The sequence below is a fragment of the Hydra vulgaris genome, chromosome 14 (assembly GCF_038396675.1).
Source record: "Hydra vulgaris chromosome 14, alternate assembly HydraT2T_AEP".
Taxonomy (NCBI): Eukaryota; Metazoa; Cnidaria; class Hydrozoa; order Anthoathecata; family Hydridae; genus Hydra; species Hydra vulgaris.
The window spans coordinates 18382723-18454811 of NC_088933.1; the positions used below are offsets into that span (position 1 = coordinate 18382723).

General features: G+C 27.5%; 2 protein-coding genes across 2 annotated transcripts; both read right to left on the reverse strand.

Annotated features, from left to right (window-relative positions):
* Window positions 1-3714: 3714 nt before the first annotated feature.
* LOC100200076 (mediator of RNA polymerase II transcription subunit 20-like) lies at window positions 3715-14680 on the reverse strand. The gene is made up of 5 exons (XM_065817777.1): window positions 14533-14680; window positions 11142-11287; window positions 5059-5222; window positions 4186-4275; window positions 3715-3912 (listed from the first exon to the last, which is right to left on the reverse strand). The coding sequence occupies exons 1-5, from the start codon at window positions 14544-14546 to the stop codon at window positions 3718-3720; spliced, it is 609 nt and encodes a 202-aa protein (XP_065673849.1). The 5' UTR covers window positions 14547-14680; the 3' UTR covers window positions 3715-3717.
* A 34-nt stretch (window positions 14681-14714) lies between these two features.
* LOC100206733 (mannose-1-phosphate guanyltransferase beta) lies at window positions 14715-58211 on the reverse strand. Its single transcript, XM_065817776.1, has 10 exons — window positions 58044-58211; window positions 57669-57749; window positions 46129-46177; window positions 45880-46022; window positions 31309-31467; window positions 26955-27033; window positions 26285-26412; window positions 25786-25864; window positions 23416-23519; window positions 14715-14928 (listed from the first exon to the last, which is right to left on the reverse strand). Exons 1-10 carry the CDS (start codon window positions 58170-58172, stop codon window positions 14797-14799), a joined length of 1083 nt encoding a protein of 360 aa, XP_065673848.1. The 5' UTR covers window positions 58173-58211; the 3' UTR covers window positions 14715-14796.
* Between the last annotated feature and the right edge of the window lie 13878 nt (window positions 58212-72089).

The following is a 72089-nucleotide window of genomic DNA, read 5'->3' on the forward strand; positions in this document are numbered from 1 at the left end:
AAAGCTATTTATTTATATATCTTAAATCAAATTAGTTATCGTTACTTACGGGAATAATTCCACGCTTTTATCAAAATGTAGTTTAGCTGCCATTTATATAGAAAGTTACGCATAACTTTAATTTGAATTTAAAAATAAAAAAATAACACGAATAACATTATTAATCAAAACTAAAAACTTTTAAACATATGGCAAGCCAATGATTATATGGCTTTTGTTTGAATTTATTTTTTTATTTTGTCGAAATAACTCATTTAAGCGTGGATTTGCCCTAGTGTATTGTACAAATAGAGTGCTCGTTGTTCTTAAAGAACAGAATAGTAATTAATTAGTAAAAACATCTAATTTTGATTGTCGAAGAAAATTAGATAAGTGCTTTTACTAATATATATATATATATATATATATATATATATATATATATATATATATATATATATATATATATATATATATATATATATATACATATATATATATATATAACTAGTTAGTTTAGATAGCTAACTAGTTAGCTAAATTAACTCTATAACCTCAAAAATTATTATTAGCAAAAAAGAAAGGTTCACTGAAGTTCGCACAATTTTAATTTTCACAAAATTATAAAGGGTGTTGCAAAATTAACGCAAGATTTGAATTAAATAGGAAACACAGTTTTTAGTTTTTTGATTGTTATTTTTTTTATTGAATCATTAAGTACATAGGATAGGGTTATTTATGGAACAACACATTGGGCATATGGCCTCCACTTGCATGCACATACGGACTCTTTTGTCGAAGATTTCCATGACCATTTTGTATAAATGTGGCTGAATTTCATTGATGCAGCGTTGAATCTCCTCCTTTAATGCAAGGATGGTTGTGGGCTTGTTGACATAGACCTGTGATTTCAAATAACCCATAAAAAGAAGTGTAATGGTGTTAAGTCACACGATCTAGGGGGCCAATTTTGATCACCAAAACGAGAAAGTACACAACCTGGAAATGTCTCATGCAATAATTGAATTGTTTCACTGACTGTATGGCATTGTTGAAACCACATATTGGCCACATCAATACCATCTAATTTCGGCAGAAAGAACTGTGTTATCGTGTCGCCATATCAAGCACCAGTAACAGTCACTGCTCGACCAGTCTCCACATTTTCAACAAAGTATAATTCAATTATGCCTCCAGCCTAAACAGTAACACATTGTGGATGCATTTGTTTTTCGACAATCACATGTGGGTTCTCGGAACCCCAAAAGCGGCAATTTTGGCGATTAACAAAGCCATAAAAGTGAAAATGTGCTTCATCGCTTAGGATGATTTTACTCGAAAAATCAGCACCCATTTGTTGATGTTCAATAATCCGAGCAAAAATAAAAAATTTTCAGCGAAGAGAGTTCTTTGCTGAAACTTAACTTCTCTTAACGAACTCTCTTCGCTGTGCATGGTCATTAGGCTTCAGTTGTTGTGTTAATTGAATTTTATAACCATTGAGAAACAGATATTGAGTGAGTATACGCTGTAGAGAGCTTCTTGAAATTTGCAATTCTTTTCCACGACACTGAATTGAGGTTCCTGGATTGTCACCGACACTCGCATGCACTGCTTCGATATTGACATTTGAACAGCTTGTTTTTGGACGACCAGTGTGTTTAGCGTCTCCAACGGATCCAGTCTACCTGAATTTAATAACAGTTGACGAAGTTAAAACTCTATTCCGACCATATTTTGTATGAAATTTTCGAACTGCGGCTGCCAAGCTTTCATTATTTATGAAATATTGTTCAATAATGAAGACACGTTGTTTTATCGTGTAACGCTCCATTTATATATATATATATATATATATATATATATATATATATATATATATATATATATATATATATATGCACAGCGGTGGCCAAAAGTAAGGAAACTTTTTTTAAATTACATTTTTTTAAATTTGTATTAAATAAAACCAAAATTATTTAACCCGAGTGTACTTGCAATAGTCTACTTTATATATACTACAAGTTTGAACTTGTCTTTTCTAAGACATTTTATTACATACAAATATTTCTTAATTTCGATTGGACAAAAGTATGGAAACTTGTTCAAACTTGTCACTAAACATAAACAAATCTTATCATTTAGAATTAAAACGTGTTAGAATTGAAATCTTTGTTAGTTCATCATAGTTTACTTTTATATTAATCACTATGGCACCGCGAAAATATTATTCTAGTGATATTAAAAATAAAATAGTTGAGTGTTTTAAAAACGGTAATAAACCAATTGATATTAAAGAAAGGGGAACTGTGGAAGTGAAAATGAAACCTGGAAGACCAAGAAAAACAACAAAAAGATCGGATAAAGTTATAAAAAATACTTCTACAAAAGATCCTAGAAAGTCATCAAAGGATATAAAAGAAGAAATCTTGGAACAGCATGGAGTTTTATTATCTGACAGGACAGTTCGTAGAAGGTTAAATGATGCGGGCTTATTTGGAAGAGTGGCTGTCAAAAAACCGTTAATTTCTAAGAAAAATAAGATGGGTAGATTATTGTTTGCAAGGGAACATTTAAAATGGTCATAAGTTTCCATACATATGACCAGGCCTAATTTAAAAATTTAATTTTTTTTTGTATATGTTAATAAAAAAAAAAAAGTTTTATTTTATTAAAAAGTTGTATTACGACTTCAATAAACATATGCATAATATGTAGTAAGTGTTGCATTTTTTATAAATAAATAAAAAGTATTTTTGAAAAATTTCCATACTTTTGGCCACCACTGTATATATCTAGCAATGCATGCTAAAGGTTTGTCTTCATTTTATACCATATTCATTAAGCGACTAGTGTATAAAGAGCATCATGTTTTAGTTTTTACAATTTCATATCTTAAATGGTTTTTATGAATTATAACGTAGGCATCATTAACGGAAGTGCTCAGTAATAAATGCTTAGTAATATTGACAGCCTCAAATCACTACAAAATTTCTTCAATACAATGAATTCTGTTTCGAAAAACAAAACAAAAATTTCCTATGTTCACCCAGCTAATTACCTCTAATAGCATTTGGTGCAACTTAAATCAAATTTATTGTCCTTAACGTTATTAAAAAACAAAAACAATTGTTTTGGTAATGCAAAGGCAGTTTTATATATTTTTTCTGGATTCTTCTCAAATGTTTGTGAACTACATAAACATTGCTAGGAATCAAATCTTAACCAAAACATAAACGACACAACTGTCTTAGGTAAAATGCAGAATACGATTCTAATGTGATTTTAAATTTTAAGGTTGTTAAAATGTGAAACCATTTGTCGTATATCAACTCTTCTGTTTATTAAACAAGTAAAAAAAATTACTATATGTACTTATTAGCACAAATATGAAACTACTTTAAAGCATAAATTTTTTTTGATGTTGTTTTTACGTATTTACGTTGTATCTAAAAATTTATAAACTGTTGTACCAGAAAAAAAGTAATTGACTAAATGTACAAATTTGTAACTTTTAATTGTTGAAATGATCAGTCATCGGAGGCTCCGTAAAATGTGAGGCCTTAATCAAGTCCGCGGTGCCAAAAAAATACCAGTGGGCTTAGATTGTCAAAAAAGCGCAGTCCAACAATTCTAATATAAAAAACCACAATAGCTTGTGGTTTTTTATATTACTTTTATGATTTGGTTTTTTTTTCGGTTTGGTTCGGATAAAACAACAAAGCAGAAAATTACTTTTTAAACTCGTTTTGTGTTTTTAATTATTTCTAGATATTGAACGATTGTATCAGCTGCCGAAAATAAGTTTGATTTTTTGTCTACTAGTGTTTTAGGAGAACTTGGTAGTGTTACATTTACCGCTAAAATGTCACGAACAAATTCATCAAGGATACACCAGCATTGCAACGGGTCGCTACAAGGTGCATAATGTATCTAAAAGAAAACAAATTCTTTAAAAAATGTTTATTAAAAATATTTCTCAATATTTTTAACAGATATATTTATTTATCAATTATAATTCATATATAATTAAATTATAACATCTTAATAAAAATAAATAAATTGAAAACATTCAAAAATAAAACATTTAGAAATATGTTTCTCTGCTAGAATATAATTATAACTTATTTTTAAAATATTCGCTCATATTTTGGAAGCAATAATTAGATAAAGCTATTAATTATTAACAACACAAATATATTTAACCTCAGCAACAACTCCTTTAAAACTTGAAGCTTGGGTAATAGTTCCAATTTTAATAATAAAATCACCAAGTGTGAAACGAGATCCTTTAGCCTAAACATTTATTTTTAGAAATAATTATAAAACTATTGAAGCCCACTAGGTTTTATTTAAAAACCAAACAATTTGAAAAAATCATTATGCATTATCTTGACAAGCTGTAGGCACTGCCAAGGGAAAGTTACTAGGTGGTAAAGGTAAAGAGCACTAGGTCATTGCACTATTTTTAAAAACACATAAATTTAATGCATTTAAAAAGTTGTGATATCAAAACTGTAACTTTAGTTTGTATTAACTTTAGTTAAAATAAGTTAAAACTGTAACTTTAATTTATAAATTTATTTAAAAAGTTGTGATAGGGTAAAAGAATCAGAATTCGCTGAATGACGAGTCAAGCGAGAATGAGTTTTGGTTGATGGAACTAGAGATGATAGCTCCTTTGAGCAGCAACCATGATATTTATAGTATTTATGGAAAAGAGAAAGAGATTCAACTTTACGACGATAGAAGAGAGACTCAAGTTTGGCAGAAAATCAGGCCTAACTACGTTTACAATGCGATTTTTGGACCTTATCTAGAAGAGAAGGCATCATTGAAAGAACGAAAATTTCTATTTCATCTAGTTTTTTTCCTCGAACAACAGTTCTTTGGAATTCGCACCCTTCATCTTGTTTTCCTGATTTATATAATTTGCAATCTTTTAAGTCGTCTGTTAATCTTACTTCATAAACTTCGTCTTTTCTCTTCCAGTAAATTCCAACTCTAATAGTGGTAGCTTGCAGCCTTATTGAAAGTGAAGGTGCTTAAAAAAATAAAAAAATAAAAAATCATTTTTACCTCAGTTTTGCTACCTTTTCTTGGTAAATAAAAGTCAGACAGCTTAGAAATAATTGAATTGATTGAGTTTTCTGCCACCACACATGTATCATTTTCAAGAAGAGAAAAAGAAAGAGAAGGACACTCTGATGAATGCATTAGGTAAAACATTTTTGCAACATTTTCTGGAACAAAAATTTAATTTTAAATTAGAATTCAACTACAATTATATATTTATGATAAATAATATGAATATTTATATAAATGATACATAAATAATTTTTAATGTATCATATGCAGTGGTGGAAAAAATAAGAAATACAATCTAAACATTTCGAAAAATGCATTTTATTTTTTTATTTTTAAACATCTTTGCTTCCAACGCAAGCAACCATTAATTAGAGTTGGAAGTAACTGTAAGAGAAAAGATGAAGATTGTAGAGCAAGATAACAATTGACAGACAACTTAAAGGATTGGAAATTATTTGAATCAGGAAAGCAAGATGAAGGAAGCGAATTCCAAAGAACTAATGTTCAAGGAAAAAAACTAGACGAATAAGAGTTTTTGGAGCACTTAGGAACAGTCACAGAAAAAGGATGAGACTTATTTGAATGACGAGTAACATGAGAATGAATTTTAGTAGATGGCACAAGAGATGCTAGCTTTTTAGAGCAGTGCCCATTATAGTATCTGTAGAAAAGAGAAAGAGAAGCAACATTACGACGATGTGATAATGGTTGGCTGCAATTTTACAACATTTACAATAATTGCTGTTAACTGATATTAATTTTTATGTTTTTATAAACTTTATTGTTAAAAATTATATTTTTAAAAAAATTATGAAGTTTTTTTTCAATTTTTCTTATGTTACTAAAAATATTGCTTACAGTAGCCGGAAATTTACTGGAAAAAATAATAAATGGAGAAATGAATAATTTTTTGTTCACTCACTCCCCTCACCTTTCCCCTTCAAATCTCCAACCCTGGCTGTTTTAGTCACTCCACCTTAAACTGATGACCTTCCAACACTACTGAATAATATTGTACTTTATATTTTGAAACATAGTATGTTCAATAAATTTTCTATGTATGTTCAGTTAATTATTTATAGTTTACTAGCATATTATATTAACATCATTTCAGTTAATTAATTACGATTAGAGTAAAAAAACATTGCTGAAGTTGAAGGTATTGCCTCTTACTCTTAATCTGTAAGCATTTTCAACATTTAAAAATACGATATGGTGATACAGGGTGGGGAAGAGAAACTTGCTTACTTGAAACATATATTATAACAAAATTATTGAAATATACAAATGAATTTTGTAATAGCATAATGAAGAACAAGTAAATTTTACAATTTGCCAGTTTTAAAGATGATATCACGCAAATGACGTCCGTTATTGTTAATACATTGTGTCAGTCGTGTCCGGAAATTGGTGTCGACTCTTTCTCAGTCCTATCTATTTAATAACAAACACTATGACAGCTAATATTTGTATTAATATAATTAAAGAAATAATGCTTTCTTATGCTGAGAATAACATGCGGCTGCTCTGGATATTTCAACAAGATAACGATCCAAAACATTCAGCTTCTATCACAAAGAGATGGTTCCAAAATAATGGTATAAGACAATTGTACTTGCCAGCACAATCGCCAGATTTAAATCCAATAAAAAATTTATGGAAAATTGTAAAGGATAAGGTAGCAAAACAAAAGCTTTGGAACAAAAGGGATCTGTGGGAGGCTGTGAAAATATCATGTTATGCTATTCCACTATCAACATGCCATAAATTGGTCTACAGCATGCCCAAAAGACTAATCAAAGTTAAAAAAATAAAGGACATGCAACAAAATATTAGGCAATTTTTTTTTAAATATTGTATGAAGTGATTGATAAACCTTTTGAAAAAAAAATTAAAGTTTGTTTTTCTTCTTAACTGTTTTTAATTACTTTTGTTAAATATAATATTTTGTTAAATATAAACATTGAATTTTCTTGATTTTTTCAAATATACATTCACAATAACCATTTCTGTATTTATTATTTTTTCCAGTAAATTTCCGGCTACTTTAAACAAAATTGTTTGTAACATGAGAAAAATAGAAAAAAAATTCATAATTTAAAAAAAATATATAATTTTTAACAATAAAGTTCTTATATATATTATAAAAACATAAAAATTAATATCAGTTAACATCAATTGAAGGGCTTAGTGAAACAATGACAAGCCACACTTTTTTTAAAAATGAGTTATTACCATTTTTATAATCATAAATAGTATACATAATTTTTATTTATTTTTTGTCCAATATATAATATCCATTACTATTTTTATGATGTATAAATTTGAGAGAAAAATAGGTAAGCACTGATTTTATAGATTTAAATAAAACTTAAAAGTCATTTTTCTTAAATATTTGTTTTTGTGGCTTGTCATTGTTTCACAATAAGCCTTTCAATTTGGTTCAAAACGCATTTTTCTAAATGTTTAGTGTATTTTTTATTTTTTCCACCACTGTATATAATAATCTTTTTTAACACAAATTTTTCTAACTTATTTACAATTTTTAAACTTTTTTAGGATTTTAATATTTTATAAGTTTTCCAGAAACTTTATTCTGTAATAGAAATTATGCTTAACGGTTGTTATCATGAACTTTAGCGATAATACAATATATATAATATATGCATAATAATTGTAATAATTATTTCTTGGTAAATAATGATTAATACAAAATAGAGAAAATTTATATATATATATATGTGTGTAGGGTGTGGCAAGATGACCCGTGGGGCAAGAAGTCTTTGTGCTTTGTAAGCCTATCAGAGAATAGCAATGTTTTATGCCTCTATTATACTATTGATAAAGTTAAAATAGTATCATGGAACAAAAAATGTTTTTAATACTGCTATAAGTTTAGGTTTCATCCGATGTATAACTTTTTATAGGATTTTCCTAGTAAATTGCTTATAATTCCAAATCTTTATTAGACAGTCAATAATTATGTGATTAAGGTAAAAAATTAGTTGTTTTACACAGAATTTATCCAACAATAATATAAAGTAAAAAAATTTTAATACCCGAGCAAAAAAGTTTGCAACGTCATTGTGACAGAAAAGTAAAGGTAGTTGGTAGTCTGTCTCTGGATGGAATCTGTTTATAGTAAAGAATTTGAATTAATTGTTACACAAGTTCAGATTATGGAGAGAGCATTACAACAATAGATGCGCGTCGCTTAGCATATGATTTTGCAATGGAAATGGGCATTGATAATCCTTTCAATAACAAGTCAAAAATGGCCAGAGTGAATTGGCTGGGAGGATTCATGTCTCGCAATGCACAACTTTCTATTCAAACACAACAAGCCACCAGTGTAAGCAGAGCTGTTAGCTTCAATAAGCCGAAGCCAATTCAATTTTGTGGCTGTGACTCATGCATAAAACTAATAAGCAATTAATTGTACTTGATGGTCATTATAGTCATAAAACACTTAAGGCCATTAACTTTTGTAGAGACAATAGTGTCCATCTCATAACATTTCCACCTCATTGCACACACAAGATGCAACCTTTAGATCATAAATTTTTTAAATCATTAAAAGTTAGCTACAATACAGCAGCAAGCAGTTGGATGTTATCCAATCAGGGGTGTAGTATTTCACTTTTTGACATGGTGGGTATTTTTGCAACTGCCTATAACTTTGTAAAAGCAATCAATTTGATTAGTGATCAATGGGTTTAGATGCTCTTGTTTATACCCAATAAATGAGCTTATTTTTAATAATGAAGCCTTTGATGCAGATTTGCTTACTAATGAAGCTGAGCCTTAGGAAATCTGTCAGCAACCACTTGCTTTGACTGATTTACCCCTTGTTGCACCAATACAGTCACCAGTTGTTTTGAGCACAACAAATGCTGTTTCAAAACTGAAGGGTATTGTTACAAAAGAAACACCACAATTAAATGATATAGTTCTACCGCTTGAGAAAACATCATCATTGCAAGTTATTGATGAGCATCTTGGCTTTAATTCTGCCCCTGAAATTTTGGAAAAGATTTCCCGGCATCCCAAAATTGCTGTATTAAGACAGCGAAAAAGAAAGGTAGAGTCCCCTGAGAATCTTACTTCTTCACCTTTCAAGAAGCAACTAGAAGAGCAATGTGAAAGAAAAGCAACAAGCAGTCATAATGCGAAAAAAAAAAAAAGCTGCACTCAATAAAGTGATCAAGCTAAAAATGAAACCAACAAATTTGAGGACAAAAAAGGTGAAACCTGAAAAACAGAAAGAATAAAAACTTAGCGAAAGTAAGAAATCAAAGACAAGAAAGAAAAAATATGGTTTCTGCCTCTGAATGTATTACTGATACAACTTAATGCAATATATGTTTTTGTGCATACAATGTGCCACCATTGGATGATTGGACACAATGAATTAAATATACGTCTTGGTACCACTTTTTGTGTGGCTGGACCACACGAAAAGTGGTATTCATTGTGTCCAATAATTCAAACTTATGCTTCTACTGTGAATCATAGGTTTGTATATATTATTTGAACATTTATGTTTTTTAGTCATTTTTTTAAAGTAACAAATAATAATAACTTTTATTTTTAAGAACTTAGTTTTTATAACTGTTTTAAAAGTGTCTGGGGTAAGAGGCACTCCTTAGAGCATCTAGCCCACAACTAATTGTTTTTTGATTTTAAAGTTTATCACCAGTAATAGTTTTTTATCTTACTAATGTTTATGTATAATAACATGTATATATATATATATTTCACCTCCTCAAGGCCAAGAAGGCCACTACAGACAAGGAGGTAACTTATTTGTGGTATAACCCTCTCTCAACTCAATAACTCCAAAACAAGAATCTTGACGAACGAGGCTGCTGCCCAGAGAAACGAGTTGAGAGTGGTACTATCAGAGTCGTGGATGGGATCGAACTTGGAACCTCTCGCTTATGAAGCAAGCTCTCTACCGCTACCGCATATATATATATATATATATATATATATATATATATATACACACACACATATTAGTAACTTCAAAGGCACCTGTAGGCCCCATTTTTAGCAACCATTTAAAAATGCAAATTTTATTTATTTTAAGAAGTGAAGTGAAGCCGGGGAAGCGAAAGAAATATATATTGTCCCTGTAACTTATTAACTTATTAATAATAATAATAAATAATAATATATTAGCTGTACTTAATAATTGTTTATATTAAGTAACAAACAATTCAAAGTAACTATTTAAAATCTGAAAAAAATTGCTTGAAATAAAGAAATTCTAAGTTAAAAACTTTTATTAAAAAATTTCTTTATAAACTATTTTTCGGGTAAACATCTAGGATTCATCAGTTGACCTATAATGCAACATTATTTACGTGACAGTAGCACCTTTTTATAACTATTTATAACTATACCAGCAACATCTTTACAGAGTTAAAATCAGGGAGTCAGTAACAAGGGTGCTTATGTTATATATATATATATATATATATATATATATATATATATATATATATATATATATATATATATATAAATATATATATATATATATAAATATATATATATACACATATACATACATACAAAATCAAGAAAACACGCTAAAAATTACATTTACATGTAATGATTGATGATTGCCGTTTTTTCTTTGTTAATATATATATATATATATATATATATATATATATATATATATATATATATATATATATATATGTATGTATGTATGTATGTATGTATGTATGTATGTATGTATGTATGTATGTATGTATGTATGTATATATATATATATATATATACATGTATATACATTTTTGGAATTAAACTTGGTACTTTAAAACATAAATTGTGTATGGTATCTTTTGCTCTATAACCATTCTTCTTTTTCCTCAGTTTTCTAATTTAAATAGGTCATTACACAGTCTCGCTAGAAGTGAATTTGTATTAAACAAATAAAAAAATGGCTTTTAACTAATGAGAAATCAAAATATATTTTTCATAATATACACAATATGATTGGGAATTTATAACTATAAAAAGTGACTACAAAAACTTAATTATAAGATTTTAAAAAACACCTTGATTTTGTTTTACTGAATGGAATGCCTCACACTCTACAAACCAGCTGCCAGCTTTATCTGCTCCCAACAATCCTAACCTTGCCTTTAGTGAATCAATAACCTGATTGGAAGTACAACCTTCTACTACTGGAACTGGAAAAACACTAGAAATAAATGACTTTTTAATTAAACCACTTTTTATCACATTTTATTTTAGTATATTACTAAATAAAACTCCTTTAAAAAAATTTCTTAAAAAGATGCATTGTCTCATTTATTTGTAAATATTTTTTATGTATTTTATATGCTATCAACTCCTGTTGATTAAAATTGATTGGACTATATAGTCCAATCAATTTCAATTAACAGGAGTTGTAGAACTTAGTTTAAAAATTTGAATAATCTTTGCTCAAGGCCATGGCAGATAAAAAGTAGTCAAGAGACTTCTATGGAAGATAAAAAGAGATTTTTGAAAAATAAGATTTAGTTGATAAATTTATTCATTTCAACTAACTTGATTATTTATTTCAACTAAATTGATTGGAGTATCCAATCAAGTTGAAATTATACTTCAACTTGATTGGATATTTAATAGACTTTTGAAAAATGAGAGTTGATAATACTTCAAAAAATCTTAAGCTTTATAATAACTTGTTACAACTACTATGAGTAACTTTCAGTAATTTAACTTTTATATATATGTGTATATATATATTTTTTTGTTATTCACCTCCTCAAGGCCAAGAAGGCCACTACAGATGAGGAGGCTACTTAATAGTGGTTTTAACCCTTTCTCAACTCTATAACTCCCAAACACAAACCTTAGGGAACAAGGCCGCTGCGCGGAGAAACAAGTTGAGCGCTGTACTACCAGGGACGTGGTGGGGATCAAACTCGGAACCTCTCCCCTATGAAGCGAGCGCTTTACCACTACACCACTACCGCATATATATATATATATATATATATATATATATATATATATATATATATATATATATATATTTATATATATATATATATATATAGTGGTTTTCATAAATTTAGACGCACTCATATTTGAGAATAGAAACTTTTAGTTTTTTAATGATAAAACAATAACGAAAAAAGATTTATGTTTAGTTTTTTTTTTAATTTATTAGATAAATAGATACAGAATACAAAATTTAAAAAAAATTTACAAAAAAAATACAAATACTAAGTAATAATTAGGTGCAACTACATGGTATTTAAAAAAAAAGACAAAAAAAAATTATTTATAAATTTAGACGCACGATATATTAGGAGGCACAATTTATGAAGCAATCAATATTTTGTGTATCCGCCTTTTGCTTTAATACAACTAAGAACTCTTCTAGGCATAGACTCAACAAGATTTTTGTACATTGTTTCTGGGACCCTATACCAGGTCTCCTTAAGGACGTCCTTCAGCTAACCAAGTGTGGAAATTTGAATCTTTGCCAATTCACGGTCAATCCAAGCCCAAATGTTTTCAATCGGGTTCAAATCAGGTGATTATGGAGGCCACGGTATTGTCTTGACATCATTATCGTTGAACCACTCCTTTGTATAGTATGCAGTATGTGCAGTAGCGCCATCTTATTGAAGTTTCAATGGTTTATCATTTCGCATTAGCAGGTCAATTGATGGAATTAGATTGTTTTCCAGTACTTCTACGTATATTCTGGAGTTGATTCTGTGTATGTTTGGTACATACCAACACCTTTGTAATTGAAGCATGACCAGATTCCAATCGAGCCTCTTCCACTTTGTACAGTCAGTCTAATGTATCTGGCGTAATACTTTTCGTGAGCCATTCTTTTGACTGTTATGTTAGATTTGTGATTGATAAGCTCAAATTTACTCTCATCACTCCACATTTTTTTCCATTGTTCTATTGTCTTTCACAACACCATTTTAGTCTCCTTTGTTTATCATATGGACGCAGGAGATGTTTCTTCAAAGTAGAGTAGACTCCAATCTTGTATTTGATAAGTATTCGGCAGACTGTGCTTTGAGAAATAGATGTATTTTGCTTTGTATTCTTTGCTTTGAATTCTGTGGTCAATTTTTTGTAACTAATTCTTGGATTAGCACTGACAGCTCTAAAAAGGGCACTATCGTCTTTTCTGGTGGTTGACAAGGGTCTACCTGGCCTCATTTTCTAGCTGGCACCACCAGTGTGAAAAAAGTTTTGCTTCGTTGTCCGAACGCATTTCTCAGAAACTCCAATTAACCTGGCGATTTCTCTATTACTTTTGGTTTCTTCTTCGATGTGAGCAATAATTTGCCATCTTCACATTGAGTGATACATCTTTTGCCCATTTTTCGCGTCTTTTTAGTACAAAACTTAACTTTTGTTTATTTATTAAATAATGATTAACTAATTCCAGGTAAGACATATTTATATAAGGTTTTTTGACAAAATCAATTAATTTAGGCCTATTAATGAGAAATATGGGAAAAACTACTAATTAACTATCAATTAACAAGATATAAGACTTTTTTGATTGTGCTAATCTAAATTTATGAATAAAATAAAATCAAGCTTATCAATAAACGTTTTTGTGTTAATTAGAATAAGTAATAAACATCCTGTAAAAAAATTAAGGTACTCTATAATAGAGTTTCACTTCCTCTATTTAATTATATATCAAACATAGCGGCAGCACTTTTATTTTATTTTTATTTTAAGTATTTTCTTACATATATGTAAAAAAAAATGAGTGTGTCTAAATTTATGAAAACCACTGTGTGTGTATATATATATATATATATATATATATATATATATATATATATATATATATATATATATATATATATATAATAATATACTGATAATTAATATACTTACTTATCTTACATAACTTGGTATCAGTAAAAGTAACAATCTATTCTTCTGACTCAAATAAATTTTCCACATATAAAATTGAGTTTGCTTTTATTGGTAGCTATACAAAAATAGTTTGATTGGTTTTTTTACATTTCACATATATATTATAACCATTTACAAAGTTATATCATTACGCTTGCATTTATAAACTTTTATCATTGTTTAATATATTGAATCAAAAATACCTTTTTTAAATTTTTCTCATAAATTATACAAAGAAAAAATGCAATTTTATTTTAAAATTGCACTTTTTCTTTGTATAATTTATGCAAACTTTTGTTTTGTTAAATTCCATTCTACTTTGAATTGATTTTAAATTTATTGTTTCTATTGCGCATAAAATTTTAAATTCTCAAGATTAAACAATTGGTTTATTCAACATTTTTTTTGTCTAATGTTGCAACTACAAATATTACAAAAGGCCTTCAAAGATATAAACACAAAATTTAGTAAATAAAGCAATTTAAAGAAAATTATTTTCTAAAGAAAATGATTAACAAAAAAAATACTCACCAAGTCACTCCCATTTTCTTTGTATTTTAGAAAAGCATGAATAAAAATTAATTGAATGAAAATATAGAATGAGCTAAAAGAACAACATCTATAATACAAAATATAATCAAACAACAAAATATAATCAAACAACAAAGAAAAAAGCTTGCAGTATTTTAAAAGTTTAATAAATAACAACAACATTTTCATAACAAAACTTCATTATCAAAATCTGTACAAAAATTATGAACAACGCCTAAATAAATATCTTAAAAATTATTCTTTCTACATAACAATATTTGGCTCAGGAATACTAGCGGCTAATGATTTATGAGGGAGAACTTTCGCCCCATTTAAATAAATCTCATCTTGAATATGAACATCTTCACCTAATACACATACACCTTCCATACGAACCTAAAAATTAAAAAATATCACATTAATAAAATGTTTATCAAAATTACTTTATGTACTTAAGAAAGTTATAATTATTTAAATTTAAAAATTTTATAATTTTTACAATTTAAAAAAAAAACATTTAATCTTCTCATAGAACTTGTGTTTAAAAGTCCCTGAGAAATAAGAATCATATGAATATAATAATAAAAAAATTCATGCCCAGGAGGTAATCTACTAGTTTATTTAGAGCGGTAACCCTCTTAACAAAATTAGAAAAATCAAAGAATGAATGGTGATTTTATACTGCAAAAAAACTGGCCAGTTTTTGATCAAGGTAAAAGTTCAAATGCAGCAATATAGTCACATAATTGATGTGGCAAAATCTCACAATTCATCTCATCAATCTTTGAACAATTGAAAAGTTTAGAACAAAATGAGACACAAAATTTGTTTGAAATTAGAAAATTGAAACCTGAGTTAAATGTTCAAATAATAAAAAATAGTAGTAAAAAACTTGAATAAGCCCGTTAAACAGTTAACTGTTGCTAATGTAACAATCAACATTAAACAAAAGAAGTTAAATAAAAGAGAAAAACAAAAGAAAAATATCATTGTCTATGGAGTATCTGAACCAAATGTTCGAGAAAAAAAACTAGATAAAATAAGAATTTTTAGAGCACTTAGGAACAGTCATAGTAAAAGGATAAGACTTAATTGAATGATGAGTAAAACAAGTATGAATTTTAGTAGATGGCACAAGAGACACTAGCTGTTTAGAGCATTGCCCATTATAGCATTTACAGAAAAGAAAAAGAAATGCAACAATACGAAGATGTGACAATGCTTGAAGGTTGGTTGCAAGAGCAGGTCCAACTATGTTTACAATGTGTTTTTGCACCTTGTCTAAGAAAGAAAGGGCTCTATTCCAAAATCTGCTCCAAATATGGCAACAGTATTCCATACAAAGACGAATTCGAGTAAGAAAGTGGCAAGCACGATAAAAAGATAAAACGATAAAAAACAAAGGGTAGATGACTCATCGAGTACGTTACCATTCATAAATATAAGAAGATCTAGATTGTTACGATAACAGTAAGCTGAAAAAAATTGAGTTTTATCTGAGTTAAAGTTCACCAGCCACCGAGAACCTCATGCTGTAGCAGAAATGAGATCTTTTTCAAGCTTGAATGCTCCCTCCAATAGTAAATGATCAGGGCCCCAGCCCCAGCCCTGGCTAAAAATGAGACTTTTTTCAAACCCGGCCCTGTCCCAGCAAAACTATAAGATTTAGCAGGGGTTGATAGCTGGGGCTAAAAAAAATTTATAATACTTTATGTATTATAATTTTATGTTTATATTTACTATTTATTAAATACTGGCATATATTTATATATTTTCAAACTCTAATTTACTTCCAACAAGATTGCAAGCAACCACTATTTAGTTATGAGTTACTTTAAAATAGAAAATAAGTAAAAATACTAGAAAATGGTTAATGGAAGACTTAAAAAGTTGTATGTTGTATACAAAAGAAAAACATGAAGATGGCTAAGAGTTATTAGGTTTTTTTTGATGTGCAAGGAAAAAAACTGGAATAATAAAAGTTTTTTTAGCATGAAGAGACTTAGTAAGGGGATACAGTAAAAGGATGCAACTTGTTAAATAAGAAACAAGCAAGAATGAATTTTGGTTTATTGTATATCAGAGATAATAGCTCGTTTGATCATTGACCATGATGGTATTTGTAGAAAATAGAAAGAAATGCAACCTTACAACAATGGGAGAGTGATTCAAGCTTGGCAGATAAAGCAGGTCTAATTACATTTACAATGCGCTTTTAGACTTTGTCTGAGCGTTAGAGGGTTGTTATTCATTAATATAGGAATGCCAACATTATTGCAATACTTTTTTGCAGTTAATGAGTTTTGTTGTCTAACAAAAATTGTGGATTTGAAGTCCAGAATTTAAATCCATAAACCACTGCAATCCTTAGGCTGTTACAGAAGAGATATCAGATTAAAAATCAGCTGCTTGTTATAAGCAATCAAAATGTGAAGATTTTTTGTCAAGACAAGAATATAAAGTTGATTTGTCAGCAAATAGCCACCTTAAGTGTAAAATTTTCATGAAGATCTATATTGTAGATAAGAAACAATACATTCTTTTACAGGAAGACGTGCGATCGCACATCTTTATATGACCAGGCAAATTATACTTTACTTTGACTATTTGACTGTGGCTATTTCAAAAAAACATTTTAAAAACGTGCTGAGTGAAAAGTATTCTGAATTATTCCTTAAGTGAAATAAATTATGTCAAAACTTTTAACAAATGTTTTTCATAATTTTAAATCTTTTTTAAATGTTTTTTATACTTTTAAATTGAAGCGCTTTTAAATGAAGTAACAATTTACAGATAAAGGTTTTTTTTAAAGTATAATTGACAGTTGTATATATTTTTATTTATAATATATAAATTAAGTGTGCATTTTTTATAATAAACGCTATTAAAAAATTGTTCTGTTTTTATAAACGATGACATTCTACGATACCGAAAGTCTCTTTAACACATTTTAATATAAGAATAATTAAAGTTAATACATTTGAAAAGATAATTAAAATTTCGTTGAAAAAAAAAAAAGACATGTTTTAGAAAGCCATTACAATTAAATAAGTTTGATCTTAAATGCTTTTATATTATCAAAACGCTTTTTAATGAAGCAACAAAACATTTCTAATGAATTTTTATAATAAGTATTAATAAACTGCTGTTTTTTTTACTTATATAATTATGTATTTTTTATGACAAATGTTTATCTTTTGAAACATTCAAAAAACAAAAAAAAAGTACAAATGTTAAAACAAAGAATGAAATAATTTTTTAATTCGTAAATTAAATAGACTAAGCATTTTAGTTTGATGAGTTTTATATATATATATATATATATATATATATATATATATATATATATATATATATATATATATATATATATATATATATATATATATATATATATATATATATATATAGATAGATATATATATATATATATATTTATATAGATAGATATAAATATATATAGTATATATTTAGTATATATATATATATATATATATATATATATATATATATATATATATATATATAGAACTCTTAAATGTTGACAGAAAGTTTTTTCCATATTTTGTTGACAAAAAATAAAAATTAAAATGCAAGATCGGAATTTTTTTTTTAATAATTGATAGACTGCCTGCCCCAACAAAACCCTCAGTCGATGTAGTAGCACTCCCTTGAGGGTCAGGCTAAAAGATAGTTGATGTTGCAGCACTCCGTTGCGAGTCAGGCTATTTGTCAGTCGATATAGCAGCACTCCTTTGGGAGTCAGGCTGTAAGATAGTTGATGTAGCAACACTCCGCTCATGATTTACAGTAAAAAAAATAAAAATAAAAACATTTTATTAAAAAAATTAAAAATAAAAACATTTTATCAAAAAAAATAAAAACATTGTTTATATTGTTAAAAACATTCAGAATGTTTTATTTTAATTAATTTATTCAAAATAAATAAACCATTAATTTAATTACAAATTAATTGTTTTTTAAAAAAACCACAAAAACGAAAATTTAATTCACCAGAATGTTTTAAAAACATTCAGAATGTTTTTAAAAACATTCTGGTCAATTAAATTTGCGTTTTTGTGGTTTTTTTAAAAAACGATTAATTTGTAATTAAATTAATGATTTTGACTTTCGTCCAACACGCAAATGTTGGACGAAAGTCAAAAGTAATTAAAAGTGACGTATGTGTTGGCGTAAAAATCATTTTTTTACTTCCGTGCTTCCCAAATGCAACATACTATAGAACTATATATATATATATATATATATATATATATATATATATATATATATATATATATTATATATATATATATATATATAACACATCGCTCAATAAGTCCGTAGGATAGCTAATAAAACAACAACATTTTGACATAATTTGATTTTATTCATCAACATAGTCTCCTTTTAAGGCGATACAGTCATTCCAGCGCTTCTCTAACTTTTTGATACCATGTTTGTAGAACGATTTATCTTTTCCTTCAAAATATGCTTCAGTTTCGGCGATGACCTCCTAATTCGATCCAAATCTCTTTCCCTGGAGCATCCTTTTGAGATCTGAGAACAGCCAATAATCGCTGGGGGCCAAATCAGGCGAGTATGGTGGATGGGGCAACAATTCGAAGTGTAATTCATTCATTTTTACCATTGTTTTCATTGACTTGTGACACGGTGCATTGTCTTGATGAAAGAGAATTTCTTTCTTCTTCATGTGCGGTTGCTTTTCGTCAATTACAGCCTTCAATCGTTCCAATAATGACATGTAATATTCGCTGTTGATCGTTTTACCTTTCTCAAGATAATCAATGAACAATATACCATGGCTATCCCAAAATATGGAGGCCATAACCTTGCCAGCAGAAGTTTGAGCCTTTGGGCGCTTTGGGCGGCTTTCACCCGCTGGTGTCCACTCAGCCAACTGTCGATTTGACTCAGGAGTGAAATGGTGGATCCATGTTTCATCCATTGTGACGTAGCGACGCAAAAAATCCTTTTTATCTCGGTGAAATAGTGCCAGACATGCTTCAGAATCATCGATTCGTTGTTGTTTTTGGTCCGGTGTTAGCAAACGCGGCACCCATTTCGAACAAAGCTTTCTCATACCCAAATGTTCGTGTAATATTGTAAACACACTGCCTTCTGATATCTTTATGGCCTCGGCAATCTCCTTCAATTTCAATTTGCGGTCGGATAAGACGATTTTATGGATTTTTTTGATGTTTTCCTCAGTAACTGCCGAATTTGGGCGACCGGAGCGTTCAGCATCATCGGTGAACCACTTTTCAACCATTTGCCTCGATGGAGAGGAGTCCGAATAACACTTATCAAGCCATTGTTTGGTCTGCACCATGTTTTTTCCCATCAAAAAGCAATGCTTAATGAGCACACGAAATTCTGATTTTTCCATTTTTTTCAATTCACAAAAGTTGATTCAATCGTTCACACACTAACTTGGTAAATAATGGTCCGATTGTCATGAAACTTTGACAGATATCGTTTGAAGGTTGGTACTTTCTAAAAACAATACGGATTCAGTATTTGTGTTGCCATCTATATGTCATCCTACGGACTTATTGAGCGATGTGTTATATATATATATATATATATATATATATATATATATATATATATATATATATATATATATATATATATATATATATATAGTGTTTTGGTTTTAGTTGAGTATTTTTTTTATTTTCTCTTTTGTTAAGATTTTTTTCTTCTTTAAAATTTTTTTTTAAGTAAGTTTTTGTATCGCATTTTAAAATTTTGAAAATATGTCAAGAGCCATGGCCAAATCATCAAGGAAAAATATAATTTGCCTGGTCATATAATGACGTGCGATCGCACGCCTTTCTGTGCAAAGACTGTTACAGGAGCAAAGATAAAACCCTTAAAGTTACTTGAAATAACGAAGAGTGTAGGCTTTCAAGAATAACCTTAATACTGCAGTTAGAAAGAAATAATTTAATAATCTCAAAACCTTAATGAAACTAATAACAGAGTGATGACTAATCATAGGATAGTCAAAGTGTTTTCTAGAGTTTTGAAAAATTGGAACCACTTAAATTTTAAAAATTTTTTAAAAATTTAGCAAAATTTGAAGAGTTCTGGAGAACACTTTTTTTAAACTATAATGGAAATCTTGTCAGAAGCACAAACTGTAGAAGTGTTTAATTGAGAATTAACTTTAGCATTGGAAGCCAGAGTGATTTGGATGTTTAACAATGGGTTAATCTGTATGACTGGCAGGAAGTGTATGGCCATTAGATTCAAGAGTCAAATTAGAGTAAAACTGTTTTGGCAATAGATATGAAAGTAATGGTTACAATTGGAAATTGCAGCAGCACAATGAGAGGAAAACCATAGAGAAGAGTGAGGCTCTATTTAAATTCGTCAAGAGGGAATGAAAGATTCCATGCCCTTAATCCAAGAAGTTACATAAGAAGCACATTTGTCAGCAGGAAGATTAAAAGTTTCTACCCAAAAGCCATTACAAAGAAAATCAGAGAAAAAACCCCAGCGAGCTTTAAGGTAGTTATAAGAGGTACAATAATAGGGGGATTCTGATGATAAAGAAGAATCAGATAACAGTTTTAGAGAGATCAAACTGTGATCAGAAGCACCTAAGGATAAATGGGTAAAAAAGGGTAAAGTGTGAGCACTGACTATAAACAGACACAAGATATAAATCAAGTAGAGAAAGGTAAATAATTTGGGGTAACTGATTCAGATTATCTGGAAAGGAAGTTGGAAAATTGATATTTGTGTTAAAGGTTGAGAAAGGCAAAAGTTGTGGGCCTTAACACCTGCAGAGTCACTGACAATAGAACTAAGCCATTCAATGTGATGAGCATTAAAATCACCAACACCAACCATATTGGCTGAAGGATAATCAGAAAAGACTTTTGATCAATTTGATCAGAAATAATATTAAAGAGTGCAGTCTTGAGATGAAGGAAAGCAATATAAAACAAAAAGGAAGGCAATAGAGAAAAGTGGTGCTAAACGAAAGTACATTTAAAAATAGTCTGTGGATTCAAACTGAGATCTCAAGATGAGACAGCTGAATTCAAATTAGTCTCACAAAGAGCAAGGTAGGTCAGATGAACTTTGGAAGTGATAAGACTCAACAGAAGAAAAGTTACTTCAAAGACCACAGATATTAGTGAATGATAGATTTAGAGAACTTAGTGATGATGATGGTTTTTTGTGTTTTACAGTGTTTGATACTTTAGTCATTTTTAAATTTGTTAAAGAATTTGACTCAAAGCACAGATAGTACACAGTACACTATTTAATAGTCCAAGCAATTACCTCATTAGTATTAATAAATCCTAAGCCATAACAAAAGGCTACAAATGTGGCCTCGACAATGCACATCAAAAGTATGAATAGGGACACCATCCATGTGCAACATGGCATTGTTAGTACTCTGATACTTTACAGCTGTTGATGGAATTAGCCTTTCTAATTACATAGCTACAACAGAATATGAGAAACCTGACTACCAGCCGGCCTCAGAACCATAAAACTAAGTATCAGAGCTAATGTACCCTCATTAGAAGATATTAGAATGAGTTGCCTAGTCATAAAAACAGAGACTCAAACAAAACCCATGCAACAAGTCAAGAAGATCCAGTATTCAACATCTTAAATGGAAACAACGTATTATAAATACATCTTTAAAGAAAGGGTGCGAAGCTAGTCAGCAGATAGAACCTATTTACCCCTGAAGTCTTTGACTAGGAGATCTTCTACAAGACAGTAACAGGATGCATTTAATGCCTGCCCAAGATGAGCACTTTTATCAAGACACCATCTCTAGCCTTTACTCAACTAAGATCCCCAAAGCAGGGGGAATTTTAAATCGGAGTTGGCCTCTCCTTGCCTTTGTCTAAAAAAGTGTAAAAAAGTGACTTGGTTCAAAAGTGACACTTTTGAACCAAATGTTCAGAGGTATAACATTTATAAAGAAAATGGATGTGACTGTCGAAGAGATGGTGATGTATGCCTTTATGTAAAATTACGAAGTTTACAACTTCATAATTCTGAGTTTCAACAAGATCTTGGAATTATATTTTCAACAACCCTTAAATGGAAAGATGCAACTAAACTCATTTCATCAGAGCAACTAAACTTACTTCATCAATTAGCAGTCTCATACATAAAGATTGACTCAGGCTTTGCAACTCTAACTGAAAGAAGAAAAAAAAGGAGATTTGATTGATTTATACAAACTTATACATAGCATTGACAAAATAAACATTGGAAAATCTTTCCCACTTGTTAAAAACTGTGCATCTACTCTTTAGTTTTAAAAACTTTCTTAAACCAACTGAACCTTTTAGTTCTTAAACCAACTGAATCTTTTAGTTCTTAAACCAACTGAATCTTTTCAACTTGAATTTGCACATCAGCATCTAACATAAAAGAAGCAAAACATCGAATGAAATCTGAATTGGTCAAAAATTGTATAAGAAGGAAGTATTTTTTAAGTAGTAGGGTTGTTGATGGATAGAATATTACAGTTAACAGCATCAAATCAAACTTGCAATCGGTCGACTTAGAAGCAATAACAAACATGAGGAAAATAAAAAATGCTTATTATTAATGCTTTTTTATTTAGAAACAAAATTATTTGTTAATTAATATATAGCGGCTGTCATTGGCATTGCCTGGCACTTTATCTCAACAGCATAAACTATTATTATTATTAAAACTTAATTTTGTTTTGAAAAAGCTTCCATGCAAAAGTTTAAAAATTTTATTTTTTCTGGTCATTTTCAGTGTCTTTAAGAGTTTCTTGATGCTTTGATACACAAGTAACTGCTGCCAAAATTGTCTCAATAAAAATTCAAAAAATCAAAACCTTACCCATTTTCCTACAGAGGATTTCCAACCAACAATTGAGTTGTTTATCCATGAGTGAGATTTAATCAAAGTCCCTTTCATTATAACACATTTTGACAGACATGCTCCTAAAGATGCAAACAATAGATTTAATAAAGATAACAACAGTCAAGCTCAAAGTCAAAGATATATATATATATATATATATATATATATATATATATATATATATATATATATATGTATGTGTATATATATATATATATATATATATATATATATATATATATATATATATATATATATATATACACTTATAATAAAATTTTGCTCAAAACTAATGAAAATGGGTTTTATTCTGATTAATTTTCAAAGGTCACCCACAACACGAAATTTTTAAAATGGTATAAAAGTAGTATTTACAGGCAGTAGCATTATTCAATAAAATTCTGAAGAATTTTATTGAATCTTATGAAACTTTCTAGAATTTTCTGGACTGTTCTAGATGTTTTTAGAAATCTCTGAAACTTTCTAGAAATTTCTGTCTTCAAGAAGTTTATAGATAGAAGTTTATAGATAGATAGAGCTAGCAAGATTTACACTATATAAGCTGCCTGATTGAGCAATGCTAATAATTATATGTGAATCTGTATTTGCCATTATTTACCAGTCAAATAGCACTATATACAATACACTAATATACTAAGTACAAAAGCACTTATATTTATTATTATTGTCTTTCAGAAATATATTATTTTCAATCATGATGTCCTATAAGAAAAATGCTTCTACTACTGAAAGAAACAATCCGAACAATTTTATTAGTCGAAAAGAAGAGCTAAGAAAAGAAGAAAAGAAGAACTGTTCCACTAGAAGAAATCACTGGAAAATAACAGCAGAATAGCATTCAAAATCCGAATTGTTGCGCTATTTGTTCCTGGGAAAATCCATCAAAGGGAGATTTTTAACAGTATCTGCTTTTCCGTCTTGTAGGTCTAGTGCTTGTAACTTAACTTCTCTTTGTTTATTCTTCAACACTAACACTTTATATTCCTGGTGACTAATACGTTTACCATAAAGGAGCTATGACCAGTCTTCATTTAGAAGGTTGGTCACTAGATCAACAAGCCGGAAAAGTAGATACTGTTGTTAAAGGTATAACAGCTATTCTCAATGAATACAGTTTATGAAAGTGTATGAAGAAAATTGCAGTGGACACTACAATTGTAAAAACTGGAAAAGGAAATGGTATTGTCAATTAGTTTTACTAAAGAGAAACTGGAAGAACTATAATTCATTGGTTGTCAACATCATGTTCTTGACGGAGTCCTTTGCATGGTAATTTATGAAGTACTTGGAGGAAACAATATCTAATATCCTTGTAGAGAACTACAAACAGCTCAGAAAGAATTTAAAGAATGGTAAAGAAGTGATTACTGAAACAACAGGATGGTGTGATGATATGAAATTTCTATTTCATTTAACTTGAGTATATGTACAATGCTGATGATTATTAGAAGCTATGTACCAGCTTGCATGGTCACAAAAAAGCGTTAAAACCAATAAAAAAAGTTTTGGAATTAGGAACCATAGAGACTGGAAATTCTCAGAATAAATCAGTGTGCAGAACTAGGAATCAAGTATCTTTATGATCTTTTTGATAAATGTAAAAAAAAAGAGACCTACAGATTTATTTTGTCTAACAAAGCAATAAGAATTGTATATTATGCTTTAATTAAGCTGAATACTAAACAATAATTTTTTGATATGTAGAGTTGCTTTTCGTATTTGTAGAATTGTTATTTAAGTTTGTAATTTTATATTTATTTGTAATTTAGAGTTCTATTATGTAACAATAAACTGTTAAATGCTTAAAAACTACATAACAACTCTTTGATTAAAAATTAGAATTAAAAAACAACGATCATAAAATTGTCTGAAACTTTGTCTACTCGCATTTATAGTAAATTCGAATATTTGGTTTGTGGGTGACCTTTTTCAACAAGAAAATCAAATTGATGTTTTTTTTCATTACTTTTGTACAAATATTCATGGATTTATGACTCAGGAACATGGGGTCACAAATAAGTCATAACTCTAATATGTATGTATGTATATATGTATGTATGTATATATGTATGTATGTATGTATGTATGTATGTATGTATATATGTATGTGTGTATGTATGTATGTATGTATGTATGTATGTATGTATGTATGTATGTATGTATGTATGTATGTATGTATGTATGTATGTATGTATGTATGTATGTATGTATATGTATCTATGTATATATATGTATGTATGTATTGTTTAACAAATGTTTAATTTATAAAATGTGTGTAATTCATACTATGTACAGTGTCATAAAATTTGAAAGTAAACCTTTTACCTTTTTCAACAATAACATCAGGACCAATAACAACATTTGGACCTATCTGAACATCGTCATCAATTTTTGCAGTAGAATGCTTGAAAAAAAAACATAGTTTTGCTGAAAAATATTTTTTAGTATTATAAAAATTTAAAAATTAAAAGCACAAATAAATATATAATTATCTGAATTCAAAAATATGAATACTTTCAGAAATTTATTATCTCAAAGTAAAATTAAAAAATTATTCTATATAGACTAAGCAAATTTTAAAATAATAAAAAATATTGTCTAATTAAAATATATTAATTTAAATTTCAGTTTGAAATGTTCATAAATTTCTGAAAAATAACTTCACCCAGTTAAAATTATCCAACTCAATAAATCTGGCATTTATATCGATAAAAGGTTTTGTTTTTTAAATGTCTAATTGATATTTTCATTTTATTTACACATTAAATGAAAAACAGTAAGCAATGACATTAAAAAAATTATTTCAACTATAAAAATAACTCACTACTAAAACATTTCCAACATTTCCTGGACCTTTGTATAACTCATCCGAGCTATTCTTTTTTAATGCATTTAAATATAAACATGTCCCTGTTATAAAATCTTTAGGTTGCCCTATATCCATCCAGTAACCTATATAGGAAAATAAATAGATTTGTTTTGAAAAACATGTTGAAAACTTAAAAACTTATTTCTTTTGAAACTAATTTGTTTTAACAATCTGCAAAAAGCTTTATGAATAAAAATGCAACTAGTAATTTTGTTTTTCAAAGTAAAAATTTCAAAAACTATAGCAAAAAAAGGTAAAATAAGACTAAAAAGTAAAATAAAGCTAAATTAACTTTTAAAAAATGTTTGTACAGGTGTCATGAAGGGCCTGGAAGATTTGATTATGGGATTTTTGATAAATATTTTAAGAACACATAAATTTTAATCTAAAATTTTTATTAAGATATAAAAATGTTTTTTTGTAATGCTTAAAACTAAAAATTGAAAAATTAAATTAAAATTAAAACTTTAGTAATCATTAGAATAAAGTTTTTAAAGATTTTTATAATAACACTTAATAAAAAAAGTTTTTTTTCAAAACGATCATTACGTATAAAACACTTTCTAAAATGCACAAAATATTTTTATTAAATGAAACATTTAATAAACAAAATATAGAAAATAACCTTTTAACTCAAAGCAATATAATTCACCATCTTTAGCCATAAAAGGGAAAACTTCTTTTTCAATTGACATCGGCTTTGGCTAAAATAGGAAATTAAGTTAAAAGATTTCTGCAACTATAATGACTGTGTTGCAACTATAATGACTGTATTTATATCATATAAAGTGATTATGATTATGTTTATATTTAAAAAACAACCATGTTTATATGATAGAATATGTGTTATAAAATAATTAATATGAACAAATTTGCAACTAGACAAGACCCCAACCCAAGCTTTGGTAGCACTTAGTAGAGTTTAGTATACTTTTTTTTAATTTATAAATTAACTTGTTTCACTGCATATTGTAGTAAATGTATCAGATCTTAAAAACAATGATTAATGCTAATAAAAATCCTTTGAGAATTTTATGACTCCTCAACTCTGGTTATCATACAAATAAAGATTCTGCGAGAAGTTTTTTATTTTTGACCATTTTGACTTTCTATTTATCTGTTTTTCTATGGGAATAGAAAAAAGAAAGAGAAAGATAATAAAATAATAGTAAATAGCAATACAAATAATAAAAACAATCTTTTCATGTAACAATATAAGTATTTTTTATAAAAATTTCAGTTTATAAATGCAAGATAATATTTTTTACAAAACACATATAAAACTATAAAATTCTAGCATGGCTTGCGGTCAAATGCACATTTTCTAACAGCCGTTTTATCATAATTTCAATAGGATTTAATATGCTGATATAAGTTTTATACTTTGGTGAGAAATAAGCCAAAATCTTATTTTAACAAACCCTGTTTGTTAAAATAAGATTTTAACAAACAGGGTTTCAGTATAAAGAGGCAACTCCATTTTTTTTAATTGTTGATATATCCTACTATCAACCCTATAACCAAACACGAAACTTTAAAAAGTCACTGCAAGCAAAGAAGTTGAGTGCTTCCAGGAATGTGGGAGTTTAAACTAAATACTTTTGACTTTCCTACTTACTATTGTTTGAAATTTAAAAAAATTCAATTTATATTTTTTCATACAGTAACCAGAAAGTATCAGAAAATATTGTCATCAATAAAAAATATATTAACTTTTCTCTTTGTTACATTTAATTTAATCATTTACAAAAATCAATTTTCTTATAAAAAATTAAATGACAATAATTATTCTTAGTACAGACTCATACCATACATATGACTCATACCATACATATGACTCATACCATACATATGACTCATACCATACATATGACTCAAACTCATATGAATCATAGTACAAAAGATTTCTGTGACAGGATAAACCTTACTTTTTGATATAAACAAAAAAAAAATTCTGAAAATAAGCATTTATATGTAACTTTTGGTATTTGTAAAAAAATTAAAAAATTGAAAAGCATTATATTTGACATTGAAAGGTACTAAATTTACCAATTTTTGTATTAGTTTTATAAGATTTGTTAAACAGGTCTTAGTTTATGTTTTTTAATTAGTTTATGAGGTAATATAAAATTGTTTGCAACAGTTGAAGCTTTTTTCAAAAAAATTTTTTATTGAAGCAAAAAGTTTTTTTTTCAAATAAATGTAACAAATAAATTACAATTTAAGAAATTTGGAGATGTTTATGTAGCCAACAAATTTCTCTGAAAATTTGCGCATTTATGTAATTTTGTATCTGGATATCTGCAATTAAAATAATAAAATTATTTGAACATTTTTTATCTATTTTTATTACTTTATTTTTAGTTTATTTATCATTAATTTTTTATTTCTATTATTCATTTATTATTTAGTTTTATCAACTTTTTTTTTCTTTGAATTTTAAAAATTTATGATTTCTTGATAAATGTTTTAGCATTATTTGCTGATGCTAGGTAAGATAGGCAATCGTAACATTAGATATTTGTTTATTTATAAAAATCATAAATTTCCATAATTTTAATCTGCTTATTATAGATAATTTTGTATAAATAAAGTTTGTTATTTTTTTAACATTGTTGTTTTTTTACTTGTACTATCTTAAACATGTTTGCAAACATTTTTTTGCTGATTATTAAGTAGGAAGAATTTTTCTATTTATCTATTTTATTTACAGCTTAAACATGTCCAAAATTATCAAGTCATGCTTTTTAACTGCAATTGTAATGAATCAAGAGTGACTGGTAGAGTAGATTAACTAAATAAAATCGCAGAAAGTAGTAGAGTTTGGTAACACCATCCATACAAAATTTAAAAATGGTTTAAAAGATAGGAGTTTGAAGAGTTTACAATTTTACAAGATTTGTGTAAGCAGTTATTCATCCAAGGAACATAGTTATTCTATGAGCACTTTCAGCTTCTTGTGCACTCTTTTGTGGGCAGGAATGTTTGCCACTTAAATATGATCCTAAATATCCAGAACAATGAAATACGCTGTAAAGCTGTATGCTACACACATAAGCTATGATCTTTTGGTTCTTAGTTTATCAGAAATAGGTAGTATCATTTATTTCTGTAAAGAAGCAGTACGCAATCCTAATTTTTAAAATTTTAAGGAGGGTGATATGTTTAGAATAGCTTCAACAAAGGTTGAAATCAAAGCAGTTTCTGATAATACAACAAAGGATTACAATACATGCATTTGCACAGAAGATACAATGAAAGTGACAAGTCAAACATTGTAATTGTGTCAAAAAGTTATACCCTTTTAAAAGTGTCTCTTGTTATAACACTCCATCACACTTATTCATTAAGGCAACTTATTGACTTGCTGTATACCAATGGAGATCATTTTTTGTAAAACTAAATAAGTTTGAATGTATTACATTGCAAAGACATAATCTTTAATATATTTGTAATGTTTCTTTTTTTCAGTTTTTATTTTTTATTCTGATTCACTCTTAATGAGGCTGCAAGCAAACACTATTAAGTTGGGAGTTACTAGAAGAAAAAAAGAATAGAGTTATAGAGCAAGAAAACAGATTGAAGTTAAACATTTAGGTTTGTAAAACCTTTAATACAATATTGTATAGCAGACTGCAAAAGCTTCATTACATATTGCCACAGCTAGAAGGAGGAAGCTCACAAAATGTGAGATAATTCATACCAAGAGTGGTAAAAAAAAAAAAAAAAAGATTAAAAATCTCCCTCCAACAACAGAGGCATTTGAATTCCGTACTCCATTTGCAAGCTTGCACTTGAAATGCAGCAGCTTCTTTGTTCCATCCACTTTTGAAATTTTATATAGAATTTTAATTTAAACAACAGTATAAAAATTCTTTTGAATTTTTATACTGCTATTTAAATTTGAAATAACTCTTAAAAATTTTTAACTAACTTAACTAAAATTTTATACATAAACTTATGTTGATATTTTCAATATAAATGCATAGAAAAAAAAGTTTATCTAAAGTAATTAAAGATTGTGACTTTTTTTTATGTTTTTTTTTAGAAATATATATTTTCTCTTATTTATAATAAATCTTCTATTATTTATTTTATATATTCTATGAAAAATTGATACAACTTTAAATTGAGCTGAATTACCAAGTAATTTGTAATAGAGTTGAACACTGTATTTTTTCTAATCAAATTTTCACATCCATCTTTTTGCTTTTTAGACTGAGTAATGCCATTCCCTTTTTAAATAAATCTTGAATATAAAAATTAAAAAATAGTTGTATTTTGATCTAAAATTTACCTTATTTTTTTATATAAACGCTATAAATATATAAAATATATTATATTTTTTTAATTATGGTTAACTGTAAAAGATTTTACTTTTTTTTTTTGCTTTTAAGAACAAATAATAGAATCTTAAAGGGATCCCGAGACACTGCAAAAAATTTTAATTATTTTAGTATATGTCGTCATTTTTTTTTAAGGACGTCTTGTACTAAAACTTTTTAAAGTCTGTAGATTGTGGCGTATATTATGAAGACAATTTGGCCTATTACAAAACAGAGAAGGCAAGTTTTGACTAAAACAAAAAAGTTAGTATTTCTCTGCATGTATATATTCTTTTGTTTTATTCCTGAAAATTTAGACCAAACATTTTTTTTATCATCCTCTTTAATATAAACTCAACATGTCTCCGCAGTTTGGGATCCCTTTTAACAAGTTTTTTATTTCCAGAATTGTTTTCTTTTGATTTTTTTTATTCAAAGTTGAATTTTCATTCCATATTCTATACTTTCCGTAATAATATTTTGACATATAAATGATATATTTATCATATATTTTTTATTTTCTTTCATATTTAATAAATAACCACTGGATGGTTAACAGTATAAATTAAGTGTAAAGTTAAAATAAAAAATAAATAAAAAGGTATTATAGTAAAATTTCTTTATTAAGTACAAATATAAAGAAAATATCTTTACCAAAATTCTTTTAAGTATACTTGGATTAAAAATATACATTCCAGCATTAATTTTGTTTGAAACAAACTCAGCTGGCTTTTCAACAAAGTTTTCAATCTTGCCAGTTGATGCATCAAACACTACAACACCATATTTTGAAGGTTCATCTACTTTTGTCACCTTAAAAATAAAATGATTACAAAATAAAAATGCCACAAATTATTAAATTTCATGTATATATATATATATATATATATATATATATATATATATATATATATATATATATATATATATATATATAGACATATATATATATATATATATATATATATATATATATATATATATATATATATATAGACATATATATATATATATATATATATATATATATATATATATATATATATATATATATATATATATATGTATATATATATATATGTATATACATTTATATGTATATACATATATATATATATATATATATATATATATATATATATATATATATACACACACATATATATATATACACATATATATATATATATATATATATATATATATATATATATATATATATATATGTATATATATATATGTATATACATATATATGTATATACATATATATATATATATATATATATATATATATATATATATATATATATATACACACACACATATATATATATATACACACATATATATATATATATATATATATATATATATATATATATATATATATATATATATATATATATATATTATATATACACTGCCGCTAACGGAAGTTAGGACAAAAAATATTTTTTCAAAAGAACAATATTAAAATGTAATTACGTTAAAAAATTATTTACTTATTTAGTAAAATTTATGTTTATATAAAATAAATCAAGTTAAATAAAATTTGTATCAAAAAAATTCTAAATTAAGTTATTTTAATGTAAATATATTAAAATAACTAACATTTAAAATAACATAAATTGTACTCACAAGTAAAAGTCTTATCATTTTAAATAAATAAACAGAAAACGCAGAAACATATTAAAGGTCACGTATGAACCTGTATTTTACATTATCAACTCAAATCTTTTAAGTTTGTCATTTAACAAGTATTTCTAGTGTTTACTGTGTTTTTGCAGATATTTTGTGTATTTTGTGTTAGTGTTTTAAAAATTTCAAGTGCAGAAGTTCCAAGGTAAAAATAAAAATTATTTTTTTAGTGTAAATTCAAAATATTGAAAAAAATATGCCTAAAGGTAAGCCAATAAGTGTTGAAAACAGGACAACAATACTCACTTTGCTTCAAGAAGGCTATACAGTTAGAAAAATAGCTGAAAAATTAAATCTGAGTAAATCAACAGTTAGCTATACGATTCGTCAATATCGAGAATCTGGAAGTTTGGAAGACAGAAATTGTCCAGGTCCTTCTCGCATAACAACAAAAACTGATGACCGACGTATAAAAATCATCAGTAAGCGTAATCGAACGTTAACTGCTCCACAAATAACAGCTATTTTCAACTGTGATTGAGAAAAAAAAGTTTCTGTCAGTGCAATCAAACGATGATTGCAAAAAGCGAATTTGCATGGTCGTGTTGCTATCCGAAAACCATACCTACGAAAAGTTAATCAACAGAAGAGATTCCGTTGGGCACAGCTCCACAAAAATTGGACGATGGATAAATGGAAATAAGTACTTTGGACCGATGAGTCAAAATTTGAAGTTTTCGGAAATAAGCGAAGAGTTTACGTTAGAAGATCTGTTGAAGAAAAAATGCTAACTCAATGTCTGGTTCCAACAGTAAAACATGGTGAAGGCTCTGTGATAGTTTGGGGTTGTTTCTCTCTGGATGGAGTGGGATATTTGCATAAAACCGATGGTATAATGAGAGCAGAACATTATAGAGATATCCTGGAAACAAGTGCAATCCCTTCAGGACTTCGATTAATCGGTGATACTTTTAATCTGATGCATGATAATGACCCTAAACATACTGCATTATTATGTGGAAATTATTTAGAATCAAAAAAAGCTGAAAATGTATTACGTGTAATGACCTGGCCTCCCCAAAGCCCAGGCCTCAACCCGATTGAGTTACTATGGGATGAACTGGATAGAAAAATTAGAACTGTATGTCCAACATCAAAATCTCATTTATGGAACATTATGGAACAGGAATGGAATAATATTCAAAAAGAAACAATTAGAAAATTAATTGAAAGAATGTTGAGAATAGTTAAAGCAGTTATCAATCAAAGGGTGGTTTTTTTGACGAAAAAAAAATTTAATTATTATAATGGTTTTTGTACATTTTTATTACATAAAACTGACTAATAATATATTTTATATTGAAAATGTATAAAAAATATAATTTTTATTAATATAAATTAAAAATTCTATAACGTAATTATATATTAATTTTGCTTTTTCGAAAAAATCTCCACTGTCCTAACTTCCGTGAGCGGCAGTGTATATATATATATATATATATATATATATATATATATATATATATATATATATATATATATATATATATATTAGAGTGGTTTAAAAAATTGAAAGGTGGAAAGTTAAGTTGGGTCACGTTTGCTTATGTTCTATTCCCCATATGGACCATTTTGCTTCATGCCAAGATTTTCCATAAACTAAAGCAACAAACAGGCTGATTTTGGTCAAAGCTTTTCTTTCATGAGCAGTGAGAGTTGTTTGATTCTTGAAAAGAAGGATTTTGATGGAATGGATGCTCTTTGCCATCCACCTGGCATGGTGCATGGCTCCAGGTGCTCAAAATCGCACTTCTTCTTTTGGGCAACCACCAAGAAAGATGAGGCACAATTGTAGAAGCTCGCCATAGTCTTGGCGAGCTTTTTTTTTTTCTTGGCGTTGGTGATGGCTTTTTATAGCATCATTGTAGTATGCAACCATTTCATTGCGGATATCAGTCATGGATCCACTGAAGAGCATTTCATCAGCAGCATCATACTTGCTTTGGTCAAATGTTGGCCATTCTTTTTGAAATCGTTTGTATAAACCTACATCAGATCCAGTGGTAGCTCCAAGATATGTGGATGCAAATACGCTCAAAAGTATAACTTCAAAAACAGGGTGGCGACATGCTATCCACACAAGGTCTTTCTTGAGGGTTTTTTCAATAATTATGCAAGCTCCAGATTTTAAGCCAGTGTTTGTTGTATAGAACACAAGCCCACATATTTTGTCTTTGAGATGCCAATTATCCAATAGTTCAAGGCAGGCACTAGCTTGCTCCTCACCTGTTCCCCTTATGATTTTGGGAACCTCAAGTAACTTTTCTTCTCCAGCTCCAGAAACTAGGATTGCAATTGTCTACCTTTACATTTGTCTGGACAATATCTGGTAGGATTTTTCCACCCCAGTGCAACAGAAGTGGTACCTGGGTTGAATAAGATTTTTGGTCCTCAACTGCCTTGGACTTGCATGTATACATTCTAGAACGACAGATAGTGCTGCGAGAAACTAAAATGCTATCCAGATCATGTCCAAGGGCTTGAGCAGCTGCAGCAATAACATAAGTAGCTTGCTGATCACTAATGTAAACGCGGTCAAGTGTGAGGTTCTGGAGTCAAAATGTTATTCCATGCCCTTTTTGGAGCTGAGTGAGGTAGCTTTGTGGAAACGCTGAAAAGTTCATCATCAGATACAAACTCAGTTTCAGAAGGGGAAGAGCTGGAAGAATGTTCTAACAGTAGAGTTGAAGCGACCACTTCTTGGTTTTTCTTGGCATCTTCAGCATCCCTTTCTTTTTGTTTTAAATATTTTTCTGCTTGTTTAATTTTTTTGACATTCCTGTTGGGCCAAATGCTTATCCATACCTCCAAAACTGGAACTGGAGAGATCTTCTCGCTGGGATACCTGAAACACTTTGTCTTCTTTATTGCGCATAATCTGCAATGCATCTGATCTTGCAACATCAAAAAGTTCCTCGAAATTTTTGTGTGTAATTTTTTTTAATGACTTGAAGACATTATGTAACTTCAGCAATTTTTTGGCAGCATATCTAACTAGCATAATTGGTATCCTTGCCTTTTCCCAGTAACGAAAGACGGATAATATGGTAATTGAGTTTAATGATTTCTTTTCTTCCTTTTGATAGGAAGTTTGATAGGAAGTTTGCCAGTACTTGTTGATTTGAAGGAAGTCTGGAGCATTCCAACTCTTTGATTGATTTTCCAATTAACCACACACTGGACTTCTTGTTGTTGGAGCTTTTGCCAATTTTACCTAAACAATTAACCAACAACTATTACCTAGAGTTTACCAATTCTGTTTATGTTATAGAAAACTTCTGTTTCATGCAAAAATTAAAAAAAAAATTTAATGAATGATTGAAATAACCTAGTACTACTACTACTACTAGTCTACTACAGAATGATAATTTTTAGTTTAATAATAAGAATTTACAGTTTGAACAATGAATATATAAATATTTAATTTAATTTTAAAAATATAATTTACCTTGGAATCTTTGAAGAATTCAAATTAGAGACAACTGTGTGTGATATAATAATTAATTACTAAATTATAATTGACTTAACCAATAATCGTATCAATAATAGTGGAGACTTATGCAGGAAATACAAAGATGAGAAGAAGTGAAAGCAACTAAAAGTTGACTTAAATTAAAATTAAGTAAGTAAGCAAAAAAAGTTGCTATACAAATAACATATTTCTTTTTAAAATCTCATTTTACAGATGACTATATTTAATTTATTATAAAATTATTATACATTTATTATATTTTACATGAAATAAAACTACTATTACTTATTACTTACACTAGTAATATTTTAACACTAGGTTAATATTTAATAATATTTAATATTTTAACACTAGGTTAATATTTAATAATATTTAATATTTTAACACTAGGTTAATATTTAATAATATTTAATATTTTAACACTAGGTTAATATTTAATAATATTTAATATTTTAACACTAGGTTAAAATATATAAAATAAAACCACCGCACAAAAAATAAAATAACTTTAGATAAGCCAAAAAAAATTACATAATATTTTCAGTGTCCGCTAAAATTGTTCAACTTTGCGCCACCTAAATATTACTGAATCTGTCTCATTTTTGGCTTAAAGACTCCTCTCATGTATAGAAACAAGAGCAATTATAATCCAAATTGATATTAATAAAAAAAATTTTAACACAGTAACTTGGACCACTTGCTTGATCGTCTTTAATTTTTATCTTTTTAATTAAACTTTATTTTTTTAATTATTATTATTTAAAAAGACGGGAAAAAGTTTAAAAACTTTGAAAAATATATATTTTAATAGATTGCTGCCCAAACCAAAACCAAAACAGTTGTTAAGAGCCATTTTACCACAAACAATAAATTTAGTTGTCAAACTATAGGAATATATATATATATATATATATATATATATATATATATATATATATATATATATATATACATACATATCTCATATTCAAAAGAGACTTTTATGGTAAAAAAAAGTCTCTTTCAACATCATTTTGATGACTTCAACATATAAGCTACATTTTTATGTTGTCTAAAATTCAAAGCAATTAAAATAATGCGGAAGTACATTAAGTTTTATTGTTTTTTAAAAAACCGTAATAATAATGACTAGAAAGTTTTCTAATTAATAGTGTTTTTGTTTTAAAAAAAAATATTTATAAAAAAAATGCATGGAGTGTTGGTATATCGACTATCTTATAGCGTGCTGCTACAAGAGACTGTTGCTAAATTGACTATCTTATAGCCTGCTGCTACATAAAAAATATTTAAAAAAACAACTAAAAACTAAAAATAAAAGATTAATAATTATAGTTATTATTTTTGTGGATTAAATTGAATGTCTAACTTCTGCAAATAAAATAATTGTTTTAACATTTATGTTCAAATCAATTCTAAATCAATTCAAGTTATATCCTTTGTTATATATATATATATATATATATATATATATATATATATATATATATATATATATATATATATATATATATATATTAGGGTTTCCCAAAAAACAACATTTTTGAAAAATATATGCAGAGACCCCCTTAATGTGTTCTATCTAATACAAAAACACTAGATTTAAAATTATTTTGAATAAAAAATATTTTAAAGGGTCCCTCAAGACCCTCGAATATTCAATGGGTCCCTAATATTTTCAAAAAAAAATTTTTTCAAAAATATGTCAACCAATATGTAATGTTTAAACTCTTATATGTTGTCAGAAAGTTTTTACCATATTTTGTTGACAAAAAGTAAAAATTAAAATGCAAGACCGGAATTTTTTTTTTTATTAATTGATAGACTGCCTGCCTCAACCAAACCCTCAGTCGATGTAGCAGCACTCCCTTGCGAGTCAGGCTAAAAGATAGTAGATGTAGCAGCACTCCATTGCGAGTTAGGCAACGGAGTGCTGTATCAACACTCCGCGCATGATTTACAGTAAAATAAAATAAAAATATAAACATTTTATTAAAAAAAATAAAAATAAAAACATTATTTATATTGTTAAAAACATTCAAAATGTTTTTAAAAACATTCTGGTCAATTAAATTTGCATTTTTGCGGTTTTTTAAAAAAACTATTAATTTGTAATTAAATTAATGGTTTAGTAGCTTTAGTAATAGTGGGGCAACAGAATTACACCATTTGACTTTCGCCAATAATCAGACTTGGCAATATTAGCTTTGTCAACTAAATATTTCTCTCAGAAAATACAATCTTTATATAGTTCCGATTTGAATAAACGAAAATAATTCTTGTATTTGATGAATATATTACCATTTCTTTTGTGTTCTCAATAGAGAATGCGTTTTTTGTAGCTATTTTAAATACTTATGATTATATAAATATAAAGTAGCTGTATAGTCATAGGCGATTCTAAGAATAAAAAATGAGGGAGTGGGGGGCGAATCCTTAAAAAAAGTACCGGCTGTTTTCTAGAAAGAAAAAAAAAGGTCCTCAAAACTAAAAATCGCCCTACTCAGATGTGTCGAATATAAGACTAGCCGATTATATTCCTCAGAAACTAACTATAACTTGAAAACCACCTTGTTTAGGAGAGGGAGAATTTAAGACATCCCCGTAAAGCTAACAACTATAAATTGCATAATACTTTTCTCCCTTGTTATTTGGTCAACTTTTTGTGTTTCAATGCTATCAAGTAATTCTACTTCACGACATCGTAGAGTAATTATTTTTATGAGGTTTTTGGGCAAATCTTGTAGCAACTAATGGTTAATGGTTCATTTTTAAAAAATATGTCAACCTGGTACTCAAATGAAGCGAAATTATATAAAAATTTCAAAAATAATATAGATTTCAAATATAGAATTGTTATTTTTGGTTTTATTACATGAAAAATTACGTTTTTTAACAAAAAAAACAAAAAAATGCATTTTTTATGTATTTTTATAACAATTTTGATAAATAAGTTAAAATTTTTCCAAATTAAATATTATTTTTGAAAGTTTTATATAATTTTGCTTCATTTGAGTACCAGGTTGAAACACTTTTAAAAAACTTTTTTTTTGAAAATATTAGGGACCCATAAATTATTTGAGGGTCTTGAGGGACCCCTTAAAATATTTTTTATTCAAAAAAATTTTAAATCTTGTGTTTTTGTATTAGATAGAACACATTAAAGGGGTCTCTGCATATATTTTTCAAAAATGTTGTTTTTTGGGACACCCTAATATATATATATATATATATATATATATATATATATATATATATATATATATATATATATATATATATATATATATATATATATATATACACTGTGTGACAAAAGTTATCGTACACTTCAAAAAAATTACTAACTCTTAATTTAGAATAAAAGAAATGCAAGGAACAAGTTAAAAACTGAATAAAAACTATTTGATTTATAATTATTTAAACAAAAATTGAAAAAACAGAACAAGAAAAAAATTTTATTTTAATATCTTGATGAAAAAGCAAGAAAAGTAACAAAAAGAAGGTGACAAAAGTTATCGTACGCTTTCAAAATAGTACACTTTGATAAATATTATGGGAACTAAACTTATATTTTAGTATCGTGTATTTTGTCCTTTAGCTTTTACAACAGCAGCAAGACGTCTTGGCATCGATTCAACGAGTTTTTTTGTAATAGACGGATCGATTGATTCCCACGTCTTTACAATTTGGACTTTTAATTGTTCAATGGTGTTTACACCTGTTCTATCTATTAGTCTATCGATTTCATCCCATAAATGTTCTATTACATTCAAATCTGGGCTTTGAGGTGGATGATTTTGTATGTCCCAACCTTTTTTTTCCATAAACTCTATCACATCTTTGGCCTTATGTTTGGGATCGTTATCTTGAAGAAAAACGAAGTCATCACCAATACCAAGATTACGTGCTGATTGTTCAACATTTTCTTTAATAATACGTTTATAGTAATGTTTATCCATATTTCTTTCAATAAATACTAACTTTCCAACACCTGCTGCCGACATACATCCCCAAACCATTACTGATCCATTTCCGTGTTTAAATGTTTGGACTGTAGTTCCATTTTCTAAGCAATTTTTTGATGAGCGCCATACACGAATTCTACCATCAGATCTTTTTACATTAAATTTAGACTTATCTGTCCATAAGACTTTATTCCAGAATGAGAACCCTCCAACAATACCATTTGTTGATATATTTTCTGTAATAACATTCTTATTGACATTAAGCCCTCATTTGACCAATGTCTGTTTATTTTTCAGAGTCAGAACCAACTTAATGGTAGATATTAACTCAGTATATTTTGTTAAGTTTATGTTTTTTGAAGTAAAAATCATCTAGGCATTAATTCCTTTGATCAGATCAGCAATGAAAAATTCTTGATTCATTTCAAATTCTGTTGACATAAAATTAGAGAGCTGGTTAATAATTTTTCAGATAAAGAACTAGTTAACATACCAAGTGAAATAAAATGATACAAAAAAGTTTTCATTTGACTGTTATTTGCTTCAAGTAACTTGAGTGTAATAATTCAGAAAACAAGTACTCATGTCAACAAACACAGAATGTGCAGTGAGCCAGAATTCACTTTTACTGGACAAAACTAATAATTTGTCATATAAAAATAATTTAGGTACCATTTTTGCACTGTTAACTATTTTGAGGTTGCGGTTTTAATGGTGACATTAAAACCGCAACCTCCAAATTAGTTTTAATTTGGGTTGCTATGGATACCTAAATTGCTTAACAACCACATATTTTATTAACCATAATAAATATAAACTGGACAAAAGTTTTATTGGATTTCTCCCATAATTACCACATTGAGTACTTTTATACTACAGATGTAGTGGTACTGTGGGGTTTTTTATTTCATTAATAGTGACACCTGAAATGACTGGCCACAGTTTATTTTGCATAGTCTCAAGCTTAAGTTTCTAAAAACATCAAAGTTATAAGCTAGACTAATATTGATGTGGCAGTCTGATTAAAAATTATTTTATGCACATAAAAAGTTAAACACTTCAGGGCTCTATTTTATATTTCGTGAAACTACTACATAATCCATATAAAAAATGAACCTAAGGTTTAAAGGGATCCCAAAGTGCAGAGACAAGTTGTGTTTATTTTAAAGAGAATGATAAAAAAAAAATGTTTGGCCAGAATTTTTTAGGTAAAACAAAATAATAAATGTATAGACTTTACAATTTATTCAAGCGCGTTTAATTCTAAAGAGTTTTAGTAAATGATGTCATTGTAGAACTTTTTTTTTTGAATAAATATTATTTGTTGTTTTATTTGTTTTAATAAAATAGTGTTTAGTATCAATCACGTGACTTTCCTATAAATTTTATAGGTAGCTAAACATAGGAATATTTTTTTATAGAGTGCGAGAACCATATAAAATTAGAATTTTTATATTACACTCTTAAATAAAATAAATATATAAAAAAAGTCATTGATCACTTTATTATATATTCTGAATCTTTTTTTCTATTTATGTAAATGATGTGAACTTTTTTAGTTTATCTAAGCCGTTTATTGCTATGATGTTTTTGTTCTCCTATCGTAATGACATTTTTAAAATTTTTAAATTTTTAATTAATAAATAATTTTGGTAAACAACATCATTTATTAGAGATAATGGCCGAACTCTTCAATTTATAGTTAGAAAATATTATTAAGTATGTCAATTTAGTGGAAATAATAAATTTTGATGATTTGCATATAAATATTAAGGTAATTTTGTATTTTGTATTTGTATTTTGATAACTAAACAATCAAAACGTGGCAACTCCATACCGAAACGAACCTCTTAAAAAAAAGCCAAAAAAAACCTGTATGGATAAAAGAAACAAAATAGTTGAAAATCAGCTATGAAAATTTGAATTTTGATATTGCTAAAACGTCAAAGTTAGGCCGTTTAAATGTTGGCGCTGAACAATGGTGTAAATATGATATTGTAAAACTATGTCACTTGAAAAAGAATGTCTTTGTTGCGTTGAAATAAAGGAAATAAATATCACCACAGGTATTACAAATTAAGTAACATTCTTTAAAATAAAAACTGATGTGCGCAGTATTAATAATAGTAATAATAACAAACATTAACTTTTTTGTACATAATGGTCATGTAAAGTAAAAAAAAGTTTTTTTAAAGATCATCTATGTATAACAGAGCATGAAACAGACAGCTTTTTATTAATTAAAGCAATAAATAATGATTTATGGTAATAATTCAAGACAGATGGCGATTAAAATTGTTATTGTGTTGAAGCGGGCATTAAAAAACATTATATTTAATATTCCCTAATTTATATGTCGTATTTGACAAGTATTTTACATTTCTCTTATCAAAAAACTAGCAAAATTGACAATGAAAGGAGATGGCAAACTTTGAGTAAAACAATAAAGTTTGTTTTTGTTGGTATACATTTATTATTTTGTTTTACTTAAAAAATTCTGGCCAAACATTTCCTTCAACACAATAACAAAAAACCTAAGGTTCTTTTTTATAATCCATATAAAAAAGAACCTTAGGTTCTTTTTTATAATCCATATAAAAAAGAACCTTAGATTCTTTTTTATAATCCATATAAAAAAGAACCTTAGATTCTTTTTTATAATCCATATAAAAAAGAACCTTAGGTTCTTTTTTATAATCCATATAAAAAAGAACCTTAGGTTCTTTTTTATATGGATTATGTAGTAAAACAAAGAAAGGAATTTGCACCATTAGTTGCATCTTTTTCATTTTCAGAACTATTGTTAGCATCATTTTATAGTTTGCGCAAAGATGGTAAAGAAAAATAGATTAAAGTTGTTATACAATTATCAGAATATTTGAGTTTTGGTTTGAAAAATAATTTTAAATCCAAACTTTCATATTATTATATATACAAAAAGGTTTAAAGGGATCCCAAAGTGCCGAGACAAGTTGTGTTTATTTTAAAGAGAATGATAAAAAAAAAATGATAAAAAATATTACTTATTTTTATTTTATTATTATTTTTGAATTTTAGAAGAATATTCTTATCGATTACAAAATGAACCAATATCAGTTCATTTTATAGTCATTGTTTGTTATTCTCTTCGAAACAAATTTTAGAGCTTTTACATATGTCGCTTTTGTCAAAGATACTTTATGAAACTAAATGGCAATATAACTTTATAAAACTAAATGGCAATATAACTTTATGAAACTAAATGGCAATATAACTTTATGAAACTAAATGGCAATATAACTTTATGAAACTAAATGGCAATATAACTTTATGAAACTAAATGGCAATATAACTTTATGAAACTAAATATATGAAACTAGGCAAGGTATTTTTAGCAGTTAACGTCATGCCATTTACAACTGTATCCAAAATATTAGGAACAGCTAACTTTAAGTTTTCTAGTATTGTATATGAATAAACATCAATATTTTTCATGTTTTATCTATGTAAAAACATGATTTACATTTAAAAATCTTATAAATAGGTATTTTAAGATATATTAATATTAAAACAAGTTTGTAACACTTATCTAGACTCACTAATTATTAGACCCAATTACTACATAACCATTAAGAATAAAATTTGCTACATAAAATTAAATATATCATTTACCTTGTAAAAATCATTATTAGAGACTGTGGGGACATTCACGGATTATAAACCAAATTTATATTGATAATATAAATACTGAACAATGTATTTCAAGTCTCAAATTACCTTGGACTGCAAAAGTATTCGACTATATAAGTAAAATTTAAAATCATTTTATTTGACATAACTTACATGCAAAATAGTGTTGCAATAGCTCATTTGAAAGATCATACTTGATTTTATTAAGTTACGCAACAAAGAGAGAGGTTTTAAAATTAACAACTATTTTATGTTTATTAGTAACACAAAAAACATCAAATTAAAAAAAAGCCAAAAAAATTTTATATAAAAAAAAGCACTTTTATCCTACAGCTTAGAAGCATATGGCATGATAATTATATATAGATATATACATTTTACAAAAGCTGAATGTTTAAACTATAAAATGGTATATAATAATATAACTTTTGAGAATGTATTTTTTTTTACTTTTGTCCACCACCTGGCCACTGTGGATTAGAACAGACATCTTTTAAATGACTTTTTAACACTTGAAATTAAAATATTTACACATTTAATTCATTGTTTGACAATGATAAGTCAGCCACAAAATATCAATTTCATTGAGTTTCAAGTTCTCTTTATCTTTTAGATCAATTTCGGTAACACGCTTTGAAAGCTTCAGATTTAATGAACATCCTACTCTTAATCATCTGCACAAGAACACCATTCATTGAGGTAACATTGGATCTGTCTAGTAGAGCTTCAGAAATCATTAAGGCATGCTTGCTAGGTAGCTAAAGAATATGACTGACTAAAGAATCTAAATCTGATTAATCAGTATTTGGTTATCTGTTAGGAAAATTATTGATTGTTGGGAGACTGCCTGAAAGTAAACATCCATCCTGCAAAAAAAAGTTTTTTGTAAGTGCTGTTAAAAATTAACACTTAATTTAATTTTTAACAGCACTTTTTATCAGTTGTTTTTTTTATTCAGCTATTTTTGTCTTCAACCCAGCTGGTTGTGCAAAATGAAGGTGGGAAGACAGAGCTTTCAGTGATAATGATAAAGTCACTGATAGCAGGATAGCAATAGCAGGAAAACCATAAAATTAAACAGCTTTTTAATTTCCCAACAAGTTGATTTAATATTCTGCACAGATTTTCTTAAAACTTAATGGAATGAGTTTCAAAGATTGTTGCTTCATAAAGTCAAGGAACTAATAGTTATCTTCTTGCACTAAAACTGGTGAATATTCAAATGAAACTCTCCCTCAGAAATGACAAGAACCCTCCATTAAAACTGGTGAACTATGTGTTTTAGCAGCAGACAATTAAAAAAAAACAGGAAATATTACTTGCAAGAAACAATCTTCTTGTCTTTTTAGTGACGTTTTAGTGTTTTGGATACAAAGGTTGGAAAGTTCAATTACTTTATGGTAAAGTTTGTATTTAGCCTGGGTATTATCTTTCCCTCCAATCCCCCAAGAATTAAACTTAAGGTAACTGTCTTTCTTTAACTACTCTTTTATTAGTTTACTTTTAGCTTTTTTACCTCTTTACTCATTGTTCTTATACTAAAAACACAACAACAAAGTATGAAACAAATGATAGATATGATTGTATTGTAAAATGAGTCCTCAAATAGAATTCCTTTCTCCAACAGAATTGTATTTTTCAAAACGAATTCCTAGAACTTTTTCTATCTGATTAGTTAAAAAAATCTCCAGGTATGCCATGGCTTTAGCCAAAATTAACCAATTTTCTAGGTTTTCCAGGTTCAGCTCAGACTGTATGTAAAAAATGCTAAAATTTAATTTACAAAAATCTTTTAAAGTTGTAAAAATAAATCTGAAAGTTTGTTTAATTAGCAAATATTTAAATATTATAAATGTATTAAAATATTTTTTTATAAATGTCATTTATACAAAAAGGAACAAGAATGTGTTCAAACTTCTGCAAAAGACAGCAAAAAATTATTGGGATGAAATAACAGCAAAAAATATTGGGATGAAAAACTGGATCAAGAAAACTTATGATAGCTTTCACCTAAAGAATACTTGAATAAATATGCAAGTAAAAGATTAAAAAATGTGTAAAATGCACTAACCCAAAAGAATAATAAAATTACCTATTTTTAAAAATTAAGCAATTAACCAAACATAAAAACAAAGTGAAGGGCGTGTATTTTTAATTTTTTATTGCAAATTTTTTAAACACATCACCTGTTAAGACTATCAAATTTTAATGTGTTTAAATATTATGCATCATCTCAAAATAAATTTTACTTGTATTGCAACTTTTAAACAAAACAAAAACAACTGCAAGAACACTTATTTATCCCATTGACACAAGCAGTTGCTCTTTTTGTTTGTTGTTGTTTATTGGTACAGTCGTAGATGTTGTTGTTGTTTATTGGTACTGTTGTTGTTGTTATTGTTTATTAAAAAAAACTTACAACTAATGTTCCTTCTTTGCCATGCTTCTTATGAAAATTAATCATCTCTTCAAAAGGGTATTCACATGTTATGTCACTATTTAACACAAAGAAGGGTTCTGTTGATTCTTCAAGCCAATGCCTAGCAAGCGCTAACGGACCAGCTAAAAAATAAATTTTCTAAAATCTATCATTTTCAATAAATACTTATTTTCATAAAACATTTTTAAATTTGCTGAAAATAAAAATAAAATAATTAAATTATAGTACCTGTTCCCAAGGGTTCCCGCTCATGTGACATACTTATCTTAATCCCAAGCTGAAAAAAATAAGCAATTGCTTAACAAAAGAAGCGATTGCTTAACAAATGAAGCAATTACTTAACAAAAGAACCGATTGCTTAACAAAAGAAGCAATTGCTTAACAAATATAAAATTACATTTATTCTAGTATTTTTTAGATATAATGCTTTTCCTAATGCATTTCCAAATTATCTAGTTCAATATTTTAAAGTACTGCTTAAGGAAGTAACTTTTTTCAATATTCCAGGTTAGGTCACCTTCAAGATCATCATGATCACCTTGCTACTGGGAACATGTAAACCAGTAATACTTGCCTCATGTCCTGCTTGCATAATTCACATTTCCAGGCAATAAAGCTGGAGTGATTTAAATACCTAACAATGGGTTAATCTGTTTAACTGGAATAGAAGGAAGAGTATGGCCATAAGATTCGAGAGTCGAATTAGAAGAAAAGTTTTTTGCAAATAGCTCTGCCTTATTCTTGGGAGAGGTAATAACATCAGTCCCATGAATAAGAGATGGAATGTTAAACCTACCTTTGTTAAAGACACTGTTGAAGATTTTCTAAAGTCTCTAGAGCATAACATCTGAGATAAGATGTGAGATTTAGTGAAATAAGAATAATGAGACTTAGCATCAGACAGCACCTTTTTGCATTGACCTCTTGCAACAATAAATAGGCATTTGTTCACAACAGAGTTGTTCTTTTGAAAAAGATGAAAAAAATGATTACAATTAGATATAGCAACTGCACAAGAAGATGGAAAAACCATGGAGTAGAATGAGGTTTGACTAGGTACCAACAAGAAGGAATAAAAGCTTCCATACCTATCTGGATCCAGGATGATACTTAGGAAACACATTTATTGGAGGAGAGACAAAAGAAATCAGCTTAAGGACTGTCACAAAGAAAATTACAAAAAGAATCCCAGTCAGCTTTAGGGTATTAGTAGGTAGCGCGATGATAGGGTGAGTCCAAAGAAGTAGTATGAGATAAAATATTTATAGAGATTGTTGCATGGTTGGAATTAACTAAAGATCAAGGAGAAACTGAACTCAAGCTAGGTTCAGACACAAATCAAAAAGTGAAAGTAAGTGATTAGGGTTGTCTGCAAAACAAGTCACAAAGTTAACTATAGCAGCCATAGTGCAGTGGTTAGCGCACTTGTCTCAGAAGCTAGAGGTCAGGATTCGCTACCTCTGGGTAAGTATTATAATGTTAGTAAGGAAGGAGGTGTAAACTTCCTTTTAAATGCTTTTCTGTGGTGCTCTGTAATAAGACCATAAGGACTTGATAGAGCACCTAAAATAAAAATTAAAAAAAAAATAAATGAGTAAGTGATTGATAAATACAGAAGTTATGGTCTTTAGTGCAAGCAGGATCAGTGGTGTTAGAGCCAAGCCATCCAGTGTGATGATCATTAAAGTCACCAATATCAATAAAAATGGCAGAAGGATAAAGAGAAAGTGCTTGGTTATTTTGGTCAGAAATTACATTTAAAGGAGTGCAGTCTTGTGAAGGAGAATGAGAAGGAACAAAGAAAAATGTGATTGGGTGAAAAGGTGACGAGTGGAAGCACATAAAAAAAAACGGACAGAGAATTTAAATCTCATTTCTTGACAAATAGATGTTTTATGATGCGTAAGTATAGGCCCTAGCCAAGCGTGTGACTATTGAAACCTTTGCCAATCAAAGGATAATAGTCACCAATACTGCAATCTGAAATAAAATTTAAATAAAATAAAAAAGTAATTATAGTGATTGTTTAGAATAAACCTATTTTGTGTAAACTAACAAATGTCAAATTTAATTTTTTTTTATGTAGGCATGTTTCAAGATAAATTTAAATATAATAAGTTGTTTGAAACTATTTCTCCGTGTCTTTCTAAAAACCTTTTGAAAGATATTTTTAAGTTACTTTAAATTATGAAAAAGTTGAACCAAATCTTTTGTTGCTATGGTATGATCTAATTTTTAATCATTTCATTGCAACTTTATTTTTTTTGTTTCTATTTCTACAAAGAATTATTTAAACTTTTTTTTTTAACTCAACTCAAATCAGAGAAATGATTAAAAATTACTATTTTAAATGGACTCCTGTAATTTTTTAAACAATTTTTTTAACAACTTTTTGAAAAAAGTAAATGTTTATACAATTTAAAAATAATATATATAACACTTTTTAGTAATTCAAATAAAATTTGTTTGTTCAATAAACAATCATTAGAAGTAATTTGTAAAAGCGTTTAATAAAAAGATAAATTTTTAAGTAATTTATTTTAAATCCAATTGAAAACATAACAAAAAGTTTTTTTTGCTTAGAGTTTGAGTTTTTGAGTTTGAGAGTTTGAGTTTTATTTTAGTGCTTCTATATTTCCTTTTTCGTAAGGAATGGTTTTCTTTTTTCATTATTATTTTTTTAAATTTTCTTCCTAGTTTAAGTTTAGCTAGCATTTCTTTTTTCAGCGCATTTCTAAAATGTTTAAAATCATTTAAACATTTAAATAGCTGTGGTCAAGTTGTTAAAAAATAAAATCATTTGCGTGGCCAGCAATAAGGTTTAACCATATGCCATTCCTGTTCAAGCCTGGAATCAATAAAAAATATGAAGAAAAACAATATGAAGAAAGCAAATTTTTGCACTGTAAACAATGTCTAAAAGAGAAAGGGCACCATTTAAAAATCTGCTCCTGATATGGCAACAATATTCTATACAAGAACGGATTTGAGATTGATAGAGATAAAGATAGAGATAAGAAAAATTGGGTTTTACCTGAGTTAAAGTTCACCAGCCACTGAGAGCTCTCTGCTGTAACAGAAGCAAGATCCTCTTCAAACTGAAATGCCCTCTCCAAGCAATCAGGGAGTGTTGACTTCTTGTCAAGTCAAGAATAAATGGTAGTATCATCAGCGAACAATGCCACCTTAGATGTAAGATTTGCTGGGAGATCGTTAATATAAATTAAAAAGAGTATAGGGCCAAGGATAGAACCTTGAGGAACTCCTAAAGTTACAGGATATGAAGAAGAGTGCTGTCCATCAAGAACAACTTTTATACTACAATTGGTAAGGAGAGATTCAATATTCTTAAAGATGTTACCTGATACACTGTAAGAAAATAGCTAATGGAGAATATTAGCATGCCAAGCATTATCAAAAGCTTTAGAAATGTCAAGAGCAATAACCTTAGCCTCTCCACATTTATCTAATGCTTGATAAAACCTATCAAAACCATTATCACAATTACTGTTATAAAAAATAAATTAAAAATTTTTTATTTTTATTAAAAACTTGTAAAAATGTACTTTTTTTATTTCAAGTTAAAAAAACCATAGTTTTTGTGCAATTAAATCTAAAATAATAATCGTAGTATGAAATTATCATTTTTTTGAAATTTCTATATAATTTCGCTACTTTTGAGACCCAACATGACATACTTTTGAAAAAACTTCTTTTTCTTAGGGACCTGTTAAAAAGTAAAGTTAATTGAGCTGTCCCTAAAACACATTATTTAAGTTTGCAATTTTGAACTAATTTTGCTGACCACAAACCACATCAAATCAAAGGGTAGCCCAAATAAAGTTCAAAAATAATTTTTTTATATACAATTTTGAAATGGTCTATGGAGCACGCTACATTTAAACGGCTGAAAGAAGTATTCATACCAGAAACTGAGCAAATTAGTGGCATTCAATGAGAATGACATTGGTTTTGTGTATGAAGTTAAGACAGTTAATTATTTAAAAGAAAATCATTGTAATACTTCAAAGATTCTTTATTTATGGTTGTGCTGCACAGTATAAAAACCACAAAAACTTTTACAATAAAGATGAATTTGATATTGATGCAGAGTGGACATTTTTGCTACAAGTCATGATAAGTTACCATGTGATGGTATTGGTGGCACTGTAAAATGATTAACTGCAAATGCAAGTTTAAAAAGCCCCATAAATGAACAGATATTGAATGTAATAAAATGCTTGACTGCTGTGCAAAAAATATTTAAGGTTTAATATTTTTCAAAATTAAAAAAAAAAGACTGACAGAATTGTACAACACTTTGAAAAAACGTTTTTAGCTGAGTAGAACAATTCCTGGAATTAGGAGCGTTCATCATTTTAACTCAGAATCTATAGATACTATTAGTTTTAAACAAACAAGTGAAGAATTTAATATAACAGGCATATTTTTGTTTTCTGATATTCAAAGTATTTAACCAAATCAGCAAAATAACTTCAACACATTGAAAATTAACATTATTGCATTGAAATTTGGTGAATTTGTTCTGTGTAAATATGATATGATAGGTTTGATTGGATTGGTATAAGCAAGATGTTATGGTAATATTTATGAACCTGCATGGTCCTTTTAACAAACTATTTAGACCATCTAGAGCAGATGAGTGTTGGGTTCCAATTACCAACATAATTTATACCATTGATGCAAATGTAACAAAAACTGGACGTATGTATACTTTAACCGTTGACGTATCTAAGCAAATCTTAACACAAGTCTTGAGACTTTATATTTTTGTTTTTTATTTTGTAATTATTTCAATATAACAAAACAAGTACAAACAAAAATTTTTTTTAAAAACAATATCATTTTTACTTTTTTAAAAATGCAAATTAAAAATTTTTTGCCCCACTTATTTTCCCCTAGTGCCGTGTACCCTCTGCAGGCCTTGTTAAGAAGCGTTACGCAGCTCGCATTTTGCTTGCGAAAAGGCGATTTGCCTACGCGTTCAGCAGTTTTGCGCTACGCAAAAACTTTTATCTTTTAGAATATTTAAATTATCTTTTGATTGTCGTTAACGTGACATTTATTCAGAAGAAATAAAGTCGTAAGTAAAGCATTTAACCGCAATTGTAAACTAATAGATTTTTTGTTAAAGAAACAGTTCGTTTCATAATTTTTTTTGTTAAAAAATAGTTATAAAAAATAAAGTGTTTCAAGTTTTATCTTAAGGAATTAAATATATAAATTCCTTTTAAAAATAAAAATTATTTTTAGTCATAATAGTTAAAAAAATGCACGATTTATTTTGATGTAAATATTTTATTAATAAGATATTTTGTTTATTGTTAATTCAATAACGTAAAGTTTTAATGACGTTCGTTTAATTTATGAAAATAAATTATGATCACGAATATGTTATCGGTAACTGATAAATAACAAAAAAAAACTCTTTATTGTTTAAAAACATTATTAAAAATAGTTCACAAATTAATTAAGAAAAAATTTATTAACAGTTAATAAAATAACTAAAAACCAACTGTAAAATCATAAAAAAATAAACAAACATTATTTTACGTTTCATGAAAAAAATATTTTTTTCATAATAAAATTTAGTTCATATTTGAAAAAAATATTAAAAATGATTTTTTAAATAAGAACTTAGATTTTATTTGTAACTTTTGTTGTGAGAAAAAAAAAAACTGTTTGTATGATTTTTAACGCGTTAATAAAGTAACTTTAATTACAATGCGGTACTTGAAAAAGACGCTAGTGGCGCAATATAACTTCTAACGATGCAAAATATATTTGCTGAGTTGAGTTACTTAGAAATGGGTTACGCATTTTCGCTACGCAGCGAAATCTTGTAACAAGGCCTGCCTCTGGTCGTCTGTCCTGGAAACAATTTTAACACGCATTCATTCGGACTACACAAATGCTGAAAATTTCAGAGCTCCAGTTTAACTGGAAGGTAGTAAAAAATATATCACAAAATCTTGAAACCTCTAAATAAATGTTGCAATTCTAAGGAGACAAGAGGGGCTTGGCCAGTATCTGCTAAAAGTAAAATGGTCATATTTCGGGATCTTCTTAAAGCCAGAGGCTAAAATTTTCAAAAAATTCTTATTTTACTAAGCATTCTCAACTGTATCAGCAAAATCGGAGATGTATAGTGACATGACCTGGGTCATTTGACATGGAATTACCCATAATGGAATTTTTTTATGATAAATAAAATCAATTTTCAAAATAACTTATAATTAAATGTAAAGCTTTACAATAAAGTAACAAATTATTTCTAACAATTGTTTATAATAACACTTAATTTAAATGAAATAAGTGTTTATTATAAACAATTGTTAAAAGTAATTTGTTACTTAATTTTAAAGCTTTACATTTAATTATAAATTATTTTGAAAATTGATTTTATTTATCATAAAAAAATACATACTGTCAGATGAGGTAATATGGCTATCGTGGAGTAATATGCCCAGTTTAACATACTTGTAATATTTAACATGTTTAACATGTTGTAATATGACCACTATTTGATTTTGAAAACCTGACTATGGCTATTAATATGTTTTGAAAATTTGTATACATTTTAAAAACACACTGAAAAAATTGTCTTAACTTAACTATGGAAGAAACATAATAAAAAACTTATTGCAAAAGAAGCAAATAAATCTTTGTGAAAAAAAAATAACAAAAAATAAAATAAAAATAACTTAACTAAAACTCAAATAAAAAAAAATAAAACTCAACTGTAACGATAAGATTATCTAAATTAAGTTTGGAATAAATAACTTTGAATCTTTTATATTTACTTATGTATTATCTATACTATAATAGTATGTGAAACTTTATATATTATCTATACTATAATAGTATGTATATATTTATATATTATCTATACTATAATACTATAATGGGCACTGCTCGAAAGAGCTAGCGTCTCTTGTGCCATCTACTAAAATTCATTCTCGTGTTACTCGTCATTCAATTAAGTGTCATCCTTTTTCTGTGACTGTTCCTAAGTGCTCCAAAAACGCTTATTCGTCTAGTTTTTTTCCTCGAACATCAGCTCTTTGGAATTCGCTTCCTTCATCTTGCTTTCCTGATTCATATAATTTGCAATCTTTTAAATCGTCCGTCAATCGTTATCTTGCTCTACAATCTTCATCTTTTCTCTTACAGTAACTTCCAACTTTAATTAGTGGCTGCTTGCAGCCTTGTTGGAAGCGAAGATTTTTAAAAAAAAAAAAAAAAAAAAAAATGTGAAACTCTTTTTAAATAAAATAGCAACTTACATAAACGACTGTTTAATAAATTAAAGTCAATGCTTATAAAATTAAATTTTTTTTAAATAATTTTTCCTTTTTTTATTTACTTATAAAAAAATCTTATATAATTAAATAATCTAAATAAAAATTTATACAACTTCCAATGATACTTTAATTAAAATCATTAGCTACTTTATTTAAAAATGTTTTGCCAATATAAAAACATTAGTAAAGATAAATGTGTTGAAATTATTTATTTTCAACGTTGAGTAATTCCATTTCAAAACAACCAGGCCATGCAACCCTATGTCTTTGGATTTTTTTAATATTTGTACCAGAGTTAGTACATTATAAAATAAGATAAATCCCAAAATTTCAAGGTCTAACTCCCAACGGTTCGTGAGTAATGGTTGTTTTAATTTTAGCTATTATTATTGATTTGGTCATTTTCCACCATTTTTAATTTTACATTTCTCTTTATAAAACCAAGCCTTTAAATGTGTGAATTCTAAAAATAAGTGACTTAGTTAATCTCAAGGTGAGGAATTTAAATAAATAAATAAAAAACTCATTTTATAATTAAAAAGTACCTAAATATCAATTATAAATGTAAAAATAATGGACACCTGCCACTGTAAAATTTTTAGGTGTGCGGTAAATTTTTTAAGCCTAAAATTTCAAATTAGGTCATTGTATGTTTGAAGAACATTGTGTGAAAAAATCATTTATGCCAAATACATAGTTTTGTAAATATTTTACTTTTGTACTAAAAATGTATATATAATTGCAGGGGCGGACCACGATTTTTTGGTGTTTGAGTTAAATAACTTCCAGCTAAGTTCTATACTCCAAACCTTTGAATGTTCATACTTATGTCATTTAAGGATGTTTTGCAAATAATTGCACTGCAAAGAGTCTGGGAACAAAAATACCCTAAAAAGTAGAAATCATCCGCCCAAACGTGAAGGGAATTGATTTTTCCAAACAGAAAAATTACTTGCTTTAATAAGACTAAAAATTGTACATATTTTTAAAATTTTGTCAAAAAATCATTTGGCATTCAGAAGGTATAGCCATGTAAAGTTTACAACCCCCTCAAAATGAGGGGGTTGTAAACTTTTACAACCCCCTCATATATTGTTTAGAAATCATTATTTTTCAATGAAATTTTATTACCTTAAAGAAATTTCTACCTAGTTTAGGATATTAGAATTCATATTTCAAAAAATTAATTTCCCCCACGTTTTAGATTTCTAATTTTTAGAGTATTTTTGTTCCCCAGTTCTTTGCAGTGCAAATTTTTGCAAAACATCTTTAAATGACATAAGTATGAACATTCAAAGGTTTAGAATATAGAACTTACCTGGAAGTTATTTAACTCAAACACCAAAAAATCGTGGATCCGCTCCTGAATAAAACGTGCAATTTTTATTTCTTTTCCTAAGAGTAATTCCATTTCAAAACAACCAGGCCATACAACCCTAAATTCTCTGATTTTTTTTTCAATTTTCGCCAAAGTACTTTAGGAAAAAATGATAATTCCTACCTAAATCTAAATCTAAGTGGTTCTCAAGTTATGAAAGTTTTTTTAATGTATTTTTTGTTTCCTTTTTATTCCTTGGTTCCTTGTCCTTTCCAATTATCAAAGTTTAATTGCTGAATTCAGACATATTCATCTAATTTAAATGTTGCAATTATTTCTACATAAATAATGTAATTAATACTTGTGCATTTTTAAATTTTCAAGTATAACATTTTTTAATTCATTATCAAAATGATTTCATGTGATATTGGTAAAGTTTTGAAGTCAGAATGCCATAAAACCTCATATTCTAGAAATAAAGAGATTTTTTTACTACATGACCTGGACACTGATACTCGTCAAAACATTGTATGGAGATATGAGCTGCGTGCTCGTGAAGAACTATTCAGCATTTGTAATCACCATTTTCACTACTTTGGAAAAAGATTTGAAAAGAAAAATGGCAATTGTTGTAATGTTTATAAAATGCATTAAAAAAAAAAAGAAAGGTAATTTGATTTCAAATATATTTTATGTAATTATATCAAAGAAACCCTTCTTTAATTTTCAAATTGTATTACTTTTCTGATGGATGTGGAGGACAGTATAAAAATTTTCAAAATCTATGCTATCAATCAGAAGATTTTTTATTGAAAGCTGAATGGATATTTTTTGCAACCAGTCATGGCAAATCTTCTTGTGATGCAATAGGTGATACAGTAAAACGAACAACAGCAAGAAAACGTCCAAAGAAAAATCAAATACTAACAATCGATGCAATGTTTGAATTTTGCACTCAAAAAAGGCTCACAATAAAGTTCTTTAAAATTGATAAAGAAACTATGGTTAATGTTAGAGCTACATAGAATAAACGATTTGAGAAGGGAAAAACAATACCAGGAAGTCGAGGATTTCACCATTGCATACCAGTTTCGAAAGCATCTATGTTATTTAAAAAAACTAGTAACAATATAAATCCAAAATCTATTAATATAACTAAAAAATCTAGTTACCAAAATTTAAGTTTAATAAATTTTGAGCTAATGCAGAAATACAAATATTATGCTTGTACATATGACTCGTTTTGGTGAATTGCAGAAGTTGAAGAAAAAGATGAAGAATATAATGATATAAAAATAAAGTTTATGCATCCACACGGTCCATCTGAACAGTTTTTCTGGCCGAAAAGGAATGATTATTGTTGGATACCAATCACCAATAACATTTTGGTGCACTTATATTAATACAAGTATGCATCATTTTTATTTATTTTGAATACTACGATAAGCGAAATATGCTATATTTGCTTTTTTGTAATAATTTTCATTTAATTTTTAAACTATGTATTTGGCAGAAATGATTTTTTCACACAATGTGCTTCAAACATACAATGATCTAATTTGAAATTTTAGGCTTAAAAATTTTACTGGGGCAGGTGTCCATTATTTTAACATTTATAATTGATATTTAAGTACTTTTTAATTATAAAATGAGTTTTTTATTTATATATTAAAATTCCTCACCTAGAAATTAACTAAGTCACTTATTTTTAGAGCTCAAATGTTTATAGACTTGGTTTTATAAGGAGAAATGTAAATTTAAAAATGGCGGAAAATGACCAAAACAATAATAGTAGCCAAAATTAAAACAACCATTACTCACGAACCGTTGAGAGTTAGACCTTGAAATTTTGGGATTTATCTTATTTTATAATGTACTAACTATGGTTAAAATATAAAAAAAATCCAAGGACATAGGGTTGCATTTAAAAAAAAAATTGGTTGTTTTGACGTGGAATTACTCCGTAATTAAAAACCAATTTTTTCAGTGCATTTATTTAAAACCGTGGTTAAACTGTCAAAACAAAATATTATTTGTGTGGTCATATAAAGACTTGAAATTGCATGCCTTCCTGACCAAGCCTGACTTATCAGTTATTTGTTAAAATATGCAAAAGTTTTTAAGATGAAATGTCTCACTCTACATACTTTTTATAGCCCAATATTGACCTGACATTTTAATGTCTGTTAGAAAAAAGTAAAATAATAATACTCTTGTCGTTTAATGTTTTTTACATGTAATTATTTTTGTCTTTTCCGATTTCAAAAACGCTAACTATTGCCAAGCAAATATTTGAGGGGCATTTTGGCTAAAATTTTAACCAGACCTCTATGAGCTATTTAGGTATATGCATTTTAAAGCTCAAAGCATTTACCTTAAGGTAATTGGGGTAAATAGACTAAGTTAAAAATTTAAAGCAATTGCTAATTTTTTAATTAAGCTAATTTAAAAATTGCTAATTTTTGAATATAATGTGCATCTTGTATGAGTAATTTACAAATAAAGTTCACAAATTCATAGCTTTTTTTAATTTTATTGTATTTTTGTTTGATAATCTAGTTTTGTGATTTGTGAGTTCCTTAAACTTTTTTCATTTCATAAACATGTATTGCAATGTTTTGTTGTTTAATTTTTTATTTTTTTTGTTAAGTGACCAAACTACCTTATTTTAAGATATTATAAAAATGATTTTCATTAATAAATTGTGCTTAAAGTTTTAAAGCTACACGGCTGGTTCAAATATAATGTACATCTTGTAGGAGTAATTCTTGAATAATATTTACAAGTTTATAGCTCTTGTATTTAGCAAATCATTGAAGAAAAAAAAACAGTCAAAATGTGGCCATATTACCCCATCTGACATTACTTTTTAAATAAATAAAAAAAGTTATATAATATTCTTTATTAATTTAAATATATTTTTAATAAAATTTATATATATATATATATATATATATATATATATATATATATATATATATATATATATATATATATATTTGATCTCACAAAAAGGAAAAAAAATTATTAAAAAAATGAGTCATTATATTATATTATATAAAACAGTTTTTGTTTTTTAAACCTACTGGTAAGTAATTATTCAGTTATTATTACTATAATCAAACCTTTTCTTCCTCTTTTTTGAGTTCTTCTTCAAGCATATCTGATAGATAGCTGACAGCAAGGATTACATGCCTAACCCCAGCCTGATATTTAAAAATATAAAATAAATTTAAATAACTAAAAAAAAATTATTATGCTAGCAATATAAGAAAAATTTATATAACTATCTAAATTAAAAACAAAAGAATATTTCATTTTGAATTATTTTTTATTTTTAGATAAATCTATTTTGTTTAAAAGGTTATTTTAAAAAGTAAATATGACAATATACCCTTTTTTTTTTTTAAAAAAAAAGTTTCAAATTATTAACAACAGAATGCATTTTTGTAATATAAAACTCAATCTTAAATAGAATATTATAAAGTTATAATGCCAACCTTTGCCAATGCTTCAACTTGGTGCAAAAGCATTGGTTTATTACAAAATTCAATTAAAGGTTTTGGTCTTGATAAAGTTAGTGGCCTCAATCTTGTTCCATACCCACCAACCAAAATAAGAGCATTCATTTTTAAATCTAAAGGATAAATTTTGTTTTTATAAAATAAAAAGCGCCATGAAATAAAAAAACACACACACACACACACAAACACAAAGTAAAACACACAAACACAAACACACCAACACACACAAACTTTCAATAAAACCACTCATTCGTGTGTTATTTTAAATTTTAAAAATGACTAAGTCGCCAATTAGCGTAACAACAAAGCTATGCTTTAATAAAACTTTCGCACAACAATAGTGTAAAAATTTTTTTAAACAATAGTAAAATAATATTTTAGTTAATTCTATATTCGTTTACGTAAGTTGCGTTCTGTACTCAAATTACGTGCGTACTTAATGTACGTGGATTTTACCAAAACGTTGCGTTGGTTAGACTGGGGTTAGGACTATTGTAATTGTACTGAAAACAATAACAGTAACAATAATTATTGTTATGGTATTAACTTAATTTAGAAACAATAACAATACTTGTGATTTACAACTACTGTAATTCTGTAATACAATAACAATAAATATTGTATTGCAATTCATCTTTATAAAACAATAACAATATCTGAAAAAAATATGTATTGTAATGACCCACTACAATAACAATAAATATTGTATTGTAATTCGTCTTTGTAATACAATAACAATATATTGTTATTGTGATAAAAAAAAAATTTAATGTTTAAATTTAATAATGTTTTAATAGTCCAGTACCCTTGTACCCTTGAAATTCAGTACTATTGTACCCTTGGAATAGGGTTCAACTAATATTTAATGATTGATTCTATTTTACTGAAACATAATGGGAGGGGATGGTGTGCCAGAATGGTAAATTGGGCAACTTTAAATATTGAAAATCAAAGTTAACGGTATCAAAAGAAAGGGAACCACCATTTTTCTGCAAATGAAAGGGATTTGGCAGACCCAAGACAGCGATTCAACATAAAATACGTCCTGAAAAAGCTAAAATAAATAATAAAAATGAAATTAATAGTTTTCTTTAAGTTTAAAAATTAGAGAATATTTTTCAATAATAAACTACAGAATGTTCATCAAATTAATAACAAGATAGGTGATGCGAAATCTAAATATGTAAAAATAAAATTTGCAATATATTGCAAATCCGTAAATAAAAACTAGCAAAAATAATAGTAAGCCCGTCAGAGATGAATATAAATACGTTAAAATACATTAGCTTTTCTACTTTAATGTAAAGTAATACACTACAATAGTTATTGTAATTGTTTTCATCAAAACAATACAATAGTTATTGTAATTTTATTTCATTAAAACAATACAATACAATACTTCTCGAATTTTATTGTATTGTTAGAAAAAAAACAGTACAATACTTATTGTAATTGTTTTTCATCGCAGCAATACAATACCAAAATAATTTTTTTTATTGTTTCTGTAATATTACAATACAATATTATTGTATTGTAATGTGTAACTGTATTTAATTTTTACAATTACAATTACAATAGTCCTAACCCTAGGTTAGACAAGGTTCTATCTGATTTTTTTCACATTAAGTGAGTAGCAAATAAATCACCTTTTTTTTTTTTTTTTTTTTTGTCTAAATAAAAAATATTTATATGGTTGTTTTTATTTATTTATGTATTTTTATGCATCAATTAACAAAAGAGTACATAAACAATTAAAATAACAATAATATAAATAATTTAACATTAAAAAAAGTTAAAATATTTTTTTTAAATTCTCCTCGAATAAAAAATTTCATTAAGAACCTTGTCAAACCAACGCGACGAAATGCAATCATTTGGTAGAAAGAAAAATTTTGAACAATTTGCTTACGTTTAATTTACATATATTTATTTCGTTAATTAATAATTTTAATACGTATACAACATTTTTTTAAATTTTACTTAAATATTTTTTATTACAATATACGTAATAGTATAAATTTTACACTAGTATATTAATTTTACTTTACATCCAATTAACCAATTGTTTTTGATTTCAGCTAAAATAAAATGTGAATTTCAGCCAAACAAAGGGTTCATTTGTGGGGCGGAAATAACAAGTATAAATGAAAAATAAAAAGCGAACTTCCAAATGTTTATGAAAGAAAAATTATAATTGCAAAATTTATATATGCAATAGAAAAAAAAATTATATATGCAATAAAATAGTAGGGGAAGACAGGGAAACATGGCGAAAGTTTCGAAAATCCTTGTTTCCTACAAGACCACCAGCCGTAGCCACTAATATTTTGTCAGTATGTATTTGATGCCCTAATTATTTAATATCCACCAAAGTAATTAGTTGATTACAATAAAAACCTACCCAAATAAACAAAATAAAAAAGTTCTTAAATTTGTCATCTTGCCCCGATAGTGGGGAAGATGACTGAAAGTGCGTTTTCCGATCCTCAGTCCATTAGACATTGGAAAATATAGTTAAGTGCAACCCAGTTAAGTTCAAAATAAAGCCAGGTTGCTCAGGCCTAAACTCTTTACCTAATTGGGGTAGCTGTACCCATAGCACCCGATACATTTAATGACCTATAAATATGTTAATAATATATTGCAGTTTAAAACTGAATTGAATTGCGACATGTCAAAATGCTATTTGGAGTTAACCAACCTTACACTATGCAGCCAAATCACTGAGTAACAGTTTTAAATCTCATAACATAAAAACTAGGCAAACTTAAAATCTTAAAACTATAAATAATGCGTTATAAATCACGCTCGATATCAGTCAGAGGCGTAGAAAGAATTTTTTGGTGTTCGAGATAGGTAACTTCCAGACATGGAGCAAACTCCAAACATTTATACGTTTATACTTATGTCAAATAATGAGGGTTTGCAAAAAATTGCGATGATTGGAGGCTGGGAACAAAAAAGCCCCAAAATTTTTGCCCCCCTGCCCCAAACGTGAGAGCAACAAGTTGATGAAATATTTTTTGTACTATTCTTAACTAGACTTATATTTATCGATAAATTTTAAGTTTCATTGTATTATCTATTAGCGTTTAAAAATTATTAACATATAAAATTTGCAACCCCCTCAAATTGAGGGGGGTTTAAACTTTATATGGTCATAATTTTTAAACGCTAAAATATTTTAAAATGAAATCTAAAATTTATCGATGAATATAAGCCTAGTTAAGAATAGTACAAAAAATATTTCATCAACTTGTTGCTCTCACGTTTGGGGCAGGGGGGGCGAAAATTTTGGGGCTTTTTTGTTCCCAGCCTCCAATCATCGCAATTTTTTGTAAATCCTCATTATTTGATTATATGGTATAGACATATAAATGTTTGAAGTTTGCTCCATGTCTGGAAGTTACCTATCTTGAACACCAAAAAATTCTTTCTACGCCTCTGATATCAGTAATACAAATATAATAACAAAAAATTAATAAAATACATATTTTTTTGTCCCACATCAACAGGAAACTTAACAGTCTTTTAAAACAAATCTATTTTCTTTTGTTTTTTGTAATACTTAGAAGATTTTCCGATTGGCAGCTATAACAAGTGAAACTGCAAATGACCGCACATGACTGAACCGCAACTTTTATGAGCCCAGTTATAATATTGTTTACTGCTTAGCCAATCGTCTTCTTACAGTAGTTAACTTCTTTAAACTTCAACTGTCTAAGTCTAAGTACGTTTAGATTATAGAACATTAGGGTAGAGACCTGTGTGGTACTCCACAGGTTGTACTTAATAAATTGGCTGTTTTCTTTACTAACTGTTTTTGCTTAAATAATTTTTAAGTAACAATAAAACATTTTCTTAAAGTTTCTTAACAAATAAACAATTTTTTTAAAGAGAATTTTATGATCGATTGGATCAAAAACTTTTGATAAATCAATGAAAACTCATAATGTATACTTGTATACTACGAGTAATCATATTTTTTAAGAAGAGAACACGAAAACTCCCTAATAAAACTACTAGGTACAACAAAGAAGAAGCATCCAAAAGCTTTGATTGTAATGTAATGCACTTGATAATCTAAATAAGTTTAATAAATAAATAGAACAACGGATTTATTTAAGATGGCAGTTACATTAGTGGAAATAAAAAAGTTGATATAAAAAATCAAGGATATGTTTGTTGAATTCGAAAGAAAAAAAAGAAGTGATGCAAAGATGACAAACCAGTGACTGGATTAAGTTAAAAAAGATATTACTGACAATGGTCAAAAAATCAAATTGCTCGACTCTGAAATAATAGAAATAAAGGATAGCTTGAACTTTCAAGAAAATCTTATTGATAAGAAGATAAATAATAATCTCGCTTCTTATGACAAAGATAATTTTTTAATGCATATAAAAAATAGTTAAAAGAGATGAAAGGAAGATCCAGAAGGAAAAATTTACGTGTAAATGAAATAAAAGAATCAGAAAATGAAAATTGGAAAGTTAGTGAAATAAAAATTAAAAATTATTTGAAGAGTGTTTAGGTTTATAGAGTATAAAATTTGAACGAGAAAAAAAAAATAGTTTTGAATCCTTTTGATTATAAAGATAAGGCTGAAACTTTAAAAAAATCTTTTTGTTAAAAGGTAAAAATATATTTATTAATGAGGACTTTGTACTGAAACAAGTCATATAAGAAAAAAATGTATGAGAAAAAATGAAAGAAGCCCAGCAATCAGATAAATTTGCACACATCTCCTATGTTAAATTTGCTTACATCTCCGATGATAAATTGATTATTTGCAATTGGAAAAAAAAAGTCTTGGGGGTATTAAAACAATTCTTCGAGATAAGTAAGAGTTTGGCATTATTCTATATTCGAGTATTTTAATGTATAAAATTGTTTTTCTTAATAATTTTTTTAATTTTTTTAATTGAAAACTTTTTTTAATAATTACTAATAATGTTTTTCGTTGTTTTTTTGTTTTTTTCAATAGTTATCTAATCTTAGATGGTTTAAGCAACAAAGATTTCAAAAAACTGTTGTTTGATTTTTTCAGAATAACTTCATCACAAATTTTTCTGATGAAAATCTAAGTACTCTTCAAAAAAACTCAAATGAATTTACTGGATGCACCATATATTGATTCTTATAATTTCAAAATATTAAATCAATCTAATTCAATTTATATATTACATATAAATATAGGAAGCATGCAACCACAGTCAAAAAGTTAAAAAAAAATGTTTTTGAAATTCTTAAACGCACTTTTGATGTCATAACTCTTAAGGAGTTTTGGCACGACTCAGAAACTTAAATTAAATCCAATTTAAATTTAAACTTTCCAAATTACCGCATAATTAGTCAACCACAAGGAAATGGTAAAAAGGTAGAGGACTTTGTTTATATATTTCAGAAAACTATTCAAAATTAAAAAGCAATTATGCTTAACCAAAAATAATTTTAAATGTTTAACAATAGAAATCATTAGTGAAAAAAATGTTGCTGTTTATGCGTATACCGTCCTCCGTGTGGTACTGTAAAAACTTTTCCAAGATTTTATAATATAATAGTTAAAAATAGTAGTAAAAAACTTCAACCATAAAACTGTGCATCAACCATATGGGGATATAAATTTAAATTCCCTAACCTGTAAAAAAAGATAAAAATAAAAATCATTCAATGATATTCTTTTTAAATATAATATCCACTTATTAATAAAAGATAAAAATAAAAATCATTCAATGATATTCTTTTTAAATATAATATCCACTTATTAATAAAAGATAAAAATAAAAATCATTCAATGATATTCTTTTTAAATATAATATCCACTTATTAATAAAAGATAAAAATAAAAATCATTCAATGATATTCTTTTTAAATATAATATCCACTTATTAATAAACTAGCTCGGGTAATTAAAATAAAAAACAAAATCTATGATATTAGTATGTAAATTATTTTCCTATATTCCTATATACATTAAAGTTTGTAACATCGAAATAACTTAGACTACTCATCCAAAAAAATTAACTTAAAAAAACCTAATCTATCTACGTAAAATACTAATAACTTTTCGCAAAAACTATATGAAGAGAAATGGGTAAAAGTCTATGAATGTCATAATACTAATGAAACATGTAATGCCTTTTTCAATAAATTTTTAAATATATATAATGAAACATTTCCACATGAAATAATAAAAACGGAAACGAAAACAATTGTTAACCTTTGGATGATCAAAGCTCTAGTAAAAAGTTCGAAAAGAAAACAAAAACTCTTCAACAAATTTCTCAAAAATAGGAATACGAAAACAAATACAAAAACTGTAAATACTTTTATCAATGCTTCCTTAAAAAATAATAATAAAAATAAAAAATAAAAAAATAATAATAAAAATAAAAATATTATGGTAAAAAAAAGTGTAAAAGAGTTTTATTTTTTTTTTACGGTAAAAAGATCTTCAATTCTTTTTATTTTTTTTTTTACGGTAAAAAGATCTTCAATTCTTTTTATTTTAGGTTGTATAGAATTTCGCGGTGTATTTAAATATATAAAAATCAAATAACTTTTTTAAAAAGTTTTTTAAGAAACTTTATTAACCGTAAAAACCCCTCCGGATGGATTTAGGACTTAAATTGTCATAACTAGCTCAATATAAAGAATTTTGAAATAATTTTTTTAAATAAATAAACTTTATAACAAGACAAATCAAACGATATAAAAAATATTATTTTTACAATATAAATCTATCTTTTAATTTATTTTTAAAAAATATTGTTTCTTTCCGGAAATAGGTGTTTATGTCCCTAATTCCGGATGCGTATAAAATACAGAAAAACACATACACAAATAATACTAACATTAAAATAATTATTTTAATCCATTAAAAAAAATGAAATCGTTTAATAAAAAAAGAATATATATTATTTTATACACATTAGTTACAAATAAATTCCACGGTTGGACGATAATCAAAGACACATTCAATGCATGACGTGTGAGCAGTGTTCAATTTGAACACTGCTCACACGCAAGCCATTGGTTATCTAAGTTATTTGTCCAATTAATTTCGCAAAAATAACATAGAAGATCATCAGATACTAAAATGTTATTTGAAGCTTGAGGAAAATGAGGGTCTTCTAATTGATTTTTTGTCTTTATACCTTTTTTACCTGGTATTTTAGACAACTGACTTTGTCTCAACTTTTTTTTTTTCTTCTCTTTTCTGTGCATTTTTCGCTTTTTGAGTAGCAGTGGAAATCTTTTTTTGTTCTCTAGTAAATTTCTTTGCAGCTTGTTCATCTAATTTTTGTTTTTTTATGCTTGTTCAGCTTCATCGTAAGCTATGGCATCTGCCGATGTCATATTATAATTAGCTGGTCGCTTTATTCTCTCACTTTTTTGAACTCTTTTATTTAGAGTTGGTGTCAATTGATCTCGAAGCATATTTAACACTGATTTTTTTTAAATCTTTGCCCACTTGTTGAACAGCATTATTCAAAGTAGCATGGAAGTTATTTTAGAAGAAATTTGCGAACGATCGAGTGGAAATATACCAGTGTTTTTGAAACCACTCCGTGCATTTTCAGGTTTAAACCCACCATTTTGGATGAGATCCTTAAACAAGGCCGGAAAATGTCGATTAGTCAGGCTTTGAAAATGATTTTTAGTCAAATAACTTTCGACAGTTCTCTTCCATGCACATTTTACTGTTTTAAAAAAAATGGCTGGTATGAGCCGGCAAACGCCAAAGTAAAATAGAATTTTCTAAATCTTTTTTTTTTCAACTCTAAGCTCATATGTGAAGCATGACCATCAAGTATTAGAACTTTAAATCCTGAAAGTTTGTTTGCGTAAGGCAAAAAAACTGTTTTAAACCACGACAAAAAATGTTTGGATTTCATCCAGCCTGAACTACTACTGTTATAATAAACATTCTGGGCACCGCCTTTGCACCAGTCTTTCATAGCATGTTTTCCTTTATAAATTATTTGATGAGGTAAATAATTACCGAATGCGTCACAACAAGTCAAGATTGTCGTCATTTGCTTTTCATTCGATGGTGCTAGCTTTTTAGGCTTTTTTGTTCCTTTTCTACAAATAATTTTGACTTTGCCTTGATCAAATTGCAAACCACACTCATCACAGTTAAATATTTGAAACGGCTTATCGCCTAAATTATGTTCATTATATGCTACTGCTAATTGCTGAAACCAATTGTCAATTATAGCTGGTTGTGTGGCCACAGCTCTAATAGTTTGCATACCGCTTACTTTTTTTGGCAAATTTCTTTACGATATTTATTCATGAAACCGGAGTACCATTTTCTAGTCGGTTTGCTGTCTTTGAATAGACTATGTTGGTTTAATTCTTTTAAATAGTTTTCAACAACAACAAACACGTCTTTTCTATTCAAGCCGAAGCCTATATCACTCATCAATTTTAATAAATCAACAATAATAGCTTCAGTGATGTTGCTCATCTTTCTTGGCGCTCCTCGATTATTAGATGATCCTTTTGTTCTGTCAAAAAGTGTAGATTTTGCCACATTATAACACTTAGCAGCTTGTACGTATGACATTTTTTTTTCAGTAATAGCTTGAATAGCTAGCTGGATTCGACTCTCTCGCTCTTCTTTTTGTTTAAAATTATCTATATTCTTTAATACAGTAATACAATTAACACAAATGCGTTAACTTTATGGATGCTAAAAAAATAGCTGTATCTGGATTAGTGTCAATTATTTTTTCCCTGGTGGCTATTTTATTTTTTATTACTTTCATGAACATAATATATTATATTATGTGCATGAAAGCGATAAAAAATAAAATAGCCAATTGTAATTAACTGTATCCGGGACTCAAAAGTGTATTTGTTTATTGCTGCTGGCTAATTTGTTTATTATTTTTTTTAGGTAGATAAAATAATAATTACCTCTATCCGGAATTAGGTGTCTTTTTTTTTTGGCTGGTAGCAAATTTGTTTTTCATTTTTTTTCAATTATTTCAAAAAGTAATTTAATTTTTTTTTTGGCTAAAATAATCAGCATAAAATTCTGCACAAAATAGTGTTTTTACTTTTTAATTTTAACCGAAAAACCAATGTATTTAACGATGATCTACAATGCCATATAAAAAGAAGCAAAGAAGCGATTTTTCCACTTCAAAAATGAAGCTAAACTTTGTGAAGATTATATACGAATATTTGTTAACGACAAACACGATTTTCAAACTATAATAAATGTTACCAATAAGTCTTATGAATGTTTATAAAATCTAGAGAAAAATTAAAAGAAAAATTTGAATAGTTATCTCAAGAAAAGTTGCTGCATGAACAAAACAATAACAACGACAACAACAACAACAACAACAACAACCATCACAAATCGATTTAAAAAGTTAAAGAGGTAACACTTAATTTAGCTAATTCTGATACACCATTACATTACAAAAAACTACTTGATCTCGGTCCAAAGTTTGTCCCCAATCCAAAACACATACCTTATTTAGATATTATAACGATTACTGAATCGTCTGCTTTAAAATTACAGTATAACAAGAAAAAAACTGAAGGAGTTAAACTAAGACAGGATGTTTTAGAATTTTAAAAATGGCTAAGCCTATCAAAAGTAATCTAGATAAAGAACAACGTAAAGCTCTTTATTAGATTAAGAAAGACAATAATACTATAATATATTCGTTTGATAAAGGATCTGGGCTAGTGCGAATTAATTCTGATAGTGCTTTAACCAAAATACAAAAACATTTAGGAGACAAAACAAAAAACTCAACTATGATCCAGCTACACAAATCATTCGTAAAGTTCAAAACACACTCAGAAAACTAAATAAAGCAGGTCGATTTACGGTTAAAGAATATAAATCTTAACCCGAGTAATGTTATACCACCAAGCCTGAAAAAAACGAGTTATCGTAAGCACTATTGAAACGGCTACATACAAAATGTCTAAATTATTAACTAATATGATACAACCCATCTTCAATAAAAACAATACACATTTAAAAAACTCTCAACAATTCTTAACTAATATGATACAACCCATCCTCAATAAAATCAATACACATTTAAAAAACTCTCAACAATTTGCAAACTTAGCTAAATTATGTGGGTTTATTTGAAAAAATGTTAAAATAAACTTGAGGGAAGCAAACGAACCTAAGTTTTTTACGACAAAACCCCTTTTTCTGTACAAAAACTTACATAAAATTAAAAAATAAGACAAAAGCAACAAAAAAAAATAGGTTTTCACTGACTTCCTTTTGAATCTTTTGTTATATTTTTGTAGATTTTGTTATATTTTTGTAGATTCTGGAGTATTGATAAAAATGAAATCCAAGTGGCTTATGATATCATTAATTTATATCCTTCAGTCCCAGTTAAGGAAGCGATAGTTGTCCTTATTTAGAGATTAAAAAATGATCCTTATTTTACATCAAAATTTACCTTTGATGAACTAAAAGCACTTTTAGATATATGTCTTTTGCATTTTTATTTTTTATATACTTGACAATTTTTTTAATTTATATACTTGACAACGAGGGAAATTTGAAAATTTCAAATAAAGAGTTACAACTATAATAGAACTTTTTAATTATATTTTACTGTCTTTTAAAATTTGTTCCAACGTATGAAGTTTTGTGTAAATTGGTGACCCGATTATAAATCATTGTTTTAAATGATTGCGTAGCTGAAAAACAAAGAATATATTTATAATATACTACCTTTTAGGTATGCATCGCGAAGACTTAAGGTTTATAATTTTGCCTTGTCGCCCGGCGATGCGGGATTGATTTCTCTACATGTTTTTGCGTGTACTTTTAGGTTATATTTTAAAGAATTTAGTTCTAGTTTTATGCGCAATGTCTATGATTGTTGTTAAAAAAAAGTTTTATTGTTTATACAATTTTATTTATTATAAAAATTAGGAAGTGTGAACTGTGATAGATTATTACATCCGCCTGAATTATCCCCTCCCCCCATTGAAAACTCAAAACGAGGTTGCTCTTTCGGGTTATAGCTGTTAGAAGTGTACCTCAAATGCCCGTATTACCTTAAACATAAATATAAGGGATTGTCCATAAAGTACGTACGCTCGGAGGGGAAGAGGGGGTCTGCAAATGGATATATGAGAAGGGAGGGCAGTGGGTCAATTATAAAAGAAAGAAGACACTAAATTTAAAAAAATATCATAAAATGCTAGATAAATAGGTCAAAAGCGTAGGTACTTTTAAGGAGGTGGAGGGTACTTAAAAAAGCGTATTGCAAAATGCGGGAGGGGGGGGTACGAACGCCAAAAATTTTAAAATTTAACCCCCTTTCTCATGTTTCCATGCGTACTTTTAAGTCCCCACCCCTTAAAAAGTATGTACGTTCCCCCCCCTCCCCTGTTAGATACCTTATACGAACCCAAAGCCCTTTGTTTGTGGCACAGGATTCTAATTTAAAAAACGTCTTCAAATATTACTTTTAATTAAGTTAAATTACGGGTTTTGGCCGAGAGGTTAATGTTAAGGACTTCGACAGCGGAGACCCGAGTTCGATTTCCGGTCAAGGCATATTGTATTTTTTTTTTGTTTTAACGGCGAATTAAATTTCTTTATTTTCGTCTGAATTATTACCTCCTCCCTAGAAAACCACTAAACCTTCGCCTGAATTATCTCCTCCCCCTGGTAAATCAGTCAGGATAAGGTGTGATAATAAGATGTTGTGGTAATTTTATTTAGTGATAAAGATAGAAATTTAACAACTATAAATAATTAGTCAAGTATTTTTATATTTGTCTGAACTTGTGCGGGAGTTCGACTCCCACCACGTCCCTGGAAGTACCGCGCTCAACTTAGTTTCTCCACACAGCAGCCTTGCTCGGCAAGGTTTGTGTTTCGGAGTTAAAGAGTTGAGAGAGGGTTGCACCACGAATAACAACTAAAAAATAAAAAACAAAAAAATGAGTAGCCTCCTCGACTGTAGTGGCCCCCTCGGGCCTTGTGGAGGTGAATAATCTGAAAAAAAAAACAACCTCCCCCCTAGTCAATCACTCCATATGATATGGTGTGATAATAGTATTGCGTGACAATGATAGAAATTATGCATCTACACACACACACACACACACACACACACACACACACACACACACACACACACACACACACACACACACACAATCTATGTCATAGTTATAATTTATGCTTTAGTGACATGACTTAAATATTATGTTGGCTATATTAATAACATATAACGTGCTATACAACATTCTTATAGCATTTTTTTTTTATTATAATAGGCATATACATATGCATGTATGTCTGTAATATTTTATTCATAAGCGAGAGGTTCCGAGTTCGATCCCCACCACGTCCCTGGTAGTACTACACTCAACTTATTTCTCCGCACAATGGAATATATGGAACACTCAACTTATTTCTCCGCACATGTATATATGTTTTTTTGCTTGGCATACCTTTTTCCGTTATGTATATATATATATATATATATATATATATATATATATATATATATATATATATATATATATATATATATATATATATATATATGCATAACGGAAAAAGGTATGCCAAGCAAAAAAAAGCTCAATTGCTTTATTATCATTTATATAATATATATTTATTTTAAAGAAATAAATCTTTTTTCAAATTTCAAAAATTCAATTAGTGTTTTTTTGTTTGGGATACCTTTTCCCATTATACTGTTTATTATCAAATTGGCATATATATATATATATATATATATATATATATATATATATATATATATATATATATATATATATATATATATATATATATATATATATATATATATATATATATATATGTATATATATATATAAATATATACATAATTTATACAAGGATGTATTCAGATTATAGAAACCATATTATAATATCTGAATACATCTTATAATATCCATATGAATCATATTTTTTTTCTTACCAATCAAAGATTGGCAGTAAAGATATACAAATATAAATCATAAATATAAAGTTCGAAATATACGAAGTAAATAAAAATATAGTTGCGTACAACTTCGAGACATGAATAAAATAAATACCAATTACAACAATATAATAACGTGTACGTAAAAATAATAAGAGAAATATATCTCTATATTATTCCAATTAAAATAAAATATACAATAAATAAAAATAAATCTGCTGATTTTTTTGAGTAGGGTTTAGATGTTTCACTATAAGTTTATTTACCACATTTCTAAATAATGTTAGTGTAAAAATAGGAGACTTGTTCATCAATTAGAACTTCTAAAAACTTTGAATTCAGAGCTCTTTTGATGGTTATATTTTCTATATTAATTGTTGGTAGGTTCAGGGGTATTTTTTTAATTTGTTGATTACAGTGAAATAGTATATACTTAGTCTTCGATTGTCTTTGACGAGTAAAATAAGTTTGTATCGTCGGCAAACATTATAGTTTTAAAGATATTAGAGGTGTTTGGAAGATCGTTTATATAAATAAGAAACAAAAGAGGAGCAAGAATGGAACCTTAGGGGTACACCAAATTTTGCCTTTAGTAAATTTGAGTTGCTTTTTCTATCTATAATAACACACTGTTGTCTGTTATTAAGGTAGTTTTTATACCGATTTTAAGGTCTAATTTTTTATACAATAGTTTTTCATTTTTGTTAGTAAAATCTCATGGTTGACGGTGTCAAATGCCTTTGACAAATCAATAAAGGTCCCTAATGAGATTTTTTTTTTAAATGATCAACTTAACCTATTTGAGAGTTCAAGGATTGCATGCTCTTTTGAAAACCATATTGACCTTTATTGATAATTTTGTTAGTTTTTAAATATTCGTTTAATTTATTATAGATTATTTGTTCTAGAAGTTTTGAGAATACCGAAAGGATAGAGATTGGTCTATAAATGTTTAAAGAATTGGTTGCTCCTGTTATTATATATTATGATATATGAATACATCTCTGCACATATTTGTTATATTTATATATTATTATTATACTTT

Excerpts from the sequence above, each read along its gene's own strand:
- LOC100206733 (XM_065817776.1), bottom strand. The coding sequence starts at position 58,172 with ATGAATGCTCTTATTTTGGTTGGTGGGTATGGAACAAGATTGAGGCCA. Across the intron at positions 57,750-58,043 it reads AAGTTGAAGCATTGGCAAAG|GCTGGGGTTAGGCATGTAAT; the intron begins GTTGGCATTATA and ends TTTAAATATCAG. Across the intron at positions 46,178-57,668 it reads TCAAAAAAGAGGAAGAAAAG|CTTGGGATTAAGATAAGTAT; the intron begins GTTTGATTATAG and ends TATTTTTTTCAG.
- LOC100200076 (XM_065817777.1), bottom strand. Across the intron at positions 5,223-11,141 it reads TTCAGTAAAACAAAATCAAG|AAAATGTTGCAAAAATGTTT; the intron begins GTGTTTTTTAAA and ends TTTTTGTTCCAG. Across the intron at positions 4,276-5,058 it reads GAAAAGGTAGCAAAACTGAG|GCTAAAGGATCTCGTTTCAC; the intron begins GTAAAAATGATT and ends ATAAATGTTTAG.